At 37.5% G+C, this 72,089-nt stretch overlaps 2 protein-coding genes and 1 long non-coding RNA gene across 8 annotated transcripts in view; all 3 read left to right on the plus strand.

Annotated features, from left to right (window-relative positions):
• The window catches only part of crtc2 (CREB regulated transcription coactivator 2), a 12,294-nt gene extending 3,329 nt beyond the window's left edge, over positions 1-8,965 (plus strand). For 3 of the 6 annotated variants that reach the window (XM_081375910.1, XM_081375911.1, XM_081375913.1), the window contains 9 exons: positions 122-222; positions 1,073-1,143; positions 2,372-2,415; positions 2,494-2,696; positions 2,797-3,248; positions 4,929-5,636; positions 5,712-5,768; positions 5,889-6,033; positions 7,216-8,965. In XM_081375910.1, the coding sequence (XP_081232036.1) occupies positions 122-222; positions 1,073-1,143; positions 2,372-2,415; positions 2,494-2,696; positions 2,797-3,248; positions 4,929-5,636; positions 5,712-5,768; positions 5,889-6,033; positions 7,216-7,319 (1,885 nt within the window). In that variant the 3' untranslated portion in view covers positions 7,320-8,965. Of the gene's footprint in view, positions 1-121; positions 223-1,072; positions 1,144-2,371; positions 2,416-2,493; positions 2,697-2,796; positions 3,249-4,928; positions 5,637-5,711; positions 5,769-5,870; positions 6,034-7,215 lie in introns of all 6 variants that reach the window. The other 3 variants (XM_081375908.1, XM_081375909.1, XM_081375912.1) reach the window with 1 other exon arrangement.
• A 3,189-nt stretch (positions 8,966-12,154) lies between these two features.
• Positions 12,155-34,684, plus strand: LOC308697376 (immunoglobulin superfamily DCC subclass member 3; the record flags this gene model as incomplete). Its single annotated transcript, XM_081376555.1, has 14 exons — positions 12,155-12,200; positions 19,278-19,589; positions 20,859-21,003; positions 21,081-21,211; positions 21,422-21,559; positions 22,154-22,312; positions 29,173-29,338; positions 30,191-30,441; positions 30,703-30,867; positions 31,136-31,324; positions 32,368-32,484; positions 32,576-32,702; positions 33,477-33,612; positions 34,589-34,684. The coding sequence occupies 14 exons, from the start codon at positions 12,155-12,157 to the stop codon at positions 34,682-34,684; spliced, it is 2,178 nt and encodes a 725-aa protein (XP_081232681.1).
• A 19,667-nt stretch (positions 34,685-54,351) lies between these two features.
• LOC308697276 lies at positions 54,352-68,453 on the plus strand. Its single transcript, XR_014030925.1, has 4 exons — positions 54,352-54,459; positions 54,620-54,677; positions 55,895-56,206; positions 67,816-68,453. It is a non-coding gene; the product is annotated as an uncharacterized lncRNA (long non-coding RNA).
• Positions 68,454-72,089: the final 3,636 nt, after the last annotated feature.

The raw sequence follows: 72,089 nt of genomic DNA on the forward strand, positions 1-72,089 counted from the left end.
GCCCACTGAGCTCTCTAATTGAGGATGAACTTGCTTAACTCTGGAAGATTTAGAAAATGTTATTGACTCCCACATCACCCTGCTTACACCTATTACTCTCTAATCCTATTTATCCTCTCAGAACCAACTCTGACTCAGCCCTCCACACCAGTGTGCGAAACACCCAATTACATGGCCATCCCAAATCTGGCCAAACCCTGAACCCTCAAACCAGACACCATGGTGAGTTTAACAGTTGCTTTATCTTGTTAGATACACTACCCTTCCAGTTTTTGGGGTCTGTGAGTTTTTCTTTGTTTTTGTGAACACTTTAATTCAGCAAGGACACATTAAATTGATCAAAAGTGAGACAGGAATTAATTAAAATAGCAAACAATTAATTTAAAGGTGCATTGCACAAGTCTCTGAGTTTTTGCAGAACTATGCCCCCTCTGGCGGCAAGCGAAACTGCAACCAGAGGTGTGCACGCTCACGGACAAAAGTTTTCTTTTTTTTTTATCTTACGTGGAGTTTGCGTTGGTGTTTGAAATGAACTATAAGCAGGTCTCTTACAATCCATCTTCTACGGAGAATGCCGGCGAATACACAAACCTGCCAGGCATAGCTATGTGAGCATGCCGTGAACGCGCATGACGTCACGCTTAGACTAAAATTCCGGCCCGAATCCCTCTCAATTATTTTACTTTACAGGATTATAGAGACAATCGCAGTGATCAGAGAAGGGCTCATTCAGCCCATCAGGCAATTGTTTAAGCATGTATGGGTTAGAAAACGGGTATTTTTAACATGAAAAGTTGCTTAATGCACCTTTAAATTGTAATAATATTTCACAATATCATTGTTTTTACTGTTTTTTTTTTTTATCAAATCAATGTAGCCTTGTTGAGACTTTAAAAAAAACATTAAAAACGGTAGTGCAGGCTATCATGTAATGGGCTGTATAATCAGTCAGTAAACTTCACTTTAGGTAAGACTGTTGCAGATATTAACATAACATGAAAATATTATGTATATAATATAAGTATTTTGTCTTAAATTACTTGCTTATTTTGATTGAAACCTATTCTTCAAGGATTTGCGCATCCTGCACCACTAATTGAAGAAAATATTCAAGAGGAGACACAATCTCCCAAACTAAAGAAGGTATTTATACTGCCTCATTGGTAAATTGTTCTTAAAGTGCCCCTATTATGCTTTTTATGCGAATGTTACATTTCATGCTGTGTGTAATAAAGCTGTTTATGAATGTAAAAGGTTATAACAGGGTTCCCACGGGTCCTTGAAATCCTTGAAAGTTTGTGAATCTGGAAAAAAAGATTTCAAGGCCCTGGAAAGTTCTTGAAAATAAACACACATGCTTGAATTTATTTTGTGCAAGAACTTTTCTGGAAAAAATTCCACATTATTTGCTTCGGTCCGCTAATGTTTTATTTCGCCAACACTTTTTGGCCGATGCATACTAGCTTGCTTGATTATCGTTAGTTACGCGCATTTATGCGTTACGTTAAGTGTTTCCCGTGTGAGGTACGTTGCCATGACGTTCAAAACTGTGCAAAACTGTAACAACGTATCTTACAAGGTAACACAATGTAACCTTGCTCTCACTTGAAATGTGTCCCCACATTAAGTCCTTGAATTTGAGGGTATTGGACCTGGAAAGTCCTTGAAAAGTCCTTGAATTTGAAGTTAACTAAGGTGTGGGAACCCTGTTATAAAGATCAAAATGAAAAACTAAAGTTATTGTCCCCTTGAAGAAAGAATCGATTCTGAACTGCTGAAATGAGTCATCAGTAATTCCAGTCTCACTATTACATACCTACGTAACAATGTAACAAATTTGCATAATGCCAGCCTGTGGTCTTCATTGGCTGCCCGCGAACAACATCTACTTTGACCCTCAAACACTGTAGTTATTGCTGAGGCCTGGAAGAGCTTGGATCGTGTTGTCATTGTCAACATGTCGAGAAGACACTGTTCACTGTGCACATCACCAGCTCGAATTGATATCATAAAACTGATGCCATCGTTACTGTTCGTATCGCTGTGTATCAAGAACTGAGGAAGTCTCCAGAGCTGAAATTCAGATATGGTAATAGGCGTTTCGTTTCTGACACTCACTGTGAGCAGTGGACCAATCACAACAGACTGGGCCGTCTGACCAATCAGAGCAGAGTATGCAGGGGTTCAATGAGACTGAATCTTTGAACGAATCGTTTTCGGACTCTTTGAGAAATTAGTTGATGTGCAATGTTTTTTCCACAAGACCTCCACAACACAATCAGGAACCTCTAAAACAGCATAACAGGGGCGCTTTAAGCACTTTATTTGATAAACCAAATGCTCATTATCTCCATTGCATCTTCTTTTGTAGTTTCCCTCAATGTCTTCATCAGAATGTGAAATGCCTGTTATTCAGTAAGTTCCTTTCAGTCCTAGTAATTGAGCCATCCCAGTTTTTCTTCTATAAACAGTGTATGTTTGCTGTCTCTCCAGCAACTTCCCATTGCCTGATCAGCAGGTATCTTCCCTCCCTGTCCCATCGGCCCTCAGTACGTGTGGCTCTCTTCCAGACCTCTCCAGCCTGCACCTGCCTTCTCCTCTTCCTGCAGGCCAGGATTCTGAGCACCACAACGGTGCCGATCACCTGAACAACACCTCCATGCACCCTGGCATTATGGCTGACTTTAACTTGCCAGGTTTGCAGAGGGTTTTCACCTTATTTATGCCAAGGACCCCCATTATGATCATTTTTCAATGGAGAAACAACAAATAAATGACACAATTTTGTCTTTTCAGGTCTGTCCTCATCTCTTCAGGCATCTTTAAGTAACCCTTTGCTCCAGTCTTCACACAGCAATCCCAACATCCAGACCTGTCTCAGCAGCCACTCCCTACCCAGCTCCCTGAGCTCCGCTTCCTTGCGCCTGTCCCTTAGCAATTCTTCCCTGCATTCATCGCTCAGCAACCACTCCCTGCAGTCCTCCCTCAGCAGCTCTTCTCTGAGTAACCAGTCCATCCAGTCGTCTGCCAGCCGCTGCAGTCACAGCAGTGGAATTGGCGGCTCTCCCTCTTGCTCCTCTTCCTCTCTCTCTGGTTCTCCACGTGTAACTGGCCTCGCCCATGCCACCACATCACGGAAGAGAGCCCAGCTCAGCCCACTCATTGTGCCCAGTGGCGGAGAGTCCCGCTGGCAGCATCCAAAGCAGTTTTCACCCGCAGTGTCTCCAACCATGTCTTCTATATCACAGGCAAGATATGGAGATTATTGATAATCATACTTGCTCACAGACTGTCTGTGGGTCCTTAAACAGTTTTTTGTTTATTTAACACTTTATTTTACAGTGTCCTTGTTACATGTTATAATTATGCATTATTACATGCAATTATCCCTCAACCAAAACCTTATCCTACCCTAACCCTTTAGTAAGTACATGTAGTTAATTATTATTACTCAGTACTTAAATAGATAATTACATATGAATCTCAATATGAAATCCCAGGATGTCTTTGGAAAGAGTAGGGGCCAAATTTGCCCAGTGGCCTCTGTCCATCATGACCTCCTAATCATCCCCATATATACTGATTGGATTCATAACCCTGTCTCCTCTCCACCAATAAGCTGGTGTGTGATGGGCGTTCTGGTGCAATATGGCTGCCGTCGCATCATCCAGGTGGATGCTGCACATTGGTGGTGGTTGAGGAGATTCCCCCTTCTATGTAAAGCTCTTTGAGTGCAGAGAAAAGCGCTATATAAATGTAATGAATTACAATTACATTACATTATAAATACAGTGCTATGCATAAGTTTAGACACCCATGCTAAAGTTGACTAAAAAGAGGAATAAAAAATCATCTTTTGGAAATTGAACTTAATGCCTTAATTTAAAAAATGAGGAAAAATCCAACCTTTAAGGACACCAATTTTCTTTGTGAATGAATAATGTATCGTAAATAAATAAATGTTCTTCCTTAAAATACATGGTGCATAAGTCTGGACACCCCTATGTTAAATCCCCATAGAGGCAGGCAGATTTTTATTTCTAAAGGCCAGTTACTTCATGGATCCAGGATACTATGCATCCTGATAAAGTTCCCTTGGCCTTTGGAATTAAAATAGCCCCACATCATCACATAGCCTTCACCATACCTAGAGATTGGCATGGTTTTATTTCAGTTAGCCTAATAGCTAGTTTGATTTGCATTGAGAGATGATCTTATGGAAAGTACTCCATGCCAATCTCTAGGTGTGGTGAAGGCTATGTGATGATGTGGGGCTATTTTAATTCCAGAGGCCAAAGGAACTTTATCAGGATGCATAGTATCCTGGATCCATGAAGTAACTGGCCTTTAGAAATAAAAATCTGCCTGCCTCTATGGGGATTTAACATAGGGGTGTCCAAACTTATGCACCCTGTATTTTAAGGAAGAACATTTATTTATTTACGATACATTATTCATTCACAAAGAAAATTGGTGTCCTTAAAGGTTGGATTTTTCCTATTTTTTTAATTAAGGCATTAAGTTCAATTTCCAAAATATGATTTTTTATTCCTCTTTTTAGTCAACTTTAGCATGGGTGTCTAAACTTATGCATAGCACTGTATATTATACATATATGTATACATCATGGATTAGAAAAACTTGCTTTATTTTGATTAGGTACCTCATGGTGTTTTCATTTAGTTTGTTAAGAAGATATATATTTTTTTAATTGGCAATAAAAGGTCTTAAATTTAATACCATAAACATGCAGATATACTCTGGATCACCTAGAAGTTTCAGAACAAAGCAACTTGCATCTTCCTGTTCACAATTTCCTATTTTATTATTTATTATGTTCTAATTATTTATTTTATTATTTATTGTTTTATTTATAATAATATTCATATATTATTATTTATAATATTTAGTATGAATGTTTCTCACAGGGTGCTCCTCTTCTCAACCCCAACAAAGTTCAGAAGGAGACAAAGCCACCAGCATATCCCTGCAGTCAGCATCTCCGCTCCGCTCCTCCGCTGTCCCATCAGCCAATGCGGCAGTATTTCCAGCCAGAGGCGCAGGATCAGTCTATCCCAGAGATGGAGCAGTGGATTCAAAATGACCACCAGCCACAACATCAACAAACACACAATCAGACGCAACAACATCACACTCACAAGTCACACAGTCGGCACCTGCAGCATCACTCACAACTGCACGCTAAATATCAACAGCAGTTACAGTATCATTCCCAGACTCAACAACCACACGTATCGCAGCAAGCCATTTCCCAGCAGCAACAGCAACATCATCATCAGCTCTACACACAGTTCCAGCCTCATCAGATGTCTGGGGAGCAGTGGCATTTGCCTTGCCAACAGGGCCAATATCAAGGTCAACATCTACATCAATCCGCAACTTTCCCCTCTCCGGGTCAGGAGAAAAACTGGAATCATGTGACAGACACACATGACTTGCAGCACATGCAGGTCAAACGTAGACACTGTATGCAGATGCAGGACGAAGCAAAACCCCAGTCTAAAGTCGCTGTCCACGAGACTCAAGGAGAGGGACTGAAAATCACTCATAGTAAGGAAAGTGAAGTAGACGGAGCAAATCCAAGTTTGCAGGATAAAGGTTTTGAACTGAACAAGGTGAGCCCTGTTTGCATTAGAGAGTGTATGAACCAGACTTAATGAAGATGATGAAAAACACCTTTTTTGTTTCAGGAATCATACGTCGGCTTACATCTTACCCCTAGCCAAGCAAAGGCCCTTTCTCAGCAGGTACATTGCTTTTTTCATTAATCATCAGCTTGGATTGCACACGTTTACACTGTCTTGGCCATATGGTGTGTGGCTGAGCTGCATTTACCACTGATTTTGAAGATTTCTCTCCCCGCTCAGCTTGGAGCGCTTCAGAAGGATCCTCTAGGCGGCAGTAGAGGGTCAGATCTGAACTGTGAAGCTTCAGGAAGCAGTGAACAACCACAGCAGAACCAAAGCTACAGTGCTGGAGACACACAAAATATGTTCAACATCAACTTATCTGGTAAGATTAACATATGAGCTGCCAGTTTAATCCTGTAAAGCTTGGAATATGAAATCATAGTCCGAAAAATCAGAGTATTATATTTGATGCATATGTAGTATGATATAGGAGAATATGGAGCACAGACTGGAGGAGAAAAAAAGAGGCTCAAACTGAGAGAAAAAATGCATTGTGAAATATTATTACAAATTAAAATAACTGTTTTCTATCTGAATGTATTGTAAAATGTAATTTATTCCTGTGATCAAAGCTGAATTTTCAGCAAAATTACAGTAGTCAGTGTCACATGATCCTTCAGAAATCATTCTAATGTGCTGATTTCCTGCTTAAAAAACATTTTTATTATTACCATCACATTAATATTTTTGTGGAAATGTTGATGCTTTTTTCAGGATTTTTTGATGAATAGAAAGTTCAATGAACAGCAATTATTAAATGTGTTAAATAGAAATATTTTGTAACATTTATAAATGTCTTCACTGTCACTTTTGTGTATTAATTTCTCTCTCTTTTTTTATCTTGCCACAAATGGATTTGAATGGTATAATTGTTTCCACAAAAATATTAAGCAGCAACTGTTTTCAACATTGATAATAATAATAATCAGAGATGTTTCTTGAGCAGCAAATCAGCATATTAGAATGATTTCTTTGCATGATTTATCATGTGACACTGAAGACTGGAGTAATGATGCAGAAAATTCAGCTTTACCATCACAGGAATAAATGAAAATTTTAAATGTATTAAAATATTTCACAATATTACTGTTTTTACTGGATTTTTTTTGATGAAATAAATGCAGCCTTGGTGAGTTTTAAAAACTTCTTTCAAAAACATAAAAAAATTTAATGTTTCCAGACTTTTAACAGAAATTTCACAGCAAAGAGAGACGTGAATCTACTTGAAATGGGGTGTTTTTAGAATTATACTAAAATACCTATTACTTGCTTAAAAAGTATGAACTAGAAGTCAGACAACAGATTGTGTACACATTTTTCAGCAAAGTTTTGATCATGTTTTCAGCCAATTTTGATCATTTAGAGGATTTGTGAATGAAATATTAGTGATTTTGTTGTTGTTTTATAGACTACACTGTAGAGCAAATGTCTTGTCACGTTTCATTTTTAGATCCTCTTGTCATTCACTTATTTCTCTCACCAATGAATTCTCCACCTTTTTCAGACCCGTCATCCTGGCTGGACCAGGACATATCAGGGCTGCCGGACTCCATCCTGGAATTTGATCTAGAAACATTTGGCCTGGACAGTAACTTAGGTTGGCCATGAATGTGTCATAAAAGTGCACTAAAACATCCATATTGTGACACATTTTTTTGGACAAGTACCTTTTTTTAAAGGAATGTTTTTGCCAGTGAACTCGAAATATATAGTCCTTCGAGTCAAATAGAATGTAAACTATAAATTGGCTTAAAGGTCCTATAAAGGGAACAAACATGAAATTGATGTTTTAATAAATAGTTTTGCACACAAAGGTCTTAGATAGCAGGTCTATGTGCCTTAATATAAAGCTTTAGTTATATTTAACTATCAATAGAATTGAAATAGGTTGTTTATGTACAGATACATGTGGTGATGTCATGTATGAGTTGATTAAGACATGTACATTTTCACAAACTGCATAGAATTGCCCGTATAATCTGGAAATATAAGAACATATTTTTGGCTAGTTTAAGGCCAACTTCTTTAACTAACCATATTGTCATGATGGTTAAAATTAAGATAGTAAACATTTTTAAGCTTTTACTCTGTCTAACTCCGACTTGGCTTAAAGATTTGATCATATCCATTTGTTTTTTCATGTTATAGTCTTTATGTTGCAGTGTTTTCTCTGGGGGGGGGGGGGGGGTTGTGACTTTTTGTAATTGACTGTTGACGCCTGCCTTTGAATTTTCATATTATCATTTTGTTGCCGTTTTATCATTCACGATTATATTCATAATGCAGTTTTATTATATTTTCATATTGATTTTGCCTTATCACTCTCTGGTAGAGGTGATATTGTTATTTTACAGTATTTGTCTTCAATATGAAATCAAATTTATTGAGATTTTTCTCAGTATGCAAATGCCTTTTCATGACTTTCGTTTACATGACAACTAAAAACAGAAACATTTTTCCTTTGCATTTTTTGGAAAGTTTCATGCACAAACGGTCCCATTCGCACGAATCCGTAAAAACGACTAAAAAAAGCTGTATTATTTTGCCAGGCCAGTAGGTGGCGATGTTAATTTGTAGAGAAAAATTGACTGAACACGTAATATAAATAATAACCATTTTTACAAATTCGCGGCCAAATAAATGGCCAAAACGCATACAGATTTTTCTGTTTTTAGTTGAAAACTGTCATGTAAAACGGCCTCTTGATAACATAATTTGAACAGTAACACCATCTGTAAATTCCATAAAGTATTGCAATTAAAAAGTGGACTAATGCATCCAAGTGTACGCTTTCAAATATTGTTACTAGTAAGTGTGGGACTGATTTACCTCAGGTTCACCCTCACAGTGAAGTCAAACATGTCTTTGTGTATTAATATACAAATTGTACCTAATTAATACTTAGTAAAAATGTAATCATTTAGCAAATGATTAACCCCTGTATAAGTTGATAAGGTGATGGATCATCCACACCAACTCCAACTAAAGCCCAGTTTGTTTGTCCTTTTCTCTGGTAAACCATCACATGCGTAGATTTTCAGATCTAGTGCTTATTTTCCACAATTCAGTTTGTCATCACAATTTGTAAAGCTCATATTCATTTAAATGACAGCTTAAAGAATTGAACAGTGGACATGCAGGAAAAGAATTGCTCATTTGGGATGTGAATGAAATGCAGATTTTTCATATTTTGTAATTTTATTATAATCATTGTGTTTTTTCTAATCTATTATATAAATATTGTTAACTCACTGATTTGTGACCAGTGTTTTTGTTTTGTTTTATTATAGTTTTATTAATATTTTGAATTAATGTTAATGGTTAATTTTTGTTAATTTTTTATTCACTTGGTTATGTGGGGTTGTCATATTCTTATATATATATATATATATATATATATATATATATATATATATATATATATATATATATATATATATATATATATGAAGAGTTCAGATGCAAAAGCCTCTAAGTGCCATCTGAAACTTTCTTTTAGAATAATCTTTTTTATCAAGCTTGTATATTTAAGTTCAGTATTTACAATAAATGACAATTAATAGGTAATTTGCATTGCCATTTAAGTAAAATTACTGAACTTAAATATACAAGCTTGATAAAAATGATCATTCTAGAAAAAAATTCAGATGGCACTTCGAGGCTTTTGCATCTGAACTCTTTATATATAGCTATTTAGATTTGATTTATTTGTATTTCATGAATGATTTTTTTAGATTCAATGCCCTCCTCTTTTCCCCACCATTTAATCTCTCTACTTTTCCAGTAAAATGATTCTTTGGAAAAGTGTTCAGATGCACTTCTTGCAACAGCCGAAGAACTATCACCTGCTTTATCCTTCTCCTGCAGATTAAAGCTCCCTGTATCCCTTTCCCTCTCTTTTTTTAACACAGGTCTAAAGTTGCTCTGATATCCTTAATCGTGCAAATGAAGTTGAACCCAGAATGCACTGTTGACCAGTCTGTCAGATCCTGTATATGACTCGAGATTCCTCTCCTCTCTCCTTCTTTCTCCTTCCCTTGTGCATAATAGAGTTAACAGCATATAAAAGGCATGGAGAGAGCGGTGAATGAGTCCCTAAGTGTTAGGGTGGATTATCCCTGTGCCTGTATCCATGGTTTACTGGGCAGCCATAGAGCACCTAATGGGATAAGGGGAGAGCGGAACGGTAGGTGAGGCCTGTCTGACTCTCTCACCCTATCTCTTCCACTGGCCTGAGTGAGGACAGCCAATCCTTTAAAGAAAGATGGATATAACCAGATTCACAGAAACACCGCTGCTGCTCTTTTTCAGAATTCTTTTATTTATAGAGTGCTTTTATCCCTTCAATGTTGACCAGTAATGTTTCTAGAGTCCTTGGTTCAAGTGTCTTGAACATAATTAGATTACGTAATTAGATGTGCCGAGGGTGTTACATGCATACTCTGACACAAGACACTTTTTGCTATTCGTGATCACAGTCACATGTCGCACGGGTATATCTGTGGCAATAGCCAACAATACATTGTATGGGTCAAAATTATAAATTTTTCTATTATGCGAAAAATCATTAGGATATTAAGTAAAGATCATTTTCCATGAAGATATTTTGTGAATTTCCTACTGTAAATATATAAAACATTTTTTGTTGTGAGTGAATGCAGCACAGTCGCCAACTTTAAAGGTGATTTTCTCAATGTTTCGATTTTTTTGCACCCTCAGATTCCAGATTTACAAATAGTCGTATCTCGGCCAAATATTGTCCTATCCTAACCATACATCAATGGAAAGCTTATTTATTCTGCTTTCAGATGATGTATGAATCTCAATTTATAAAAATTGACCCATGTGACTGGTTTTGTGGTCCAGGGTCACATTTTTCTATGACATTATCACATCACTATATTTTATTTGTGAAAGAAACAATGTGCAGTATAGTCTGAGACCACAGGAAAGTCTGGAGTCTAATACAGACTTGGAAATAAACTGCGCATTTTAGAATAAAAAAACATCTAAAACAAAGAAAAGATACACTGAAAAATTAAAACTATCACTCAGCCTACTGATAATACTTTTTTGTAATGAAAATTATTGTATTAAAATGCAAAATTGGAGTAGTTGGTTCAGATTTTTGAATCCCACTCAATATTCAGTGAATTAAGAAAAGGTGAATTGTTAAATTTACAGCACGACCTCATTCTTGTAACATTGTTAAAGAGCTCTAAATTATTTTAATGGGCTCTTTCATATGCATAATACAGATATACTACTGATTTCCATTTTAGTGAATTATTTCATTGTCTTCACATGAAAACAGAGTTTGTTATGTGACTGAATAGTGTGCTTTCAGCGTGTGTCGTATAATTGGTGTTTCTCACATGCACTGCCTATACTTTCTATCAATTAGTAGCCTATAATGAGAGCGGATGGACCCCTGGGTAGGCAACTCACTTTACTTAGCATGCAGATCTATTAATTTACTGATTCATATGCTAATCACTGCTAATTGAATCAGTGTGTTGGGTGTTTTCCTGGGTTTAATGATTTCTTTGGATCTGACCGCACAGGGTGAGAATGGTTTATTCAAATAGTAAGGCTAAAAATGCAATGAGGATAACAAAATAAGGAGGTTAGTTCACACTGCTACATAAAACACTGTCAAGTTTCTGCAATTCTGTTGAATACTGTGAAATGGTTTTAATTGGTTACCTAAATAAATAATATTAGTACTTTATATAAAGTAGCCTAGGCTCTATTATAATATTTTAATAATGAATAATAGGCCTATTCATAGATAGATAGATAGATAGATAGATAGATAGATAGATAGATAGATAGATAGATAGATAGATAGATAGATAGATAGATAGATAGATAGATAGATAGATAGATAGATAGATAGATAGATAGATAGATAGATAGATAGATAGATAGATAGATAGATAGATAGATAGATAGATGCAACTGTGATCATTATGAGTAAAAGTTATGTTTTTTGTGTTTTTTTTGCAGATAAATCAGTCATAACGCACTTCTCCAAGACAGCAGCTAGTTTAGTGATTGGCTCATCACAGAGCCACCTGTCACTGCCGGCGAGCGCGCGCGTGTCATCGTCCGTGTAGTGACCGTGCGCGTGTCAGAAGCTTCAACAATCTCATGAATATTAATGAATGAGCTCGCGCTCACCGCTGAGCTGAAGCTGCTCGCGGGATATTCTCTCAGTGGCCGTGGACGTGACCGGCAGCGCCCAGCTGGAGCGCCCTTAATGTGTGACAAAGTAACGATGATGTTATGCTAGGTTGACTCCGTTTAGGATTTTTATTCGAATACAAAGACATTTAGCACATTTTTTTTTTCTTGTTCACTTTTGAAACTCTTTTTAACCCCAAAGAAGTCGCCTACCTGTTTCCATTATTTTTTAAAAGGATTTAACGTTACACAGGAAAATGAAGCCACGGATTTTACTGACCATCCTGACGTTTGTTGGTTCTTGTGAGTATAAACTTGTTTATTTTTCACATTGTAAAGATATGGTAGCCTATGCTTTTTAGTCATTTTGTTTAGTATTCACCTATTTGTGTGCACTTTGCTTTCCATGTGGTTTCTTAAAAAATAAATAAAATAAAAATCTTAGAAGCATACTTTGACCAGAAAGATTTAAAGATCATATTGTGAGTTCTGTATCAAAAGAATAGGCTAACTTGTTTTTCTGACGAGACTACGACTAGCCTACAAACTGCAAACTGTCTGATTTCTCTTATTTGGATATGTCATCAGTAGTCCGTTCAATTAATAAATTATGAAGCTAATTCAAATATTACATTATTAATATTTTATTTGCTTTGTTTTGCCTTTAGCTACATTAAACACTCTGGTTGTAGAGTTTCGTTATCCTATGCAGGACAAGCTATTGGTGCACAAAGCATCTTTTAAAAGTTCATAAAAGTAATTCAGCTGTTACTATCCTCCTTCGTCCAGCTCTATGCTGTTTTCTTTGTTAAATTAGTATTCATAGTGTGTTTCTCAGCTATTAGGGAACATATGAACCTTTTAAATTTCAGTGCATTTGAACATAGTAAAATTGTAATTTTGATGAATATAATTATATAGAAGCTTAGTATTTAGTTTAATGTGTTTAACGCCATATACACTAAACATCAGAAGCCAATAGTTTGTATTTTATGACCAGTCTCTGTAACAAAAGTTTAATTGCTGGTTAAATTCAAACCCATAAAATAGAAATGACAAGTCAAATGGATGGTGACAAAGATTTTGCTATAATGTTAAAAAACCTTTTTCATATAGCCTTGAAGGAATTTGAAAAAGAAAAGTAGATTTTTTTTTAATCACAATGCAAAAAGGTTAATTTGTATGATCTGATTATCTTATTAATTTATTCTTTAAGTGAATCTTTCTTAAGTTAAGAAAAAAATATATAGGCCTAGATATATATAATACATATAAAAATATAGGGTAGAGCAATCATATAAATCCTGCATCAAACGTTTTTTCTTCTCAAATATTCAGGCTTTTATAAGAAACAAACATCTGTTCAGCTTGAATATTAATATAGAGACTAAATGACTTGGCTTAGGATCAGAACAGTTTATTTTCAAACCAGATGTTATTGCCATGAGGTTAGATCATGTGCGTTCTTTAGAATAAATCTCCTGTGGAATAATAAATAAACATAGTCGGAAAGTTGAACAGAAGGAGATTGGGAGTCTCATGGAGGAGGGTGGGGGGAGAAACAGATGACCTTACAGACAGAGGAGCTGCGGTGACCTTGGGTCGTATTAACCTTTGGGGTCCCTCTCCTGGACAGCGGAGCGGTCCAAAGCGAGTGGAGCGAAGGAGACAAAAGTGGCCACCTCTCCCCACCCCCTTTGACCCCAACACCCTGATCTCCATAACACTGCTCCAGCCTTATGGGAAGCAGCGATACATTTAAAATCGCCTTAAAGCTGTTGGAGGTGTATGTGTGTGCATCCCTGAATAATCCTGCCACAGACTCCTCATCTTCCTAGACAACATAGGATATAGCTAATTCTGACAAGACACCCATCCAGCTAATCCACACACAGGGCACAGACTGCAGTGGGTGGCCGATGGCTCTATCACTGCTAAAGCAAATCATGGTCTGGACCTGATCTTCACAAAGTTTCTCCTACCAAACAGGAGTTTTAAATACATACACAAAATAACTTCAATCTCCAGTGGATCACCACAGAAGATGTGAGTGATCATGTGCACTTGTTACCTTCAGGTTACAACCACTTCAGTGTGCACATTCATTGCTCTAATTGAAGCAATATCCACTTTCCTCATGGTAATGAAGCTGCCGTAATAACCTGTAATACAAAGTGCTGGCTAATTGGACACAAAATTAGGCCTTTAAACTAGTTTCGATGGTTCAGTTAAAGAAAATCATCAGGGTTCAACAAGCCAAAGAGGAACTAACAGTGCATTGCATTAAAACTCACATGTTAAAGCAAAGGGACATTTTAACCCTTGGTTGCTCCATTAAAAAGATTGGCTTAATGGAAGCCCTGGACCCCCTTCTGGTCCTTATCCCAATAATTAAAGACCTGAGGCCATGGTGATGGGGTGTCCTCCCCCTGCAATTGGAGCGTATTGCTTATTGATTTTACCCAAAGGTTTCATGTATGAGAAAGACTTTTTCATAAAAGCTGTTGACCTACAGACACGATCTAATTAATAGAAAGACATATTTGTGCCATTATATGTATGAAAAATAGCATCTTCAGATACTTGTAGAGAGAAAAGTGGAGCACAAAAAAGCTAATTGGTTAATAAGGAGGGTGGAGTTCAGCTTCAGGGGATTGTTTCCTCTTAAGTGGAAATGTAAGTGTGTTTGCATGACTTTGAACTTGGCATATGCCACCTAATGGCAATCAGTGTTTAAACAAAAGACAACTTTGTCTCAAATGACCAACACAAAGGAGTGTTTGTGCAGACAGCTTGTGGCTGTTGTAGTCGGGAAGAATTTAACTCCTATTATGGAGTCAAAAGAAGCCCACCGGAGCAGCGTGATCCCCCCTCTCCACCCAGCTCCTTTACAATTCCTCCCCCGAGTTATTCAGCCATTGTTTACGTTAGATCTCCTGCTGCTGCCATGGATATAATGGGAGAAAAAGAGAGCGAGAAGAATTTGTGAATGTTCATATGCATTAAGAATTTCTTTCAAAGGCATATATCACTTTTTCAAAGTGGCAGGCCAGTTTTAGTAATGCTAAAATCTTCTCTGGACAAAGCAGAGACTCCGCTATAGAAATGATAATGAGCATTAAAATATTAGAATATTAGAGTCTTGTAGCTTTCAGTTCTAAACTATTTTCTTCCCTCAAATCTTTTTTTTCTCCTCAGATTAGCTATAAAACAGACCTGTGCAGATTTATATATATGTCATCTACCATTCAAAAGTTTGTTCATTAAGACTAAAAAAAAAAAAAAAAAACTGAATTGCATTAAATTGATCAAAAATAAAGACATTTGCAATGTTACAAAAAAGTTTTGCTTCAAATAAATGAATGTCCTATTAATCATAAAATTGTGGGGGGGGGGGAAGTACCACAATATTACTGTATTTTTCATCAAGTAAATGCAGCCCTAGTTTTAATACAGGACATTTTCATTCATACACACTATTATATTATATTATATTATATTATATTATATTATATTATATTATATTATATTATATTATATTATATTATATTATATTATATTATATTATATTATATTATATTATATTATATTATATTATATTATATTTAGGGCTGTGAAACGATTAATCGTGATTAATCACTTCCAAAATAAGCGTTTGTGTTTACATAATATATGTGTGTGCACTGTGTATAATTATTTTGTATATATATAAATACACACACATGCATGTCATATATTTAAGAAAGCTTTGCATGTATATACTGTATATGTATTTATATAATTTGTCATGTATATAAATATAAATATTTAATATAAAAAAATCTTAAATATATACTTGCATGTGTGTGTTTATATACAAAAAATACACAGTACACACACATATTATGTAAACACACACTCTTATTTTAGATGTGATTAATCGCGATTAATCGTTTGACAGCCCTAATTATATTATATTATATTATATTATATTATATTATATTATATTATATTATATTATATTATATTATATTATATTATATTATATTATATTATATTATATTATATTATATTATATGCATAGTAAGGTAAAGTTATGGTGAGAGTGTTACAGATCTTTGCCCTTCAGAGACTCTGATTAGAAACGAAGGACATTAGAATAATGTCTGGCCTCCAACAATAGTTTGTGAAGTTCAGGTCCAACCTTAGTCTGGGGACAATGGCCCGAATTGGGGGCTGGGACTGTGTGTGTGACTGGACACAGGCTGTGTGCCTTAGGCCCCGCGTTGTTCATCCACCCTTCACCAACTCTCTCATGACCCTTTAGGGACCGAGGTCACAGCTCAAGGGGTGGGGATGGGTGGGGGTCTCCTGCTGCTCAGCTCATCATCTACAATCCCCCCAAAACCCCATTTCTATCCACCTCTCATCTGAATTATCTGAATTATCCCCAGACTTGAGCTCTTAATCACACTTCTATCCGGGTCTCATGCATGTTGTAGAGGGCTATAAGACTTAATAATCTACATATGCACCATCTTCACCATTGTGGAGATCTTAGAATAGTGTGGTGTAATGACAAACTTCTCTAATGAAAAGATGGTGGGCATAAACATAAAACCTCTTTCTTACAAAAATGGTATATTAATGGTTTATTGTTCTCTAAGATGGTTATTGTTTAAGATCAAGTCCATTTATATCCCTGCTATCTCATTTCCTTTTTTCAATTGGATGTATCAAGCAAAAAATATTTTGTACACCAGTACCTTTATTGCTTTGGCCGGTGTGTTATACTCTATATCTCTGAATCCAGCTTGTGTGACATAACCCCCCTTTCCCCTGGGACCTCTGAATTTCATTAACACTTCGGGTGCAGTAAGCCAGGGAAGGGTCAGATGTAAGCTAGCCCTCATAAAACTGAAAAAGGAAGAGACAGTCTCGTCCCATCCACATCTGCTCTGTGTGTGAGTTAACTGGGAGCAAAAGGAGCATCCCAGATATTCCCTTCAGTGGAAGACTAGTTTATAGCTCTATATATTTATGGACTCCATTATTGATATTATCCAAGGTATGACTCCAAGAGACGCTTGAGCTTATATGGTCATGTTGTCATTGTTAATGTCACATTTTGCAGCAGTGGTTTTCTAAAGTAAACACTCTTATAGTTCTGGACCAAACTGATAATATACTAAAAAAAATATATAAAACCTAACTCTAAAATTAGTCAATTTTAAAAGCTAAAAGTGAATTTAGTCACCGCAGCATTATAGTGTACATTATGAAAACAATATTTGCCAAAGATAAATTTCACAGTGTTATTACTTTGTTAGTGTTTTTAAAGATTTATTAAGTACGCATTAGGTGATGGTAAAGGTAATCTAAAAGTTTTAATTAAATATCCAATATTGGCACACCAATATCTATATATGACATGTAACATATTTTACATCCCTATAAGCATAGCACATTTTTTCACAGCTCTAAATGACATACATAAATCTAAATATGTCAAATAATAAGCAGCTAGATGCACTTAAAAGGGATAGTTCACCCAAAAATGAAAATTATGTCATTATTTGTTATATTCCGATTTCCAAACCTGTGTGACTTTATTTATTCTGCACACACATATTTTAAGGAACAGTTTTTGCCCATACAATGAAAGCCAATGGGGTCCAAAGACTTCAATATATATATATTATTATTGGCTGATCTATCCCTATAACTAAGACTCTTAGTCTCTTTTGACATTCATGGTATGGCTGTCATGATCAAGTGCAGGTGGCGTTCGAGGAACCCAGTGGTCAGAAATTTGTATATTTTAGTGCATATTGAATGGGGGGGGGGTAGGTTATAATATCCACCTAACAGATGCTGAAGGAAGGTACTTCACATCTCATCTAATGCAAGTTCAAGAGCAGACTTGTGCTGTTTAACATAACAGATGCTGGAGACACCGGCCATCTCCAGAGGTCACTTTAAAGGTTGCTTTAGGTCTGGAGTTCTCCATATAAAAAGCACAGAGGATGTGTGGAATGGCCATGTAGCGAGTTGACAATGAGAGAGGACTGGGGTGAGCCAGTGGCATGGGAAAGTCACCCTGGAATCAGACTGAATGGAAAATGTGACCGCTGGGGGGTTTGGGATGGTGGGGGTTTGTATAAGTGGGGGGCAGATGGTCCAGACTGAGAGAGGTGCAGAAGGCTCCTGGTGGTTACCGAGAGTTGTTTTTTTGGGTGTCGTCACAGGCCTATTGTCATCAGGGTGGGTTTATTCAAAAGAGATTCCTCTAACTTGACCCCATAACTCACCCTAATTCTCCATCCCTTCTACTCTGGCTTTGTCGCAGCTCTCTATGCTTCACTGGCTACATTGCGTTTGTCTCTATTGTGATGACCAGGTTTGGTTTGATGATACTGAGTAAATAGGCAGATATGCTTAGATGGTGAAGCTCACACTGACGTCAGTCCTGAGGCACAAATGCAGTTTTTTGGGGATTTCAGAGCTTTCACTTTCAAGGCATTTTTCCTTTTAGTTTGAGTCTTGAAGTGACAAAGAACACAGACAATATGCAACAAACACGCATATCATAAACTCATAGCTAAAAATGATGCTAACTTTAATGTCTATAGAAGTCAAGTCACATTTATTTCTATTGTGCTTTATGCAATAAATATTGTTTCAAAAGCAGCTTCACAGTAATAAACAAGAAACCAACAGTAATGTTGCAGATGTACAAATATGAATACAATTTAAGCTCCAAAGCAGCTCTAAAAAACAATAGTGCCATTATTCAGTTGTGTTGATTATCAATAAGTTATGACAACATAATCATCAAAATAAGTTAAACAAGCAATTTCCAACTTTTTTATGTTATACAAGATTCAACTATTTTTTTTAAGTCAGTTTAATGTAATTTAACTTGAAATGACTTAAACATCCAAGTTAATTGAACTTAAAAATTGAAGGCAGCAACTTTTTTTTACAGTGTACATTTATTTCAATAACAGTGTGAATGTTGCAATGTTCATTAGTTATGAAGCAAACTCAGTTCATCTACAGAAGGTAATAGTGTCAATATTCAGCACAGATCAGTTCAGTTCATGTTGCAGATTTCATCAATTATGAAACGATTCAACTATAAAGCAGCTTTACAGAAGACAATGTCATTATCCAGCTCAGTTTAGATCTTATTCATTAGTGTCAGTGCAGTCAAATTGATAATATTAATGAATATTACGTGCCTTTTAAACCTGTCACCATTCTTATATATCATTGTTTAATTCACATAACTATCATTATAATCTAATTTCTCAGCATTTATTTTACATGCAATCTTTACCTTTTAGGGTTTGTTTCAGTTGTGTTCTGACCCATCTTCTATCCCTCTCTCACTTTCAGGTTTGTGTGATGGATCTGAGCTGGCTTTCCTTACGCAGCCCAGTGACGTGATCGCGGTGCGGGACAGGCCGTTGATGCTGGACTGCAGGGTGGAAGGCGAGGGTCCCATCACGGTGACGTGGCATAAGAACGGAGCGCCGCTGCTTCCGGGAGCAGGCAGCCGGGCGAAGATCCTATCCAACGGCACGCTCCTGATCCGCAGCTTCCAGAAGAGACGGGATGGAGATACGACCGATGCTGGAGAGTATTACTGCGCGGCACAGAACCACTACGGCATGCTGGTCAGCCGCAAGGCCCGTGTGCAGCTCGCATGTGAGTGACTGAGGCTAGCTAGTGAAATAATTGACTATGATATGAAATCGTATGCTTTGCCTATACTTTTAATTGTTTATGTGAGAAATATAGTGACATAGGGGCAGCACCAATGTCCACTTACTCCTTATCTCTGCTTTTACTCGATCCATTCCCATTTTCCTCTGGCTCTCCCTTTGGTCCTATAAAAGCAGTAGGGTGGGTGATAATCCTGTAGAATTATAGTTGTCACTACATGCTTCCCCAGAAGGTACGACGTTACCATGGCAATGAACTCTCATTGGGAGGCCCTTCTTCTAACACCCCTACCTATTGATTATATGAATGACCAGGCTATTTAGACCACAATGCTCTTGGCCCCTCATCCTATCCCCAATGAAAATCAACATTTTAGATGCCAATATCAAGTTATCATGGTAACTTCACATATGTGAAAGTAAGAATAATTTTCTACAGTATGTGTACTTGCAATGTGCTTACAGTGTACTTACCAAGAAAGTACTGAGTAATATACATGGTCACTACATGGGTTAAGATTAGGTTTAAGGGTAGGTTCTGGACTAGTACCTAGTTATTACCAAGTTATTGTAATTACTACAATACGTATATAGTATGTACATGCAAAACGGGACTCTAAATTAAAATGCTACCAGAATAATTGTTATAGCACAAAATAATCTTTTAATAAATAAATTTGTTTATCTTGTTTTGTTTTTAGGAAATATCTAGGAAATATCTAGAAAATAATCAAATGTTATATACAAATATCTTCAAAACAGGATACATTTACTTGACACGCAAAATCATGAAGAGAATATACCCTGAAACCTCACAGTTTTGTCACATTTATGCTTAATATTTAATACAATAATGTGAATATAAGATTATTTATATTTATGATTAAATGTATATTTCTGTAAATATTTTTAAGGAAGTCTCTATTTGATCAAAAATACAGAAATAACAAATATTGTACATTTTTATTTTATCTTACTGTATTTAAAAAATGTAATTTATTCTTGTGATGCAAAGCTGAATTTTAGCATTATTACTTCTCTTCAGTGTCACACGATCCTTCAGAAATCATTCTAATATGCTGATTTGCTGCTCAAGAAACATTTCTGATTATTATTATCAATGTTATATAAGTTGTGCTGCTTAATATTTTTGTGTAAATTGTGATATCTCACTCAACTGATGGTAATTATTATTTATATTTATTATATGGATTATTATTACCAATCTCACTCAGTTCTCTTCGTCCCACAGCTCTCCCTAAATTCCATACTCACCCAGAGTCCATGTCAGTAGATGAGGGAGGTGTTGCACGTTTCCAGTGTCAGGTCAATGGCGTTCCTGAGGCCAACATCACTTGGGAGAAGGACCGTGTTGTGCTTGGAACCTCTGATGACAGGTAACATGGTCCCAGCAAACAGTCTTTCTTTATTTTGTTCCTCACAATTGCTCATTCGTGTTACTCTTTCTCCACAGGTACACACTTCTCCCAATGGGTATTCTGCAGATTACAGGAGTTAAGAAATCAGACGCTGGCGTCTACCGCTGTGTCGCCACCAATATGGCCAACACCCGCTACAGCCACGAAGCCTATCTGAACGTAACCGGTCAGTAGTCAACCTTGATCTGACATTAGATTGCATGTACATAACCTTAACCTTAAACTCTGTTCATCCAGTAAATAAGGCCTAAATTATGTTTGTATTGAACATGTGGTTTGATATAGGGCATAACCAGAACATTGATTACCTCGAATGTCATGATGTCAAATGTCATCCTAATATTATCATCTCTTTATTTGTTCTTCTACGCTATAGGAGGTGTCCCTCGCACCTATAAGGAGCCGTTCATCCTGTCCGGCCCACAGAACCTCACCATTACCGTCCATCAGACCGCCATCCTGGAGTGTATCGCCACCGGAAACCCTCGCCCAATTGTGTCTTGGAGTAGACTTGGTAGGAATCCTCATACTTGAACTGTCCAAGGATAACTGGGTGTGTTCACACTTGGCAGGTTTGGTTCGATTAAAACGAACCTTGGTGCGATTGCTCTGTTAGTGCGGTTCGTTTGAATAAGTGTGAACGCTGTCATCCAGACCCTGGTGACACCAAACAAGCGGACTGAGACCCCTGAAAAGGTGGGTCTCTGTCCTCTTCCAGGTGCGTTTCGACTGAAATAAGAACGCAACACGAACCAAAGACATGTAAATAAACCAGGACAAGATGTGACCCTAAAAAGGACAGAATGCTCAAGAATACCTGGTTCTTCTCGCTACAGTCCCGATGCTGTCCATTACAGTTCAGTTCATTTAGTCCAGCACAGCATTGTTTTGGATGTTCAATAAGTTGCATCACAAAATATACGGTTTCATTTTGTAGATTTAGACAATGTGAACGATAAGTGAACCAGGGCTAAATGTATCTTTTTCTGTTTTGGTCCAGACCAAAAGAACCAAGAGAAGCGAACTACAAGTGTGAACACACCCTTAGTTGTTCTCTATTCCTGTTCTCCTCGTAATTAATTTCCTTCTCATGATCCATTTCCATCAGATGGCCGATCGATCGGAGTGGAGGGCATACAGGTGCTGGGCACGGGGAACCTGATGATCTCAGACGTCTCCCTTCAGCACTCTGGAGTCTATGTGTGTGCTGCCAACCGGCCCGGCACCAGGATGAGGCGTACCGCTCTGGGCAGGCTGGTCGTGCAAGGTAACCTTACTGGATTTCTAATAGAAATCCAAAGATATTATTTTGTGACAAATATTACTCATCTTCCACTCAGGCTTAAAATCCTTTTTATTATTTCTCTTCATTTTGGCATTTTTATGTCAGATTAAAGATCATTTACAGTGCCTACTGTTCAAAAGTTTAGGGTTGGTAAAAATGTTTATTCTGCTAACTATAAGTAACCCTGAAACTACATGTCAATTAACTCTCAGTAGAGTATTAGTAGACTGTTAGGTTAGGGTTTGGGTTAGTAGAATAAGTTGACATGTAGTTACAAAGTTTCTTCTAGTGAGTAGAATGTCTTTTGAGGAGCATCAAAATAAAAAATTAGCAGATAAGCAGACAGTCTACTTATACTCTAATGACTGCTAGTTGACATGTAGTTGCATTAACTTATAGTTGGTAGAATGTTTAAAGTGGACCATGAAAAAAAAGTATTACCTTACAATTTAAAACAACTGTTTTCTATTTTAATATATTTTAATATGTAATTTATTCACGCGATTACAAAGTTGTCAGTGTCACATGATCCTTCAGAAATCATTCTAATATGCTGATTTGGTGAAACAATTCTTATTATTATCAATGTTGAAAATAGTTGTGCTGCTTCATATTAATGTGGAAATTACAATAACAGGGTTGATTTGAAATCTTGTGTAACATTATAGATGTCTATACTGTCACATTTGATCAATTTAATGCGTCCTTGATAACAATTTATTTAAAAAAAAATTTTGAACGGTGTTGTATTAAATCTCAGAAGTATATGTTTAAGCTTCAGTATTTCATAAATGGTCCAAACTCATAAGGGAAGTAATAGCTGACCCCACACCGCTTAATCCTGATTTGTTGTGACACAAGTTCACAAAGCACCACTATTACAGTCATTTTATTGTCATGCACACTTCACTGAGCACAACATAGCAAGCATGTGATCTTTTGTGTGTGTATACTGAAAGTATGAAGTGTTTGTTGAGTGCTATGATGACCAGGCGTCAAGCAGAATTGGTTTTGAACATGACCCCTGTAAGCTGACTGGTCAGCACAGCAGGAGAAGCCAATATTCAGGCCCTCCCTTCTCTCTGCCCTTTTTGTTATGTTTTCTCACTCACTCTGTACTGGGTCTGATGGTGTGGGACTCTGACTACCATTATGGTAATTACGTTCCTGCTGGTGCTGTCCAGCTGGGCTTGAGAGGAATAGCTTGTGTAATGAAGTCAGCTGTTAGGAGATATCCCCTCTTCAGCACCCCAATGACAAAGCTCATCCATCACCCTGCTACTGTCCGTACATTCAACCTGATCATATATCCCTGAGGTATATATATGCTCCTCTTATTGGCTATCTTCAAAGTAGCTGCACACTGGGGCTCTTTAGGATTAAACAACATGAGAACAAATGGGTAAATCATCCATGAGAGTGTCAAGTACAAAAGTCATATTTAATACCACACAGTCAGTAGCTGTGAAGATCTATGCTCTATGTCTTTTAACATCTTAGATGGCCAGGAGACAGAAAAACATAATCAAAGCACTGAATATCTGCGCTTGAGATAATGTAGATTATCCTCTTGTACTCTTGTTCATTTGTTAAATTGTTGTTGGAATTGCACCCAGGTGTGCTTTCTCGATCCGTGACCCAAATGTCCAGCTTAAGCCTGATCAATCAATATTCACCCCTATCAGTCTTTTACAACAGAATTGGCAGTGAAGCCATTTGGGGGAGGTAATGTTGAATGTATTGATTCATTTATTGATCCACTTTTTGTGTAAGATGGCAACAAAGAGATTAGGTTAGGTTATTTTCGGCAAAATGGAAACCAAAATCCTTCCCAACACACCCTGAGAAAAGCCTCGTGAAGTAAGTCAGATCAGTGATGCAAATTGAAATGTAGAGTAACGAGAAAGAGAAATGAAATTCAATGCCAAGGAATTGCTCAAAAATGCTTTATTAACAACAAGGTTCAATTTGTTCAACCATCAATAAGGTTCAATTTGTTACCATTAACACAACTGACAATGAACAACAACTTGTAAAATGTGTTAACACTGTTAATTATTTAGTTCATGTATTATGAATTCATATTTTAACTTGATGAACAAGTATAGAAATTCAGTAGAAGAAGCAGGATATTTTAGTCCTGTAGTGTGAACACATTTAATAACTTCTGTCCGTCTCTCTGCCTGTCACAAAGGTAAAATCAGCACATCCTAGTCAAGTTCAGGCCTATTGATGAAAGGTTGTTGTCCTCCAGACTCTCAGCTCATTGTGGAAGTGAGGTCTGCACTTTCACACACCCTTGAAGGTTGAAACAGATGCTGAGCCAGGATGTGGACAATAGAGAACAAAAGGGTAGAAAGACAGGCAAAGAGCAGTTTTCCTAGTGTGTGTGTGTGTTGGGAGGGGTGAGGTATCCCCTCTCACCTCTGGCCTCTCATTTCTCACCTTTGACATTGGCCTAGGAAGCTGTTAGTGGAGAGCCAGCGGAGGGGGCGGAGTCTCCTCTGACAGACAGGTGATGAAGCAGTGAGGGCGGGGCAAGCAGAATGGATGGTCCTCAAATGAGGACGGACGATGGTCCTTCTTGACCCTCCCCCACTGTTTCCATAGCATTACGAGGGCAGTTGTTCTCTTCCCAGCTGGTGGTCAGGCAGCGGGTGACGAAGTTCACGACAGCATCGAGGGAACCCCTTCCATTGTCTTCACCCTGGGTTATTTTTAATATGACAAAATGAAAGGGTGTTGACTGGTTCAGCTGAAGTGTTTTATAAGTTATTATACACATCATAACAAGTGCAAAAATAGCCATTGAACATGGAGCTGGTCATTACATCGTGGCTTGAAATCCAGTGATTGCTCTCAAGAATTAGTTCATTTTGTTATGTGTATGAAAGTAGTACACATCAAGAGGCAGCCATGTTTTTCAACAATATTAATTGATTGCATAAGTCACACAACAGAATGAAATGAATGAGGAGGAATAGCCACCTGATCAGATTCAAGGTCAGGATCTGAGAACCTGCTGAAAGAACAACTGATCAATACATGAGATGGATTGGACACTGATGCTGTCAGTTGGGCCTGGTTGTAAAGACGCAGCTGGTTAGTTGTTAGAGGGAAAGACAGACCCCGAAAGCTGATGCTGCTATTTAATTGTACTCTGATTGCTTCCTCTTTACTGGCAAGGGAAATTGCACGTCATCAAATTATAAATCCATCTGAATCAGGCACATATCGACATGTGCATGTGTTTTATGTGTGCGTGAGCTCGATAGCTGACTTTTATTGTTCGTTTACATGTAATTAAGGAGTTTGATACTAATTCGTCTTTTTAAGATGCCATATAAATGCTTTAGCCTGACGGAAATGATTCCTTATACACGTGTTATAATGTGAAAACCTTTTGCTAAAAGAATAAGTTTCACAGCTAAACATGTTTATAATATCATGGTGCAAAGTAGCTTTGATTTCCCACCATTTTTGGAAATCAGGGCTAATAATAAGTCTCAACTGCTCAAGGTGTAATTATACACTACCAGTCAAAAGTTTGGAGTCACTTTTTACATAAAAAAATCTTTGCGAAAGAAGTCTCTTATGCTTATCAAGGCTGCATGATAAGAAATGCAGTAAAAGCAGTAATATTGCGTAATATTATTACAATTTAAAATAACAGTTTTCTGGATAAAATAATATTTCTTATTATTATGAAAAAAAGCTTAGTATTTTTGTGGAAACTGTGATACGCTGCAATTCAAAAGTTTAGGGTAAGTTCGATTTAAAAATAAAATACTTTTATTCAGCAAGGATGCATTAAATTGATCAAAAGTATCACGGTTTCCACAAAAATATCAAGCATCAAAAACTGTTTTCAACATTGATAATAATAAGAACTGTTCTTAATACTTGCGCACCATTAATTGATAATAATTGAGCAGCAAATCATCATATTAGAATGATTTCTGAAGGATCATGTGACACTGAAGACTGGAGAAATTATGCTGAAAATTCAGCTTTGCATCACAGGAATAAATCACATTTTAAAATAGAAAAAAGTTATTTTTTAAATTGTAATGTAATCATCTTTATTCCAAAATGTTGTCCAGTTGTGTATATGAGCCGGACAGATGCAGGACGTATCGGATCCCTCTCAGGGCCTTTATTTAGTCCGTCCTCAGTTTAAAACATTTCTATTCAAGGATGTCTATTCATCAGCAGTCCTACTCAGGTTCAAGTGTGAAGTGCTTCTTGGGAGAGAGGAGAACCACAATGACGTGGCTGATGAATGACACCCCCTCCTCACGCACACACACACACACACACACCGCTGTTCATTCAGATTGTGTCTGGAGGTCTGAAGTGACCTCTGTCCTATTGTGCCCTGCTATAGTTTCATTAAACACACCCCTCCAGCCCCTCCCACCGCTCACTCTGACCCTAATGTCTAAGCAGAACCAATGAAGTGTTTTTAAAGGCTGCATTTTTCATTTCAGGCCTACGAGGACCCATATGAGGATTTTTATGTTTTTATAGTGGTGCTTGATGTCTTGTTATGGTATTCTAACATCATTTTTTTGCATTTTTTGTACCTGTTTAAATATATATATATTTATTTATTTATCATTATTAGTATTTAGTAGTTTTTTTTTCATTTGATGTTTAAATGATAGTATATATTTATATATACTTAAATATATATTTAAAAATATTTATAATATATATATATATATATACAAACTATAAATATTTTTTTTAAATAAATAAAACATTTTTTTATAAAAAAATATATATATATTTATTTATTTATATAAATATATATGTTTTATTTATTTTTATTTATGTATTAATATTTAAACAAATATTTAGTTTGTATATATATATATATACTATAAATATTTTTAAATATATATTTAAGTATATATAAATATATACTATCATTTAAACATCAAATGAAAAAAAACTACTAAATACTAATAATGATAAATAAATCAATTAAATAATTAAATAAAAAGGAGGGAGATTTATATAAAAAAGTAATTCATCTAATGTGTAATTCTTTGTTTTATATTATATTCTTTTTTTTTTAGAGGTGCACATATCTTTTCAAAAGTATACTTTTGCTCTTGATTTATTTATCTTATCAGAGTTTAAGTGAACTTACTTTCCTTATCAATTGCTTCAGAAGTAGATTTTAAAAGAAATCTTTTCATTTTTAACTCCGTTTTCGATATTATTCAGGGGCACAATGATGAAAAACAACAATCAGCTGTGAAACCCAATTAAACATCTTCTGCACGGCTCATATTGATCTGCCAAATCTATATTTTTGTCCAACGGTTTTAAAAATGTTGACCTCTTTTGAAGGGGGAGCTTCGCTGTTTTAAAGATCGGTGCCTGATTAATAGCTCTCTATTGAAATAGGGTTCCCTTTGACCTATGACCCTCCACACCTCCACAGACCACTTCGGACCCTCTTCCCAGGGAGAAGGGGTTCGGTCTGGGGGTGTTTGGTTGTGGTGGGTGTCAGTAGATCAATGAGATGCATGGTCCTGGGGTCTGGAGAGCTCTACATATATGCATGGCCATTGTGCGGACACTGAAGAGGTGTCAAGCGGAACGATGAACCGCATCTGGAAGATAGAGAGCAGAAAAACTAGAGTTTAAGTTCAAGATCTGATTTTTGAATTGAGTGCATTTTATAAATATGAATGTCTTGATGTTAAACAAACGTATCATTTGAAATTAGCTTTGTCTCTGTATCATACTGAGTGTTCTGTGTAATATTTTCACATTCATAACTGAAATTAAATTTTTATTTTAGATCAAAACAGACGCATTTTAAAGCTATTCATATCATTGTCTAGGTTTTGATATAATTGCATTGTAAAACTTTACGATAAGGTTCATTTGTTAACATTAGTTAATTGTATTCATTAACATGAACTAAGAGTGAAAAATACTTTTACAGCATTTATTAATCTTAATGTTAATTTCAACATTTACTTGTATGTGTTAATTTTATTTAATGGATCTGAATAATGAACTAACAATGAACAGTTTTATTTGTATTAACTACATTATCAATGATTAATAAATACTCAATTATAATATGTTTATAATAATGATAATACTTTAGTGCATTAATGCATTCACTAAAGTTAACTAATGGGCCTTATTGGAAAGTGTTACTAATTACATTATTAAATAAATAAATGTTGTTGTATTGAGATACATTTACTATTATAGTTTTAATTTTTATATTTAAATTTTTGTTTAAGTTTTAGCAGTTTTGTTGTGTTTTTGGAATGTTTATTAGATTTCTTTTTTAAAAATGTTTATATAGTTTTCAGTCATTTTTATTTCAGTTTAGTTTTAGTTATTTTAGTACATCAAGTTAGACTACTGTAAGTGCAAATGAGAAATGTTTTCTTGGCAGCTAGCGGACATAAAATAAGTTTAAGTTTTTTTATATTTTTATTTCAGTTTTATTTCAAGTTATGACTTCAGTTTTATTGGTAACACTTTACAATAAGTTATCATTTGTTAACATTAGTTAATGTATTAACTAACAAGAACTAACCATGAGCAATACATTAGTTATTGTGTTTGTTAACCTTTGTTAACGTTAGTTCATTGTTTGTTCATGTTACAGTGCATTTACTAATATTAACAAATTTGATTTTAATAACGTATTAGTAAATGTTGAAATTAACAAAGATTAATAAATGCTGTAGAAGTGCAGATCATTATTAGTTTATGTTAACTAATGAAACCTTATTGTAAGCTGTCACTGTTTTAGCTCTATATTAACTTTAATAGTAACCCTGTTCCCTGTATTTCCGCAGCTCCTCCAGAGTTCCTGCAGTGGCCGCAGTCTGTGTCCAAGACAGCAGGGGGCAGTGCAGTGTTCACTTGTGTGGCTCAGGGTGTTCCTGAACCTCATATCATCTGGCTGAAGAACGGAAAGATACTCACGCCTGGTGACAATGTCAAACTCACCAACAATAACAGGTACACACAGTTCGCAGACTCACAAATGGCAACAAGAATACACAACATAACTGCTGAAATAAAACTTTCAGAAATACACATGCCTATACTATAAACACACAAATTACACACACAAAAAAACGTTTTTTATTTTTATTTTTTATGTTTAGGTGCCTGTTTAGGTTTTAGCATTTTATTTATTTATTGTTGTTTTCGTTTTTCTTATTTTATTTTCTCTTTAACTGTTTTCTAGTTTTTTAGTAAGACAATATAAAAACAATATTTTAGCTGCTTTATGGACCCTTTTCACAGACTGCGATGACTCGTTTCCTAATCAACATTGCAAATCGAGTAAATATTTCTAGTATTTTTATGTTTAAAATATGTAATGCACATTTACAATGCAATATTTTGCGTTATATTACTTTGGCATTAAATGACTGCTGCGATGGTGTTTCTAATACAAACGGCAAATATGACATCTTTCTCTCTTCTGACCAACGTAATAAATCTCTCGATATTTTTTCCCTCTTTTGAAAAAGTCTTGTTTTTTTATTTTTTTACTTTTGCTATTGGAGCAAATGGGAATACGAAAAGTATATTTGCAGTCATCTCCCATTCACTGCTATAGAAGTTTACCGAACCATGACGACTTCAACGTCAGAGAACCCCAGAAATATAAAAAGGGTCCATTTACCTTTGAAAAATCTGGTGTCATTACCAACTTCTGACCACTAGATGTCAGTGTTCACCTGTTTTATATTCTCTCATCCAAATTGTAACGTGCAAAATCTGTAACTGTTAACAAGGTCACAACATCTTACATTAACCTCACAGTGTAGATTTTTGTAAAATTATTTTGAATGTTTTTAGCACCCTGGCCGTGACTCGCATCACATCAGAGGATGAGGCCATATACCAGTGCATCGCTGAGAACTCTGCCGGCACTAACCAGGCCAGCGCTCGTCTGGCTGTTTCCCTGGCCAAAGAGCTGCCCGATTCCCCTCAGGACCTGAAAGCCACGGCTCTGTCTAAAACCACCCTGCAGCTCTCCTGGACACAGCCGCCGGCTGAAATCACAGACGGGATCATCGGATACGTGCTGCACATCCGCAAGTATGGCGGTAAGTGCCTCTGGAGTCTGGGCTGTGTTTAACTCCACTTCAGACATACATCCGCAAACTTCCCTAGGCACGTCCCCCGGCGCTCATTTTGAAGTGCATTCAACTTCATCAAGTTGGCGAAGGAAGTTTAAATGGACAGACCCTCGACCCCTCGATTCCATAAACCACAATGCAACACGATTGTGACGTCACAGCAGATCGAGCTTAATTTACCCCCACTCCTTACAACCAATGGCTAATGCACGACACTTTTGTTTTCAGAGCCTGAGAGTAAAGAACTACAGGAGGCAGTGAGTAAGACAACATTTCAGCATGACCTCACAAACCTTGAACCTGCGACCACCTACTCCATCTACCTGAAGGCCTACTCTCCTCTGGGTGCCAGTGAACGCTCCAGTGCTGTCGTGTCCACAACACTAGGGGGCGGTATGTAGCTGCACACTGTCCGCTGTTTGGTTCATGTTTTGCTTAGGTCACTACAATTTCAAACTCTTCCTCCATCTCCCCTGCTGTCTCTTCTCTGAGCCACGTCAGCTGTCCACACATATGTCCTTCCCTGTTTGGTCACAGATGTTCGAGCATGGCCTCCTTTTGGCCCACTCGCCTTATGTTTTTTTGCTTCAACAGAATTAACTTTGACAGTGTTCCCTCTCAGGTGATTATAATGGTTTTTCTTTCTCTGTCTCCCATCTAGTGCCCAGTCCACCTACATTTTTCACCAAAGCAATAAACACCACAGCAGTGCAGGTGCTATGGGAGCTGCCCAGTAAGCCCGGGAAAACGGAGGGTTTCCGCCTGTCATACCGCAGGGTTCCTCATGGAGAGATCCTGGGGCCGATCCAGTTGCAATACCATGTTAACGCTCACATCTTCTCTCATCTCGGTGAGGGAAACTATACTCATTTTTGTTTGTGTAAACTATACTGATGCAACAATAGATGCAATATATATTGGCAGACGCCATATTGCTGTTTTCTTATCAAATGCAATTAAATTCATGAATTTTAAATATATATATTAAGTCAGAGGTTTTCAAAAACTTGAGAATTTTTTTATTACAAAGCGTGTTTTAAGGCTTTCAAAGTAAACCTTAAAACTGTTTTGCAATTAACAACAAAAATCTGACAGTGAAAAAATACAATTTTATTATAAATAAAATAGTTTATTTTACATTATTACTGTTTTGATAATAACTGTAAAAATTTGTACAACTAAAAACAAAAACATAAGCCAATTATTTAATTTAACACACAAAAAAACGTATCTTTATAATACACTTTGTGTAATTTTTTTAATAACTGAAAATGTTTATATATACCTTTATATTTTTTGGAATGTGGATCGCCACTTTTTTTGGTTGTTTGGCATCAAAAAGTAAAATAATAATACAAAAAAACCCTGTTTTAAGTGTATAAATAGGACTACCTTTCAAGTCAAGAGCTTTATTGTCACCTGTACTTTTATACAATGCGATTCTTATTTTGTTACACCTTCCTGTAGAATTTTCCCACATAATCAGCACAAAAAAGCCATCAGAATCCATCCACCCCTGCTTTTTTTTTACGTTTTATACTGAAAACTCTCTCGCTCCACTATTCAGTATAAATGACCTGTTTCAGCACCTCTGAAGAAGCCATTATGTTTGTACAGTGAAAGTTGAAATGTTCTTAAGTATATAGTGCTAGATAACAAACACTCCTCTAAGAATATATCCTAGTACTATTACGTGAAAAAGTGTGAGTTTCAGGAAAATTGAGATGATGAAGGCAACAGTACAAAGGTTTTTTTTGCACCAGACCTCAATCCCCATCGATAGCTCTACGGTGACTGCAAAGTCAACAAAACCAGCTCAATGTTTATGCGTTAGACCTAGTTAAAATTTATTTGCAGCGTGTGCGATACTGACCGATTTCATTTTCCCCATAGACCCCGGCGCTGTGTATGAAGTCAAACTGGTGGCCTACAATGGCAATGGAGAGAGTGACTGTTCGAAGAAGCTGGTGTCACTGGCTGAGGACGGAACTAGTGCTAAAACCAGAGCCGGTAAAGCAGCATTTGCTTTGGCACATCTCAGTATGTTCATTATTTTTAAGTGCACTGTATAATGATCATGTTCTGTGGTTCTGTGGTTCAGGAGAGGAAACTCACTGTAACTGCAGGGGTGTGGAGAGCTCGGTCAGCAGTATTGTGATTGGCATACACATTGGCATGGCCTGCATCATTTTCTGCGTGCTCTTCCTCATGTTCGGATATCGGCGCAGGTAATGGAGCTTTTGGTTAGATGATGTCATGAAACTACATGCACAAATTTTACAAATATTTTCTTATTAATTCACTCCACAAATGTAAAATATAATAATATTAAAATAAGCATAATAAATACATACCACTGTAATGCTAATATTAATTATATCTATCTATCTATAAATATATGTATAAAGAGAGAGAGAGAGAAAGAGTGTGTGTGTGTGTGTGTGTGTGTGTGTGTGTGTGTGTGTGTGTGTGTGTGTGTGTGTGTGTGTGTGTGTGCGCGCGTGTTTTAATGACTACAATTTCCATTCAAAATAAAAGAAAAATATTTTCTATCTTTAACTATTTTAAATATGAGGGAAGAACAAAACTCTAAACTTGGTTAAGGTATTTATCTGACAAAATTATTTGGCAAACTAAACCGACAGGTTTTATTTCACAATGCAAAAAAGCATCGAAAAACAAAAAGCTCACGGGAAAAGGCATGCATTGACTACATCATAATCAGTTATTAAAATTACATTGGTTCTCTCTTGTTTTTGCATGTGTTCATAATTTAATGTCGCACAATTTGGTATGTTTCATTGTGTCATCACAAATAAAACTATTGACTCCAAGCACAAATAGCAATATGCTTACAAAATCTTTAAAAAAAATAATAATAATATTTGAATAAAGGATGAAGATAATTTTATTCTTGGCCGGACATCACTTTTGGCCACTACTGTAGTTTAATAAATACATGATATAAATACATGAATAAATGCATTTAAATTTTGTCTCAGTTTCCTCTGTAGGAAAGGCACTCAGGACAGCTGGTCTGTGCCACAGGGCGAAGATGGAGGACACCATCCTCAAAGCAATGGCATCCCAAAAGAGGGAGTAACACTGCCTGCTCAAGGCATTGAATTAGTTCCTCCGGTAAGACTGTCATCTGTGGTCTAGCTTCTCACGGCATTATAACTGAGAATAAGCTGCCTTTAGCAGATTGTCTATTTTTGCAGATTGTCTATTTTTACAGCATGTGGCTCACCAGTTTCATCAGCAGGAAGGTTGTTTTACTGCCAAAACACTTTTACACCTTTTCTTGTCTGTTAACAGAGTTTATATCATCAGTAGAAATACTTAGCTTTAGCATCTCCTTGTTTTGGTATTAAGATGCGTTTTGATCGATTGGATCACAAGTGGACGACGCTAAATACAGGTGTAAACGGGTCTAAAACATTTTGAGCTTGTCCACTTTCGACCACTTCCAGATGTAGTTGAAAACTTATTCAACTGGATTGCTTTCATAGTGTAAACGCTCATGCAGTTGAATGTGACAGACACAAACGACCACCTACTCTCCGCCTACTGACCTAATAACATTAGCTAAAGGCTAAAGCCAGACGGGATTTAAACATTTTTGACTGAAGACCCAAGTTTGGTTTGAAGATGAAAAACGCACCAAGCACATTGTTCTCACCATTCCTGATTTCTAACACACACTCACAGTGTTCTTGCGGCTGTCAGAGCAGAAACGAAAGCTGATGCTCTCTGTTTGTTTATCCGTCGTCTCTGGGTGCGTTTATATGTAAATTGCGTGAGCTTATTTTATCCATTAGATCAAAAGATCTGAAAAAACTCGCCCGCCCATATTCCCTCCCCTCGAAGAAATCAGGACAGAAGTGTTTGAAAGTGGGCATAAGAGACGGATTAAAACACCAGCTGTAAACGGGAATGTGTCTCCCTCGTCTACTTGTGATCCGATCGACCAAATCGCATCTTAATTGCAAGTGTAAACAGGGTCTCAGTGAGTGCACTGCAATGGAAATCTCCCATTGAAACTTGTGCTCGGATTGTCAGGGTTTCGTAAAAAGGTAGCATATCATACTAAAAGCTGTTTTCTCTTTTTCAGGTTCCTAATATAGATCGCCAGACCCAATGCCAGGTTCTTATCGAGCAGCACTCGTCCAGTCTGCCAGGCACAGGCACAGGCACAGGCACAGGCTAGCACTGCCTCCGTGATCTCGCTCTTTGTGGTTCCTCTGCCTAGCCTGCCCACCAAAGTCCCCTTTAATCCATATTTATCATGCCCTGGCCGTCACCTAAACTGCTGCTACTGTTGAAGGGTGTAAAGTATCTAGAAAAATGCATATAGAGTTTTGCTACTGTAATTAAGTTTAAGTTAGCCTGTCTTAACAGGCTAACTTAAACTTCTGTTTATTTTCTTCCTCCCTAAAGAACCAAAGCTTCACTGCTTTAAGATCTGTGTCCGCACAAGAACACCAAATAATAGCCTTAGGAGATACTGCACACTGTTTTTAAGTTGCAAATAGTTTTACGGCACTCTTTCTGAGCATAAATACACAATGGAAGCAAAACAAAACAAACAATGATACCAAAACCACTTTGTATTTATTACCAAAGGACTTTCTGCTAAAACCAAAACTTCCCTTTGCAATGCGTCCTGTGGTAATAAAATAAAGATAAACATAAGATTTAACGAACTACATGATTTACAAAACAAGCTATATTCTCAGTTCCATTTGTTAGCCTTAGCTCGGATATATACCAAGATTAATAACGTGGCCTTGCTTTTGCCTTCGCTTGTGGTTGTGTGAGTTCAAATAAATTGATTGTTATATGTTTCACCGTACATGCCTCGAGGCAGGCTACCCCAGAGGAACCATAAAGGTGATGGATTCCTATTCCTATCCTTTGTTATACCCACCAAAAGCTGTATACCTCCAAAGATAGCTACCTCAGAATGTTATTTTGGGCTAACTTTAGTCCCTGCTGATAAAGCATGCCTACCTCAGCCAAAAAATGTCCAGATACCCGCTACTCTTCCCACTGCCAGTGCCTGTGCCATCTGCCTCCAGAACCTGCATTCAGGTGCCCATCTGGTCGACTGCCATGGAGAGTGTGACCTTAGCCGCTCCAAATATTGCCTTAGCAGACAAAAGCTGTCTGGGAACCCCTCCCCACCTCATCATCGTCCAGAGACGTGTACACAACCATTGCTTCAAAAACACCTTTGATACGAATCTTTCCACGTCCATCCATCGTACGCTTTGGATATGATGATTTGCCATTCCGAAGGATTCCTCTCTGATGCTGCTAAACTCCAAAGAAAATGATGAAAGAGCAGGAAGAGAGGGGGATTCGTTTTGTTTTTGCATGGAAAGTATGGACCCTTGGGATATTTTGGGGCCTTTCCATGTGGATACCCGTTAAAACCAAAAGCTTAGCTACTTTTGCTTTCCCCACCAAGGAATATGCGATGGCATCGAGAGGATGTTTATCCAAAGTGATTCTTTTCAGCCAAACCAACTGGTCTTTTCTCCAGATGCCAAATCGGTTGCCATGGGAGCTTGAAGGAGCTGCGAGATGATGGTTGATTTTGGGTTTACCGCCGCATTCTCTCTTCCCCAAACAAACAGGCATGGCAGCAGATTATCCAAAAATGTTTTTGATATGAAAACCAAGCTTTATGATATCCAAAGATGTACAATTTTTTTAGGGTTTTCATTTGTCTTTGTACCCATGTCCTACGCCATTGAGTTGACGTTTTTGCAGTTCATGTTAAAAGGGGAACTTGCAATAAAATTCACTTAGTTAATGATGAACCTATTCACAGAAATATCTGCAACAACACTCTTAAAAACAAAGCGATGCCATGGAAGAACCATTTTTGGTTCATCAAAGAACCTTTCAGAGCAGAGTTCCTAAAAGAACCATTATTTTCTTAGTATAATCTAGAGAACCTTTTCCTACAATAAAGAACCTTTAGTGGAATGGGAAAGTTCCATGGAATGTTAAGGTTCTCCACCGAGGCTAATAAAGAACCTTTATTTTTAAGAGTGAATAATAAGCTTTAATAGTCAAATTCCACACGTTCCCTCTTTTGACATTGAACTGTCAGATTTTAGTTTGAAAACCTTTTAACATTGAATTAATAACCAAATGAAAATGGGATATATTTTCAAGGAGATTTTATATGTTGATATAAGAAAAGGAACGTTTGTGTCCTCTTTATGATAATAGAGTTGAACTTGCCAAATAGTAGAATAATAATGCCAAATACCTCTTTCATATTTAACATTTGTAACCTTTATATTTTGTAACACTTCATTACCAAAGCACAGGAACACACACGTGTGTACGGTTTATGTATGTACAGTAAATGTGTGTTTTGTGATTGGCTAACAGTAGGTCAAACCTGGGGTCAGTAGAGGTCAAAGATGCCCTATCAAAAAGAGTCATGGGAACTATGTCTATACAGTAACATATGAATGGAACCAAAGAACTTGACTTTTTCACTGAAACGCATCAAGAAAGCAAATGATGGTCTAGCCAAGAGTATCATCCTTTAAAACTGCTTTCCTGAAGACGCTCTACTCTACCTCAGGTTGACCTTTTGAACACAATGAGTGTGAAACGTTTACCCACAATCACTGCAGTTCAAACAGCCCCTCCATAGACTAAAACTCCCATCCTTATGTTGAATTTGAAAGAACTGAAGTATTTGGAGAAAGAAAACTGGGAGAATTTTAGATTTGTAGCTGTGTAGCGTGATTCGGATAGTGGGAAACACAATATTTGGTTCTTTTTGTAGAACTTTTTTTCTTCTCTCTTTCACAAAGTTGTCATGGTACCTACCTTGGTTTGGAAAGATGTTCATTTTTGTAATGTTATTATTATTAATATTTTAATTATTGTTATTGCTTTTTGATAAACGCCTGTTTTCATTTTTCATTTCTCTGTAGCAGACGAAGGAGATTGTGAAAGTGTTTGTTAGGAAAAAACAGTGGGTCGAATGCAGCAGGTCGGCACAGATGTGATTTGGGATTCACAGTGTCTATTTGCCTTTATACTCGACACAATTTGTGCGAATCACCCTTATGTTAATGTGCAGATGCTAAGTGCACTTTTACAAAGGTTTCAAACCGCAAAATAGCACACATAGGCCTAAGTGAGTGAATCTGCCATCTGTTTGGATTATGACCCACTGGTTAGAAAAAAAAGAGAAAAAAATAGTACTAGAGTTTGAGGGCTAGAACCAACGAGGAAAAACAATGCTTTAACATGTATTTTCTTTTGAGTTATTTGAACCTGAAAACCCAAAAGCTTTAAACACTTTGAGTGTCTCCAACCAAAAAGATTAAAAACAGAGATTGGTGTCCAGAATGGACAATTACAGAGCCGCCATAAGCAGAGGGACCAAGTGATGAATGCACAATGTAAATGGACCATGGTTGTTGAAACTTTTTTTTGTGTGTATGTTTGTTCTATTGCAGACTGTTAAAGGGATAGTTCACCAAAAAATGAAAATTCTGTCATTAATTACTCGCCCTCATGTCGGTCCACACCTGTAAGACTTTCGTTCATCAACGAAATTAAGATTTTTGATAAAATCTGAGAACTTTCTGTCCCTCCATTGACAGCAACGCAACTACCACTGTGATGCTTCAAAAAGAAACTAAACACATCATAAAAGTAATCCACGTGACCAGTGGTTTAACCGAGTGCGATGCGAGTGCTTTGTGTATGCAAAAAAATATGATTTACCACTTTATTTACAAAATATTAATCTCCATCACGTGTTCACGTAACAACGTCCGCTCTCGTGTCAACATAACATGCATGAGTCGTGGTGCTTTTGTGGACAATAAAGTGTAAATAAAGTGGTAACTTCGTAGTTTCATAACACTGAGGTTAAACCACTTGGGTCACGTGGATTACTTTTATGATGTGTTTAGTTTACTATCTTTTTGAAGCATCACAGTGGTAGTTGCGTTGCTGTCAATGGAAGGAATTCATCAAAAAGATCTTAATTTGTGTTCCGAAGTCTTACGGTTAGGAAAGACATGAGGGTGAGTAATTAATGACATAAGTTTAAATTTTGGGTGAACTATCCCTTTAATTGCTTTATATACAGAGCACATCCTCTGAATTGATCTGTCTGTAGAATGAAATTACTATGCCAGAGACGAGTTCATAAATTCATATTGATCATGTTGCAATTCAGATTTTACAGCATTTCTTAAATTGGCATGTGGGTTTTTACTAGTTCACAAAACAAAAATGTCAAGATCCTTCCAAGTATTGCATTATTATAGTGACTGAATACTCAAGAATGGGCTTTGATGATTTCCTTTCCTGTTTGGAGAGATAATGTTGTCTGGCATTTCCTAGCATCCGATGGGAATGTCTTTAAAATGCTCCAAGATTCCATTGCTGAACTCTCTCCTGATTAAGGTGACTATAGTAATAGCACAGTCTCTGATCTCTGCTTTTCCTAATTTGTTCAAATTCCAGGGCGCCTGAAACCAAATAAAAACAAAGAACAAGAACACGTTTGTGTGATTACTTCTCAACTAGACGTAGTGACATATAGCCCAGAGTTGACTGTAAAACATTGCTTCAATTGATCTATGACACAATAGCCATCAGACTGAGAGACATTCAGTGTTTCTGTTATCATGTTATACTGCCCTGGCAGTGGAATCGAAACTCATCTATGGTTAATTAGCATGAATCAATGACAACTGTCATTTACCATCACCTCCACTTTAATCCGGACAAGACTGACCTCCTCTTCCTCGCTGCCAAGACCTTCCTCACAAAATCCCTCTTTATCTCAGTTTAGGTCACAGAGTCATTGCTTAATGGCTGCTATCATTCAGATGTGTGGAAATGCTGGCTGCCATTCTAAATCGAGTCACATTAGGAAAACTGCCCGATTCATTGCGTAATGTTCATGATTAAAAGGAAATGTGACCCTTGAGTTACTCTACTCGTCTTCTTAGACAGGCCCTATTCTACTTCAGCAGTAACAGCCTGCATTTATAGTTTTAGTGTACAAGCAATGTAAGCCATGTAAGTTTTGGTGGGGTTTAAATTAGTTCCTGAGACAGCTATAAATAAAAAAATATTCAATTAAGCAATATTTGTGTTTGTTTGGCAGTTAAAAATATATCATTGTTAAAACTAGATACATTTACTTGAGAAGCAAAATATAGGAAATTCGTTCTCGTTTTTAGTTAAATCGTGGCCATGTTGTAGCTACTATTTCGTTCCCCTTGTTTTATTTGTTGGCTTCGGTTTAACTAAGAGCACGTTTACACGACAACGATGTACTAAAAACAGAAAAGTTTTTCCTTTTCCCTGTGGGTTTGGTCTTCTAAATGCGAATTTTGTCTTTGTTTTGGAGCACATTGGCTTATAGATAACAGTAAGGCTAAAAGCCAAAAAACTTTAAATAGGGCACTATTTGAGGGAACAGCCATTTGGGTGTCCGATACCATTATGGATGTTATTGAGTGCACTTATTCAATCTCATATTCACTCCCACTACTGGAACTGTGTTCTAGAAATAAATGTGATATTGATATGAGGGTATGCAGGCATAGATTCAGAGGCATAAGGGACTGTAAGTATTACACAACAATGCAACTATAATAAAACAATGCATTGACATTTACTTTTGATACTTAAGTACTTTTAAAAACAAGTACTTTTGTACTTTTACTTAAGTAAAAATAGGTCTTTACAACTGACCGTAATATAGCTCACAGAAAATCGCCATTTAACAATCATGTGCCACTGTCTGGGAGCTATAAATGAATTTAGAGTTGCTTAATAAAACTATCATAGGAATGTCTTTATTCAGTGAAGATTATAATGGTGAAAGTGGTTCAAAATGTCAAACCTCACAGAAAAATCATTTTTATCCAGATCCCAGGGCGATAAACATTGCACATTGCTGAAGGACATGCCAGATCTTTAGGGCTGATAAATTGTACAAATCAATTGCTTGGGAATAAATGGAGTCTTAAGCCAAGCTTAAGGAACAGCTAAAGTGATGATCCTCCATTCTTTCAGTGCATCTTTAATTAAGTAAGTTGGCACAGAAGAGTCACATTTTTAAAACTATTTTTTTTTATACTAATTTCCATATTTCTTTTGCTTGCTCTTACATGAGTCTTTCAGTCACTTCTTTTAATGACTGACTGACTGGGCGATATAATGTCACATGCTTTTAAACCTGCTCATACATACCCATACACACGTACAAAAGCTGTCGACCTTTTTGCTGTTGCCATGGAAACCTCACCCTGCAAACCATTGCCGTCTCCACCCTAGAGATGTGTCTTGATGTGACACACCACATGCTTTAGCCCTGCCAAAAGATGTATTAGGGGTAGATTTAACTCCCATATAGATTTTATTCTTACCTATTATAAAAGGCAGAGGCTCATAATTTCCAAGGTCTTGAATTGAAACAACAAATCATCATTTTGCTCTGTGACTCATGCATTAAAAGCACATTTGTCTGCCATTATTTTGTTGTGCTTTAAAATTGCTTACAGTATTTGCGGAAATCAGTGTGTCTGTGTGTGTGTGTCTTCTCCTGTCTGCCAGGTCAACACTGTGTGTGATTGGTGTGTTGTTCAAGCCTGTTCAGCCACAATGCTTTTGTTGAATGACGCACAAGTTGTTCCTGCAGCTGTGAGGTCTTTGTGAGATTAAGATGCAACATCAAGCCAATATAATGTGTCATAAATAAGGTGAATATAATGGGTACTTTTCCATGCCTCTGATTAAACATGTAAAGGGATGTTTTAGGGCTCACTTTGATTGACTGTGAGATGGAAATTCAACCTTGAACCATTCAGAGGCTTCTGATGTTCACAGTGAGTCTGATTCAAGGCAACAGCGCATATAGAGACACACACACACGCACACACATATATACTGAACAAAATTATAAACGCAACACTTTTGTTTTTGCCTCCATTTTTCATGAACTTTCAAGTATCAGTATCCGGTGTGACCACCATTTGCCTCACGCAGTGCAACACATCTCCTTCGCATAGAGTTGATCAGGTTGTTGATTGTGGCCTGTTGAATATTGGTCCACTCCTCTTCAATGGCTGTGCGAAGTTGCTGGATATTGGCAGGACCTGGAATCCGCTGTCGAATAGACTGATCCAGAGCATCCCAAACATGCTCAATGGCTGACATGTCTGGTAAGTATGCTGGCCATGCAAGAACTGAGATGTTTTCAGCTTCCAGGAATTGTGTACAGATCCTTGCAACATGGGGCCGTGCATTATCATCCTGCAACATGAGGTGATGGTCGTGGATGAATGGCACAACAATGGGCCTCAGGATCTCGTCACGGTATCTCTGTGCATTCAAAATGCCATCAATAAAATGCGCCTGTGTTCGTTGTCCATAACATACTTGTCGTAGATTTTTCCCTAAACCTAACTAGGTCCTATCTCATCTGACCTAAGTCTACCGGGGACGTCTCCAATCGACGCTCTCCCTGGGCCATCTCCAATCGACAATCCCTAACGTCTCAAATCGACGCTTAATAAAAACCTGGGCCATCTTCAATCGACGATCCCCCTGGGCCATCTCCAATCGACGATCCCTAACTAGCTTTCTTCCTGCGCAGGAATTATTGACAAACAGACCTTAGCAAATGTCCTTTAAATGCTCTAATTACGGCCGGAGGATCTCCCAAGCAGTTCTCAGAGAATCTCCCCCAAGAAGCAGCAAGGCCGGAGGATCTCAGACAAATTTCATTGAGAATCCCACCAGCTAACACGAATACAACAGTTTTTATAGAATAAGGAGGTATGGCAAAAATGTCATACTGCATGACATAATTTCCCCACAATTTGAATGGTTTTCATAGACAAACCCTTCTGTTACCAGGTAAAGCAAACTTTGTTTTAATGATTACTTCATTGTTAATCACAAGGAACAAATTTAGTCATCTGTCTAGTTTCAATTCCCATATTTGTTATTTTTACACTCACACAACCAAAGTCAAAGGGGTATGGCAAAAATACAATACGGTTGGATGTACTGCCAAATTCTCTGAAACGCCTTGGAGACAAATTCTTGGAGACGGTGTATGGTAGAGAAATGAACATTTAATTCACAGGCAACAGCTCTGGTGGACATTCCTGCAGTCCGTATGCCAAATGTACGCTGCCTCAAAACTTGCAACATCTGTGACATTGTGCTATGTGAGTATTTGAACACCCTGCTATTTTGCAAGTTCTCCCACTTGGAAATCATGGAGGGGTCTGAAATTGTCATCGTAGGTGCATGTCCACTGTGAGAGACATAATCTAAAAAAAAAAATCCAGAAATCACAATATATGATTTTTTAACTATTTATTTGTATGATACAGCTGCAAATAAGTATTTGAACACCTGTCTATCAGCTAGAATTCTGACCCTCAAAGACCTGTTAGTCTGCCTTTAAAATGTCCACCTCCACTCCATTTATTATCCTAAATTAGATGCACCTGTTTGAGGTCGTTAGTTGCATAAAGACACCTGTCCACCCCATACAATCAGTAAGAATACAACTACTAACATGGCCAAGACCAAAGAGCTGTCCAAAGACACTAGAGACAAAATTGTACACCTCCACAAGGCTGGAAAGGGCTACGGGGAAATTGACAAGCAGCTTGGTGAAAAAAGGTCCACTGTTGGAGCAATCATTAGAAAATGGAAGAAGCTAAACATGACTGTCAATCTCCCTCGGACTGTGGCTCCATGCAAGATCTCACCTCGTGGGGTCTCAATGATCCTAAGAAAGGTGAGAAATCAGCCCAGAACTACACGGGAGGAGCTGGTCAATGACCTGAAAAGAGCTGGGACCACCGTTCCAAGGTTACTGTTGGTAATACACTAAGACGTCATGGTTTGAAATCATGCATGGCACGGAAGGTTCCCCTGCTTAAACCAGCACATGTCAAGGCCCGTCTTAAGTTTGCCAATGACCATTTGGATGTTCCAGAGGAGTCATGGGAGAAAGTCATGTGGTCAGATGAGACCAAAATAGAACTTTTTGGTCATAATTCCACTAAACGTGTTTGGAGGAAGAAGAATGATGAGTACCATCCCAAGAACACCATCCCTACTGTGAAGCATGGGGGTGGTAGCATTATGCTTTGGGGGTGTTTTTCTGCACATGGGACAGGGCGACTGCACTGTATTAAGGAGAGGATGACCGGGGCCATGTATTGCGAGATTTTGGGGAACAACCTCCTTCCCTCAGTTAGAGCATTGAAGATGGGTCCACACAGCCAGCATAACCAAGGAGTGGCTCTGTAAGAAGCATATAAAGGTTCTGGCGTGGCATAGCCAGTCTCCAGACCTAAACCCAATAGAGAATCTTTGGAGGGAGCTCAAACTCTGTGTTTCTCAGCGACAGCCCAGAACCCTGACTGATCTAGAGAAGATCTGTGTGGAGGAGTGGGCCAAAATCCCTTCTGCAGTGTGTGCAAACCTGCTGAAAAACTACAGGAAACGTTTGACCTCTGTAATTGCAAACAAAGGCTACTGTACCAAATATTAACATTGATTTTCTCAGGTGTTCAAATACTTATTTGCAGCTGTATCACACAAATAAATAGTTAAAAAATCATACATTGTGATTTCTGGATTTTTTTTTTTAGATTATGTCTCTCACAGTGGACATGCACCTACGATGACAATTTCAGACCCCTCCATGATTTCTAAGTGGGAGAACTTGCAAAATAGCAGGGTGTTCAAATACTTATTTTCCTCACTGTATACACACACACATATCGATTTGACAGCACAAATAAATATATATATACTTACACACATGCACACTATACCGTTCAAAAGGTTGGGGCTAGAAATATATATATATATATATATATATATATATATATATATATATATATATATACAATATGTTCCTGATGGTTTCATACTTGACAGAAACATGAATTGAAAGTTCAACACATGCAAGTATACTATAGTGCCCTGCTATTGCTTTTTTACAGTCATTGAGATATTGAGGAAGAGTGAAGGAATAGCTTCCTTTGGAAATCAAGTAGCTTTTTAAAAGAGAGAGAGAGAGAGAGAGAGAGAGAGAGAGAGAGAGAGAGAGAGAGAGAGAGAGAGAGAGAGAGAGAGATTGTTTAAAATTTTATAAGAGTGCAATTGTATTTATCAAGATCAAACTTATATCAAACCATGACAGTGTCACAGTGTGCTATTTTCTGCAGTATTCTGACTGTTGACTAGAAAGCCCTCTGAACTGTGACTGTTGTATTGCAGTGAACACATGAGCGCACCTGCATTGCAGATGTCACTGTCTTTCTGGAGCTCTGTTTCAAATTGCCTACGGCTGCTTATAAGACAGCGATCAGGGAACGCCTTACTGTACGTCACTGATATGGAAAGATCAGTTCTGGCCCACAAAAATAGCATTTCACATGGGAGACTCAATTCACATTTGATTCTATAGAATTAATATTAATTGTATTCATTTATAAATCGTAATTACATATTAATTATTAATTAATTCAATATAATTATTAATTAATTCAATATAATTATTAATTAATTCAATATTTATTGTTATTATTATTATTAATCAACTATTATATTTCAGAGAGCTCATCGTAGTGCATTACAGTATGTGTTTCCCTTCACCACAAATTATACAAACTGCAAGGTACATAGCTATGTTCTTGTATTTAATCTGTCTGGTGTTGAGCTGATGAATGGATCTGCTGTTCTTCGGCTCCTGAGATATTGCTGACTTTACAGTTACACTGCCCCAATCAATAACAACACCTTTCTTCTGTTTCACCTTCTCTTTCGCTAAATTCACTCTGCTTATGAACAGGATCAAGCGGTGACATTTGTCCAGTTAAATTTGCAATTAAATACTGCTTGCATTCTATATTGTAAATACATTCTGTTATGATTGTCAATAGCATTTCGAAACAAACCTGACTTTGTTAAGCATCTTCCACATTTTGTTTTCCATTTGCCAAAATTGTAACACTTTACAATAATGTCTCATTTGTTAAAATTCTGTATTAACTGAAATAAACTAACAGTGAGAAATTATTAAGTTTTGTTAATGTTAGTTAATAAAAATAGTTCATGTTAGTTCACAGTGTATTAACTACTACTAACAAATGCAACTTTTGATTTTAAAATGTATTAATAAATGTTGAAATTAACATTAAGAATGAACAATACTTCTAAACCATTTATTAGTCTTAGTTAATGTTAAAAGGATAGTTGACACAAATGAAGATCTTCATGATGAAATCTGAGAGCTTTCTGTCCCTCCATCGACAGCTTCACAACTACCACAGAAGCTTCAAAAAGTTCATAAAGAGATCGTAAAAATAATCCATATTAATTGAGCATTTAGTCAAAATTTTCTGAAGAGACTCGATCGCTTTATATGATGAATAGATTGAATTTAGGCTTTTATTCACATTTAAATGCTGATCAGTGAATATAAACAGAAGCTCAACCGAACTAGCTTGACACGTGAGAACAAACCTCATTGGTTCTTGCGGAAGCTCAAACGTGATGCGTAACAGGAGAATGAACCTCATTGGTTCTCACACGTCAAGTGAACATGCTTGAGCTTCTGTTTACCACAACTGATGAGTGCGTTGATGAATGTTTATGTGAATAAAAGCCTAAATTCAATCGTTCATCATATAAAGCGATCGTGTCTCTTCAGAACATTTGAACTAAACGCTCAGTTCATATGGATTAGTTTTACGATCTCTTTATGAACTTTTTGAAGCTTCAGTGGTAGTTGCGTAGCTGTCAGTCGAGGGATAGAAAGCTCTCAGATTTCATCAAAAAGATCTTCATTTGTGTTCTAAAGATGAACAAAAGTTTTACTGGTTTGGAGCGACATGAGGGTGAGTAATTAATGACAGAATTTTAAACTACAGAACTAATGTAGTTAAGGACTAAAACCTTATTGTGACGTGTTACCAAAAAAAATGGTAGGGTACAAAACAATTTCATCCCACTGGAGATGTCTTTGTCACAGTGTCTGGTTGTGTTTCCCCGGGTATCCACTAGATGTCCTCCTTTTCCCCACGGTGTCATTCACAGGAACTACATGTCCCACTATCCCTGTCTGCGTGATTACACCCAGGTGTTGGTATTTTTAATCACCCAGCTGTCTCTCGTTGTTCCCTCGTTGTTCTTGTATTTAATGCCCTGTTTGTCTCATGTTCTGTGTGGATCGTTGTTTTATGTCACCTCGCTTGTGTTCCCGTGTTTCTTGCCTGTAGCCTGTTTATTGTTTTGTATTGCCTGTCTGGACTTTGAACCCTGCCTGTTTTGACTATGATTTTGGATTGCCCTATATAATAAACTCGTCACTGCACTTTGGATCCGCTTTGCCCTCTTCCTTGTGCGATCCGTGACAGAACGATCCACCACCACTAGGATCCAAGCAGGATGAGTGGCCGCCGCAATTTCCCCGCTGCCAGAGGAGAGGAGAGGAGATGGCCAGCACCATCAGACAGTAAGCCAGAGCCCAGAATGAACATTTTTGACTGCTTTGCGCTGTGGGCTCGGAGGACGGACGAAAGATTTTTCATCAAAACCCCTGATTCCCAGCCCACAGCAAGCCTCGGGTCGGACCACGCCTCCCGCCATGACAAGTCCTTCGAGGGGACCAAACTGGCTAAATTCCGCGGGACTCGTGGAGGTCGCAGAGGAGGCGGAGGGGGTCGGGAGGAAGTTCAGTCCCATCACCTGCTCTGGCCGCCCGTTGATCCAGAGGTCCCTCCGCCGTGGGCTCCACCCAGTCCAGAGCCGTCCACTCGCCATCAGAGACGGCGGAGGAGGAGGAAACCTCTCGGCCTTGACCACGGGTCCAAGACCGTGCCCATACAGCCTGCTGTCACCCCGGAGCCAGTGTCTGTTCCTGAGCCGGAGCCAGTGTCTGTTCCTGAGCCGGAGCCAGTGTCTGTTCCTGAGCCGGAGCCAGTGTCTGTTCCTGAGCCGGAGCCAGTGTCTGTTCCTGAGCCGGAGCCAGTGTCTGTTCCTGAGCCGGAGCCAGTGTCTGTTCCTGAGCCGGAGCCAGTGTCTGTTCCTGAGCCGGAGCCAGTGTCTGTTCCTGAGCCGGAGCCAGTGTCTGTTCCTGAGCCGGAGCCAGTGTCTGTTCCTGAGCCGGAGCCAATCTCTGTTCCTGAGCAGGAGCCAGTCTCTGTTCCTGAGCCGGAGCCGAGCCAGTCTCTGTTCCTGAGCCGGAGCCAGTCTCTGTTCCTGAGCCGGAGCCAGTGTCTGTTCCTGAGCCGGAGCCAGTGTCTGTGTCTGTTCCAGTTCCTGAGCCGGAGCCGTCTGTTCCTGAGCCCTCAGTGACCGCGACACTGGCCATTATGGCCACAGCCATGTGGTGTGTGTGGGCTACGCACACACTTGGACCGGTGGTGTCTGTTCCTGGGCCGGTGGTGTCTGTTCCCGAACCGGTGGTGCCAGTTCCCGAGCCGGTGGTGCCAGTTACAGTGCCCGAGCCGGTGGTGCCAGGTCCAGTGCCCGAGCCGGTGGTGCCAGTGCCATTGCCCGAGCCGGTGGTGCCAGTGCCATTGCCCGAGCCGGTGGTGCCAGTTCCAGTGCCCGAGCCGGTGGTGCCAGTTCCAGTGCCCGAGCCGGTGGTGCCAGTTCCAGTGCCCGAGCCGGTGGTGCCAGTTCCAGTGCCCGAGCCGGTGGTGCCAGTTCCAGTGCCCGAGCCGGTGGTGCCAGTTCCAGTGCCCGAGCCGGTGGTGCCAGTTCCAGTGCCCGAGTCGGTGGTGCCAGTTCCAGAGCCGGAGCCGTTGGTGTCAGTTACACCGCCCGAGGGGTCGTCTCCGCCCTGGCCGCCCGAGGGGTCGTCTCTGCCCTGGCCGCCCGAGGGGTCGTCTCTGCCCTGGCCGCCCGAGGGGTCGTCTCCGCCCTGGCCGCCCGAGGGGTCGTCTCCGCCCTGGCCGCCCGAGGGGTCGTCTCCGCCCTGGCCGCCCGAGGGGTCGTCTCCGCCCTGGCCGCCCGAGGGGTCGTCTCCGCCCTGGCCGCCCGAGGGGTCGTCTCCGCCCTGGCCGCCCGAGGGGTCGTCTCCGCCCTGGCCGCCCGAGGGGTCGTCTCCGTCCTGGCCGCCCGAGGGGTCGTCTCCGCCCTGGCCGCCCGAGGGGTCGTCTCCGCCCTGGCCGCCCGAGGGGTCGTCTCCTCTGTCCAGGCCCCTCGATGAACTATCGTCTCCGCCCTGGTCGGCCGTTGGACTGTCTGTGTCACCCTGGCCCCCTTTGAGTCTGTTACCCCCTGTTTCTGTTTCCCTTCATGGACCTGGCCCCCCGTCCCTCCCCCTGATCCTCCACCGTGCCACCTCCCTCCTGAACTCTTGTTTTGTTCCGTGTCCTGTCTTGGAGTGTCTGGGAGCCACTCCGTAGAGGGGGGGTTATGTCACAGTGTCTGGTTGTGTTTCCCCGGGTATCCACTAGATGTCCTCCTTTTCCCCACGGTGTCATTCACAGGAACTACATGTCCCACTATCCCTGTCTGCGTGATTACACCCAGGTGTTGGTATTTTTAATCACCCAGCTGTCTCTCGTTGTTCCCTCGTTGTTCTTGTATTTAATGCCCTGTTTGTCTCATGTTCTGTGTGGATCGTTGTTTTATGTCACCTCGCTTGTGTTCCCGTGTTTCTTGCCTGTAGCCTGTTTATTGTTTTGTATTGCCTGTCTGGACTTTGAACCCTGCCTGTTTTGACTATGATTTTGGATTGCCCTATATAATAAACTCGTCACTGCACTTTGGATCCGCTTTGCCCTCTTCCTTGTGCGATCCGTGACAGTCTTTGATTTCTTTGGCAGTATTGCTAGAATGGAAACCTCAGGTCAGGTAATAACACCCTGAGCCTATGATCCACCCTGACCTTCTTCAGCTGTCGGAATAAAAGCGAAATCAAGGTCATCTCGGAAGAATAAATCAATGATGCTTCTCTAAACCTCCGTTTGAAGACCTCACGAGAAATAACAAAAACTACAGAGACCTGGAGATGATGAAGTGTGTTGTGTTTGAAGAGGATATGCTACCCTCCACCATCTGTTTTTTTTTTTATCCCTCCATCAGTGCATTTACACTCTCCCATTTAATTCTCTTCATGCTATTTCCAGCAGCATTTGGCTGTTATGTGACTGTATGTGCACTATGAATCCTCCCTGCCTTTGTATCCTTTGCCCTTTCTCATCGTCTGCTGTCTGTTCTGTCCTGCAGTTTTCCTCATCCTCTGTCTTCCCGAGACTCTCCTTTCTTCTTCATAATGAGCCTGTGCTGTAATAACACTCATGTTTATCCAAAGATCAAGCCGACCGAGGCGAGCTGCTCCGGTAAGCTGTCTTAAGTGCCATGTGGCTCTCTGTTGTGGTTGTCTTTCCTTTTTATTATTTACAAAGCTGCTGAATTTATTATTTTTGCATCCTATCAGCTCTCCTTCTCCACTCGCTCACTGTTTACGCTCATGTTGTTTATCACAACCTTATGGAAGCTTGTTTCCGCCACAAAGTCAAAAAAATAAAAGATAATTGCGACTTTTTATCTCACAATTGCGAGTTTACATCTCGCAATTCTGACTTTATTTCTCAGAATTGCGAGATATAAAGTCAGAATTGCGTGAAATAAAGTCAGAATTCTGAGATATAAAGTCAGAATTGCGTGATATAAAGTCAGAATTCTGAGATATAAAGTCAGAATTGCGAGATATAAAGTCGCAATTGCGTCTTATAAAGTCAGAATTCTGACTTTTTTTCTCGCAATTGCGACTTTATATCATGCAATTCTGACTTTATATCTCAGAATTCTGACTTTATATCACGCAATTCTGACTTTATATCTCAGAATTCTGACTTTAAATCACGCAATTCTGACTTTATAACACATAATTGCGAGTTTATATCTCGCAATTCTGACATCTTTTCTCAGAATTGTGAGATATAAAGTCCAATTCTAAGGGGGGAAAAAAGACAGACTTTTTTTTTTTTTTACCTCAGAATAGTTTATATCTCACAATTCTGACTTTATAACACGCAATTGCGACTTTATATCATGCAATTCTGACTTTATATCTCCCAATTACGTGATATAAAGTCAGAATTCTGAGATATAAAGTCAGAGTTCTGAGATATAAAGTCAGAATTCTGAGATATAAAGTCAGAATTGTGTGATATAAAGTCAGAATTCTGAGATATAAAGTCAGAATTGTGTGATATAAAGTCGCAATTGCGAGAAAATAAGTCAGAATTCTGACTTTATAACACGCAATTGTGACTTTATTTCACGCAATTCTGACTTTATAACACATAATTGCGAGTTTATATCTCAGAATTCTGACTTTATAACACGCAATTGTGACTTTATTTCACGCAATTCTGACTTTATAACACATAATTGCGAGTTTATATCTCAGAATTCTGACTTTATAACACGCAATTGTGACTTTAAAACACGCAATTCTGACTTTATATCTCGCAATTCTGAGAAATAAAGTCAGAATTGCGAGATGTAAACTCGCAATTGTGAGATAAAAAGTCGCAATTATCTTCTTTTTTTTTTTTTTGTGGCGGAAACAAGCTTCCATACAACCTTCTTTCCCCTCCCGTCAGATTAAGCTTCACCATCTACTTCCATTGCAATATGTTGTTTTTAACCTCCCATAGCACCCTTCACTTTCACCCTGCCTCTCATTACTTGCGTAATACTACAGTTCACCTAAAGATTTACACTTCTGTTATTGTTTGCTCGTCCTCATGTCATTCCAAACCTGTATTACAGATACATAAAGCATTAAATCAGTTGATGCTTAGCAGTAAAATCGCCTCTAATTAAAAATTAAAACCAAAAGGCAAGAGACTGAGCTAATATCAGTAAATTAATGAGCATTAAATTATAGATTATTACTGTCATTGTCATCTGGAAACATAATGTGTGATTTCTGCTAGTCTCTGGATGATGATTTGATGGATATTCTGTATATAAGGGCCAAAAATTGCTGTGATTTGCATTCGTTTGCCAGCATGTTTGTGTGGATTTGCACATCAGTCGACGTGCAACATCATTCACATCAGCAAAGCCAGCTCTAATGCACAAACAAGCCCGTATCTCAGTACAGTGTGTTCCTTTCAGGGATTCACACAGCTCTGAGTTTGTGTGGCTTCATGTTTTCCTCTAAAAGTGGCTTTGTCCTTGAGTAGATTGAACTGTGGTTATTTACCTCAGGAATACAGATCTCACGTCATAAAGCTGTTCTCCTAATGAGAACATCCTCTGCTTTAAACAGCATTGCAGGGTAATATAATCTTTGAGGTGAAACTGAAGTACACTGACCACTAAAGATACTCCCACATGCAGTGAATTGTGGTTACGGAGTTCCCTTGAGTCTTCTTTAGTTTCTTAAATACACGAGCCGATACTTAAGGCTCTCCATGGGCTCAGATTAATGCAGCAGACCTGCGTTACACATGATTATGCAGTTTTATTTTTCATGGTCAAATGAAATAACGTTCAAATACATACGGATACAGATGTAGTTAGGCTATACAATGTAAAATGTGAGGTGATAGCTATAAATTGAACATTAAGCTATAACTGTTAGTTCTGGTCCTGTAATTTGATTGGCTGAGCTGCTTTCACTGTTTACCAATCCGCTTATCTGTGTTTGTGCGACTCTTTCTGTGGGATACATGCATGCACACTGTAAAAAATTTGGAGTAAGATTTACTTGAAAAAAGCTTGCTAATTTTTTTCACTCAGAAAATGCTAGTAAATTTACAAAGTTTGCCAAGTAAAAACCTAAACATATTCATCAGTAGCTTTAATTAGAAATCTTTAAGTTAAATTTACTTGAAATATGGAATTAAGTAAACTTTACTTAACCTAGTTAAGTGAAAGTAACAAAGATAATAAGTCATTTTAACTTGGCTAGTAAATGGTTGATTAATATTGATTTAGTTGAAATTTCCTTTGCATTACATTTCACTCAAACAATAATATTGAATTATGCCAATCATTTATAGTATGTGCTTTACTTAGATTATCTAAGTAATTTATACTACATCATGTCAGATGTTAAGTCTCATGTGAATGCAAATACAGTACCTCAATACTTCGTAGACAATACACAATGACGGTAACATTTGATGGATAATTTTTGTGTTTGAATGTGTCATTTTGAGCAGAAAATTTACTCGAAATGTCACAAAATGGCAAGTTACTAATCCTGACAACAAAAGCAATGATAAAACAGTGTAAATACAGCTGGAAAACAGTGAAAAATGAACCTCATTAATAGGTCCAGTGCATGATGGGAACCCCAGTATCAGAAAAGTTGAGTAATTTTTACTTAATTTTATTGAGTTAATATTTAAGTTTCCATTTCTACTCGCTTGAATTAAGTACTGATATGGAATTTACTTCGTTTTTTTAATTCTTGCCTGGACTAACTTTTTCATGTAAATTACATTGTTTTTTTTCAGTAGTATTTACTTCACCAAAAAATCTTTTTTTACAGTGCATGCATGATTTAGACCAGTTCAGCGTAAACTTCACCCCGCAGCAGATTCTAGAAGATTTCATTGCTCATATCAAACACAGTGCAGATTGCCTACACACAATGCTAAAAAATAAAAAAAAAACTGGTTTGTGGAAAAAAAATCATGATAGTTACATCGATATGCCAGTAGGTGGCGACAAGTGGCTGTCTTTATGAGTTGTTGACTCTTTCATTCAGTCGTTTTGTTTGAACACACTGACTAATTCAGTAACAAAACCAATCTTTATGAGTGAGCAATTGAATCGTTTACGCACTTATTTATTTAGGAACGAAACGCTACTAGTGACTTTTACTGAACGGCTGAATCACACTCTGCTCATATTCGTAACAAAAACACTGTCTTGTTTATGTGATATTGCTTAACATTCATCACAAAGCTGCATGTTTTTCTCAGCTGCAGGTTATCAGGGCACTGTTGCCCAGGGGCTTGTCTTCATATATAAAAAATAATCAGTGCTTTGATCCATTGGCGTTAATTTCAACCGTCACCTAGCCTGTATTAGGGGCTATTTATGGATCCAATTATTTGTAGATGTGTTTAGTGGCCTTTCACAGGCGCATGGGAAAAATATGCATCTTCTGACAGTGTAGGCACTGCAGGCTGATTCATTTTCTGGCTGGCATTTCTCTCAAACCTTGTGCTCAGCAGAAATGGCAGGTGATATTTCTCTTCAGCTCATTAATAAATGAAATCTGTTGTGTCATCAGTGCTGGTGACCCATTGCTGCACTGTAACATGAGACTGTCAAAATATCTAATAATTAATTTTCTTCAAACGCCAGGGTTTCTACTTTTACAGGAAATGTCTCTGGAAATGTATTTTGTGTTAAATCATATGGGTGAGTAAATCTCTTAAGAAGTTATGTCTTCTCTTAAAACCCTGAGGAATGCAACATTGAATCTTGGTGTTATTATTTTATTGTAAAAAAAAAAGAAAAAAAAAAAGGTTATGTTATAAGCTAACCTACAAATATGCTTTATGTGGTGATAACATCTAAGTATGGTTTTTATAGTCTAATTATTTTGAATATGACTAAATCACCCTGACTGCCATAAACCTTTCAGCACATTTTTAAGGATCAGTATAAATAGCTCATGAGGTAACGACTGTCACGTTTCTGGACTTCTCCTCCTTCATTAGTTTATTTGGTTCAGCTGTATCTTGTTAGTTACTATGGTTACTGTCATTGAGTTCATTTGCCCCAGCTGTGTCTCATTTCCCTGTCTTGCCTTATATATTGTTATCAGTGATTTGTGGTTGTTTGTTTTCTGGTCTTAGTTTGGCATTAAAGGTATAGCAGAGGATTTTTTACTTCCGTGTGGATCACCGATACTATTGGTCCTCCTAATTGTCAATCATTCTGGTGAATCAATCAAACTTTTCAAAAAGTGGAGAGGGCGGGTCTTACCTAAAATTCAGAAAGATCCTCCACTATACCTTTAAAGTATCCTATTGTATCTCCTTTGTCGTGCGCTTGATCTTAACCACCTCACCCTGTTTTCACTTTCTTTTCTTTTTTACAGTGTATTCTCATGAAAATTAATCTTATGCTCTGGCTCTGGACATCAACAAGCATCACATGTGAGTTGAAACGCTCATTTATCTTTCTCATAGAGTTGTTTGTGAGGTGATATTCATGTGTGGGACTTTATTTAGCCATGTTTGCATTAAAAGTTCTTGCCTGACTCTTAACGTTCACTTAAGAGTTCACTCAGTTTGAACTTATTGCTTTTAGTTTTTACCTTGAGACTTATATTCAAAAGTTTGGGGTCGGTATGGTTTTTGAAAGCTGACTTTTATGCTCAAGGCTGCATTTATTTGATCAAAAATACCATAAAAACATAGTTAAATATTATTACATGTTGAAATAATGGTTTTCTATTTTAATATGTTTTAAAATGTAATTTATTCTTGTGATACAAAGCTGAAATTTTTGCATCCAGTCTTCAGTGTCACATGATCCTTCAGAAATCATTCTAATATGCTGATTTGCTGCTCAAGAAATGTTTCTAAATATTATCAATGTTGAAAACAGCTGTTCTGCAGTGGTTGTATTTGCTGTAACTGTTTACCTGGCCCCCAATGGAGAAAATGACCTGACTAGCGTCCCCCAAGTAGTTTGTGTTTGAGACCCTGCTGAGTGAACAGAGCTGTTAAATCAATTGCCAAACGCTGCCTAATGTCCCATGCCTCCATGTTTCATTAAATCGTTCCTTAAAATCCTGGGAGAACAGAATTACATCGTCACACAATCAACTTTAGGACAGTGTATCTATCAATCATATGCATGTAAACAAATTTGTGAGATACATTGCACAATTTATTTAATGTAATGACCAGCGTTAAGTGATTTGTGCAGCTTCAACATATTTAGCTTGAGAATATTTAAATTTGTCATTCAGTATGTTATGCATTGACATTAGAATCTGCTTTAAAACAAGGCTATAATCATTAGCCATAATCATACTTTCCCTATACAATAGCACAATATGCATTCTATTACATTTTTTTATCATTTAAAATACTATTTATTATTCAAATTTGTTATTCAAATTTTCTTTTTTTTAATATTTAAATATATTCATTTTATTTATATACTAACATGTATTATATACATACTGTATGACACATTGCTTGGAATTCTGCCTTTTATACGTGTCACTGGAGCATTTTATAGGGAAATATTGATGCCTAAGAGCTTATAAGTAAGAGGAAAACTGAATAAATAGAGAATAAAATGAGAAAAAGATGGCGTGCGTTGTTTGCATTTGCACCAACCTCATTTTTTTTTTTATAAGGTAGGAGCAAACAAATGGTGGGAATTAATGACATGCAGAATCAATGGAGATGATCAGATCTGAAGAAAAATTGAAGTGGAAAAACCTCTAGATCGGATGCTGCCGCCTGAACGCGTTCTGAGCCCAATCGCTTCTCATATAGTTTGGTTTCTATCAATCAGGTGTGTGTTTGCAGTCCATTCAGTGTGTGTAAATAATCTGTCAGTCTCGTCTGAATGTGCAGCAAGAGTGGCGGTGCATTCATTCACTCATCAATCATGGAGCTCCTCTCAGCCTGTAACGAGCGTTTACCATGTGGCGAATCTCTCAAATGTAAGTATGCAAGACTTTAAATCTTTGTGGTTTTTTTTCTGATTGTTTCACTAACACTCTACAGTACGGTAAACATGTTCACTAATATTAGAATATCCAATGCATTCATATTAATCTTGGTTAATATTCATTTATGAATTATAAATGTATAATGTATAAATATATGAATGTTAATATATACATTTCTTTACAAAATTTCTATACCATTTTTTTATTATTTATAAATATAAAATATTTATGGAAATTGTCCACTGTTCATGTTGGTTCATAATGCAACTTATAGTAATGTATATTTATATCAATACATGTGTAGAAATTGATAAATACATTATGGTTATGGCTGTAACTGGCCATAATTATTTGTTAGGTCATGTTTTGTTTACTAATATACAATCTTATTTTAAATGGGACTGATTATGCTTCCAAAAAAAAAAAAAACTCTACTAGAATAGGTTTTCATGCATTAATGTTCAAAAAAGAAAAAAAAAATTCCCATATTCTCCATTGTTGCAGCTCCTCTCTTCCCAGTCTGTCAGTAACACTCTGTTTAGTTCCTGTCTCTATGAAGCCCCTCCTTCTGAAAAGCACAATTAGTGGATTAGTGTGCTGTGATTGGTCAACCTCTTTGAGCTTTTTTGAGGAATATCCCGCCCCTTACCGTAACCACGAGTTCCTACACACTACTAACCAACTCAACCAGGCCCCGCCCCTTTATTCTGCATATGCCTTGGACGGAAATTATTTAAATGAGAAATATTGTGACGTGTTTGTTCCTGGAAGAAAACTCAAGACTACAATGGAGGCGTTTCGGGGAGTTCAGAAACACTGACACTGATATAGATAATAAACTTTGGGGACTTTGCTTTGTACCTTGTCCCTTTTTATGAGTTGTCTACATTGTGATTAAATTGTCTAAATTGTGTTTCCCATAAATACAACTAAATATAGTGCTCAATGCAATAGCATCTTGTTTTTTTTTTGTTATTTTGAGCCACAGGATCCACAACAAAATTCCAATAAAATCACAATATGTGGGTTCTCATTCCCGCATTGAGTAATTTCTCTCTCCTAATGTTATAGTTGAGCTCATTTAAGTCATTTGTGCTTGTGTTTGTTCTTAATTTCATATAATCACACTTGCCTGATTGTCAGACTAGCAGGCGGCTGATTGAGATCACAAATCATGGAGGCCTCCCTAACATGCCTACAAGGTGACATTCGTAGTAATTGTCGTCCCACTTATCAGTGTAGGTGTGAGAGATTTCCTAAAAGGGAACTGAATGGCACCTTTCAAAGAATAGCCTTAAGGGTATTTTATTCTGCCTGACTTGTCATATTGATCATCAATTATTTAAAAAAAATTTTTTTTTCTTATTCCTATATCTGTAAATTTAAAAATAAACTTAAATTAAATTAAAGCAACTCTCTTGTAGGGAAATGTCACTCCTTTAACTCTGCACCATCAAAACATCATTCTTGTTGTGTTTTAAATGTCAGTCTGTTGGCGTATTCATTTTGGAGGACTCCATTAGGTCTTCAAATAAGATGATTAGCAAATGTAATTTACTCTTTCTTTTGTCATTATGATTTTATTTTCTGTGGTACACAAAAGGAGGTTTTCATTGTTCCGAACTTGAGTTGTGGCTTCAAAAATGACAAAAGCACCATAAAAGTATCATAAATGTAGTCAATCTTGGTTTGTAGGGGATTGGTTTCTTTCTTTCTTCGGTTATTATTTTTGGTCAAGTTTTCAGTTTGCGTTTATGTTCAGTCAGTATCCCGCTGGGTTATGAAAGGACATTCCTTCCTAAAGCATCTTTGTGCACTTGACCTCTATCAGACTTTCCTCTTACTCTTGTGTATATGGTTACATTTCTCCTGAGAAGAACATGTTTTTCTGCTTCATTCACTGCCGGTCTGGAAATCTTTAGTGTTCAAAGTTGCTTGCTTATATTGCTTCTTGCTTGTTGCAAATGAAAGCTTTCTTCAGAAGGAGCAATTGAAGCATGTCTGTTTTCAGACCCTATAGAAATGAGTGATGGTTTTATTTTTTTTCTCAGGACATGAGCTCTGTTTGTTCAAAGATTACATGTATTCGCGGTCATGTCTCTGCAAACAGGGACTGGTGAACATGGTCTGCTCATGTTGAAAGCCTATAGTGTTGTAGTGAGTGCAAATGACTCGCTCAGTTGTCATGTTTCCTGGTTAAACAGTAAAAACTGCAGTCATCTGGTTTACCAGAGTAGATATTCCTCACAGATCTTAAATCTCCCAGGTGTCCGGATCTCTGCAGAGTTGCTGTCATAGTTTTAATGATATATTTCATGACAATAGCTTTTTTTCTTTTCCTGTTTCTGTTCTATAAATATTCTAAAACTCATGATTAGGTAAATCAATCATAAAAGGTTTGACCTAATTTGTTAAATGCCCTTTAGTTGCTTTTTAGCATTGTAGTAAAAAGTACTCTCCCGTCTCACAGGAAATAAGAGCCACGCTTTTCTCTTGCTTTGTGTCGCATCAAATTAGACTGGTGAAACCAGACATAGTCAAGCACAACAACACTCAGAACCTCCTTGACACTTCATTTCAAAACATACTCGTTCATTCAGTCCCATGTAAAGCATGCTGGGAACTTAAAATGCCAGACTCTGTTAATGCCTGTGGAAATGATTCATGCAGTCCCAACACAAAAGGATAAAGAACTTCTATTTAGCTAATTTTAAGTGAACTGCACACAGTGAAATAAAGCCAAACATTTTTTGATTGAATAAATCAGTCAATGCGCTAATGAACCTTTCTTTTTTTTTTTTTTTTTTTTTTATACAACTTTTTCTCCTTTTTGGGGTGAAACACAAACAGTTATTACTTGACTATTTTTAGTGAATATATTAGGTCGTCAGCTCAAACCAGTCTGGCCATTCTCCTCTGACCTCATGGCATCAATAAGGCATTTTTGCCCGCAGAACTGCCACTCGCTGCATATTTTCTCTTATTTGGACCATTCTCCGTAAACCATCGAGACGGTTGTGTGTGCAAATCCCAGTGGATCAGCAGTTTCTCAGAGCAGCCTGTCTGGCACAAACAGCCATGCCACGTTCAAAGTCACTTAAATCACCTTTCTTCCCCATTCGATGCTCAGTTTGAACTTCAGCAGATCGTCTTGACCGCGGATTAATCTGAAATCTTATAAAAGCTGCATTCAGAGGATGCATTAAGGCATCAAGGAATGTCTGAATCCAGTGTTCGCTTCACTTCCTCATTTAGATCATTAGACTGTTACACTGCCTCAGAAGTCTGTCCCAAATCAGTTTCGTGAGGTGCCTTCTCACGCAAAGGCTGCCTTCAAAGTCATTGCCTGAAAGTTTTCAGATGCAACCCATGTGTACATGCCTAAATGCATTGAGTTGCTGCCGTGTGATTGGCTGATTAGATGCAGTAACGAGCAGTTGAACAGGTGTATCTATATGGCCAGCGAGAGTGTGGGTCCCACTTTATTTTAAGTGGCGTTAAGTACTATGTACTTACATCAAAAAATAAGTACAATGTACTTATTGTGTTCATGTTGTATTGTAAAACACTTTTGCTGTTATTGAGGTGTGATACGGGTAAGGTTAGGGACAGGTGTGGGGGATTGGGTAGGTTTAAGGTGTAAGGGAAGGGTCAACTGTGTAATTAGAAATGTAATTACATAAATTAATTACAGCTGTAATTACATGCATGAATTTTTAAAATGTAGGTACAATGTAAAAACATGTAGTTACACAATAAGTACATTGTATCAAATTATTAATTTCAATGTAAGTACATAGTACTTAAAGCCACTTAATATAAAGTGGGACCATATATATATATATATGCACGCATAAATACACACATAATGTGTGTGTGTGCACACTTAGGGCACGTTTACATGACAACGATTTACTAAAAACAGAAAAGTTTTTCCTTTGCGCTTATTACGTAGCCTACAATGTCAAAACGATCCCTGTTCACACGACTCCATGAGAAACGGCTTAAATCGCTGTATTCTGCTGCCAGGCCAGTAGTTGGCGATGTCACTTTGTAAAGAAACACAACGCGCCGATAGACTGAACACGTAATACGCCCCCATAGACTTCAACGGAGAAAAGTGAAGTCAATTAGAAGCACTCACTTCCTGATGGTCGAGCATACTGCGCAGACTCACACTGAGCTTGACGACGTAGATGTGACGTGAGCAACCCGTCTGTCTTCTAGTAGCTGTGCCGAGAGAAATCTGAGTCATTCCCTTCCGAAACTTGCAGAGACGGAGAGTGTGAGTAGGAGCTGTCCATGAGCTAGGAGCAGAAGAAACTTTTGCTAAGTATTCTGATTGCCTCCACGTCCCCCCGATTGCCTGCGAGCTTCTCCTCCTTTATATATGGTAATTTCTAGAGAGTCGCGTGGTTATGACGCAATCGTTAGCCTATTTTTACAAAAACTGCTTCTACGGGGCAATAACGTAAGATACAAGGTAATGGATCCTTTTATACATTTTCGTGTTTCGTTAGAAATGAATAAGGGACAAAAGAAGTCTTTAAACGCCTCAGATGTAAAGTTATTCGCTGTCAAAGTGACGCCAAAATGAATGGGAGTCAATGGAATGCTAACAGCAGGTGATGGTCTGCTAATCAATGGCGGCGCCGGGGAAGCTTCAGTTTTTTATGAAACATTGGCCCCCTGATTTTTCTGAAAGTCTATAATGCTCACTAGGGCTGAATTTATATGTTCAAAAATACAGTAAAAAATAGTGATACTGTGAAATTATAATTACAATGTAAAACTTTATTTTTATTGTATTTTAAACTGTAATTTATTTCTTGTGATGTCATTACTCCAGTCTTCAGTGTCTCATGATCCTTCAGAAATCATTCTAATATGCTGATTTGCTGCTCGAGAAACACTTCTTATTATCAATGTTGAAAATGATTTTGCTGCTTAATATTTTTTGGAAACCATGATACATTAAGTATTCTTTGAATAGAAAGTTTAAAAACTTGCATGTTAATCATTTGAAGCATTAGATATCTTTGCTGTCGCTTTTGATCAATTTAATGAATTATTACTGAATAAAAGACAGTGTTCATTTTTTTTTTCAAATATTGTGTATGGTTTTACACTCTGAATTGAAATTTTAGGCACATACCTCTTTCTCTCTCTTGAGAGCTGAAACTTTAGTTCTTCGGCTGTTTCACCTCACTGCCAAAACCTGCCCACTCACTGCACAAAAACAAGTTATGGCTATAAAAAGAAGTGTGCTGAAGTTTATTTTGAACAAATAGAGTTTTACTGTGCAAGTCAAAGCATTGTTCTTTGAGGCATTGCAGCTTGTGTTAGAGCTGTAATCGTGAACGGTGTGTTCACTGGAGACAGATTTACAGTAGAGGGGGCGATGAATGATGCATCACAGAGAAGTGAAGGGCAGATGCCGTTGGGAAAGACATCTCGTCATAAACATGTGCGCACTTCGGGCCATTCAGCCATCTTTCGTAGAATGCATGATTGGATGATCTTCTTCACACACTTATGATGCACACGTCAGCATCCCTGTAAGCAGTGTATTTATACTGTCAGTGAAACCCGGTTGTGGGGTTTGCGAGTGAGCAAGTTTGACTTTTTCCTCATTATTTTTTCACACCTTGAAATGTATCTCACAGTGTTAAAACAGTTGTTCAGCACACATGTGTAACGCACAGAACCACAGGCTGCATGTCAAAGGGTTTGCTTATAGATTCGACAGCACTAGATCTGATAATATGGCACTAAACTGATGTTTTTGAGTGAATCTCCTTGTGAAACCTGTCGATAAAAGTCACACCAAAACCAAATAAAGATCTTTTTTTTGGTTTTTTTTTGCATTGTCATTGCATGTCCCAAAGTGATATTTGTTTAAATGACCCTACAAGTTCAATTAAACCATCAAAATATGAGGAAATTTTTTCTTGTATTTTTAAAATATTTTAAATATGAAAGAACAAAACACTAAACTTGGTTACGGTTATTATCTGACAAAAAAAATTGGCAAAAAAACTGTAATGCAACTTCACCGCTTTAGGTTGATCCTTCATTTGTACAGGTCAGGTACCGAACAATTCCTGGGTAAAAGTTGAATTCCAAAGCATCTTGTACCCAGTTTACAGGGACGGTCCTCTGGGGCTTTAATGCCCCGCTCAGAAGCACAATGGTAATAAAGCAGCTTTGTGATTGAGTGTCCTCACTGGGACTGAACCTGCAACTATTCTATTAGTAGCCCAGAGCTTTAACACTTACCTGCATCCCAACATGCTTGAATTAATATGCATGAAGATCAATTCAAAGGTAAAGATTGATTTTACTCAATCGATTAATCGATTTTAATCAGGTCTCTAATTTTAAGAGACCTGCAGTCATCAGATTCACAGGGATTTTTAGAGACTTCAATGAATTATTAATAGCGAGTCGCGACTGCATGGGTTTCCTCAAGCAAACTAAATTTAGCACATATCTTGAGGGTAGGCTACTTATTTTGAGATGTGCTAATGTGAAGATTCTACAGCTCTCTGAATGCAAATAATGTCTTAGTCAGGCCTTTCAATGGTTTATTGCCTTGATTATCGGAAATCTTTAGGAACAGGAATCAGAATTTTGAGTATTCTGTTTATCGGCGCTGGTTTATGTTTCTGCAAGTGGGTGCACTCTGTTCTCTGTTCCTCAGATTCATAAAACATTAGTCTTTTTCTGTATGAGAAAAGCCTTGTTCTCCATGTGATGGTGCGCTTGATGAATTCATTAGCCTAATCAAAGGTTAAGTGTCTTGTGAAGAAACACATGGACTGCAAATACATTACCAACCAAACAAAAACACATCTCCATTCTCATTGCCTATTTTTTTCCACGATTGCTGTCGCTAGTCGCTCTTTCGCTGATATTGATCTTATGTGCCAGAGAAGCAAGAGTGCAGCCATCTTTTTGTGTTTGAACTTCCTTTTTTTGCAGTAGCTCTGTATATTTCTATGGCATTGCTGTCGAAGAGTATTTAGCTGGTGAAGTGGATACTTACTGTAGAGTTAACGAAAGTTATTATGAGGATTGTAATGTCTGAAGCGGATGTCATAACAAATGTAAGTAGACTGGGAAGATTTTAAAAGGAGTTCATTTATAAATCCATAAGATCTTACCTTCATGCTGTGGAAATATAAACCAAGAAACCGCGAGCACAGTGCTGAAAAGAGGCAGGGCTACATAAGGACTATACCTGATGATTTAGTTGTTAATGTTTAAAATGCAATTTATCATTGTGCAAAAAACACACACAAAAAAAACACAGCACAAGCTGAAACTTTGTCATTATGAGTCAGGTTGTTATGATGTAACGCTAAATAGCCTATAATGGTAGAATTGTGTGTATTATATTGATTATAATCCGCCAGGACCCGATGTGAGATCCAGCAATCAGAGAGGTTCCCGAATCTCAATGGATTTTTTATTTATTTATTTATTTAATTGATTAAAATGAATGGAGAAGAGACTATCTCCACCATGGGTGCTCGGGACAGGCAGATATGGTTGTGTTGAAGGCTGTTTTATTGATCTTTACACCAGATACAGATGTAACTAAAAACACAAGGTGCCAGGAGCTCGTCCATTTTTTTAAATAGCTAAACTCGTTTAGTTTAATCACATATTCGGCAAAGCCTTAAAAACGGATCTATGCTATTCAGTGCCGGCTCCAGGATTTTTTTCTTGGGGCTGCTAAGAATAAACTATCCCTAATGAAAAAAAGTATACTTTATTGTATTTGAAATATATTCCCTTTTTCAATAGTATATAGCAAATATACTAACATTTTTTTGTGTATTAAAGGTATATTAGGTATATATTATTTTCACAATACAACTTTTAACACACTTTAAAATAATTGTATTAGTATATCCTCTAAAAAATATATTTTAGAAAAATATATTTGAAGAGAAAAATCTGTTTATTTTTTAAAAGTGTATTTATTTGCACTTTACTTAAATATATTTTAGGTATATTTTTTAACTGTGTTAAAATATTTAACTGTGTTGGGAAATGAACATTGTAATAATGCATTGAAGTATACTTTCAAAATACATTATAGTATACAAAAGTATATTGTACAAGGTATAGCTAAGTAATATTTGTTCATTAATGTGCATTTGTTATTGAAGACAGTGTGCAATTTGTAGCATTTGGAATAAGCCAAAGGTATTACTGAGCATATGCTTTTTACTCAAATATAATACACTTATTGTACATTGCTTGCATGTTTCGAAGACACTGATAATGAATTGGTAATGTACTTGGAACACAAATAAAGTACACTTTAATCACTAATCAAGCATATAATTAGTCCCTACACAGGCATATACTTAATGCATACTAAGTATAGCCTACTGAAGTTGTTTTGCCTACTGAAATTTAGAACACAAAAGTACACTAAATACATTTAAAGTTATGCTTTACTACAATTTAATTACAACTAAAATATACTTAGTACAAAATTAGTTGGTCCAAAATAGCACACTTCAAGTTAACTAATCATAAACACACTTGAAGTACTGAATAAGTCTGGTTGCATAGGCTACTTGGCATATATTTTATTTTCACAAGGGATTAACTGCATCAATGAATTCAATATCCTGCATTTATTGCATTTTATTTATTTAATTTTCCATTTTTCTTAAGGTCACATTGAAAAGTGTACACAGAACTAAGCACAGAATCAATTTTGCTTAACACCTTTATAAATTACCTTATTGGCTCTTTGAATCAATAACGGTTTATTGAAACTTGACTTGCAGTCCCATAGCCTATAGGCTTAGCTACGTATTATGCCCATGTGAGGGCTTTAAAACGGCAGTAAGCTAAATTAAGCACTTGTGCTTTTGATACATAAACAATATGGAAAAGAGCGCGGGCGTCGAGACGTCTTTTCAAAAGTTTAACTTTTCAACTTAATTTGACAAGGCGTTTTAAAACATGGCGCGAGAAACTGAAAAAGCAGAAGAGATTCAATAACGGTTAATACGCTTTGTTTAACGCATTAATCCATGTTTAGATCTAAAACAACATTTTCTCTTTATTATTTTTTTCATCACCAGGCTCGCTAAGGCGAACAAAGAGCAAGAATTTATATTAAAATCTATAGGCCTATTATTTGACGTTTATAATGTGAGTGAATCTTCAAAAAGGTCAGGGTAGCTACTCACCAATAGCAGATTACAGGACGATATGTCTGTTATCTTCTGAACTATTCTGAGATGTGTAAAAAGTCTGCAGTCTTTTTCTTCTTATGTAATATAGCTCTCCAATATGACCGTTGTTGATGAGGAACTTAAACGTACAGTATGGCATTTTTCGCCACTAGGGGTCGCTAACCTATTTACAATAACAAAGGCGTAGATTGATGACGCAACATTTGCTAAGAATTATGGATCTTGTCGTCAACGTCAAGCCAACCTATCTAATAATGTTTATGGATGAGTGAATACATCGATGTTTTTATCATGACTGTGATATAAAGCAGTTCGGGATTGCTAAGAGACAGCTATCAGCTCCACACGCGACGTGAGTCCCGCGGATATAAAAGGAATATGGACATTTCATTCTACCGAACTACACGCAAGTGCAGAATTACAACTCACAGGTCAGTTTATTAGACAGATTAAACTTGTGAGGTAACGCAGCGCTGTTTCACTTGGTCTAACATCATTTGAGTGTGTTGAAATGTATGTGTTAGTTTGTCTGTATGAGACTAGCAGTAAGCTAGATCAACATTAGAATAACATACAGATCATATTCTAACATTTCATCATTGTTGAACTATATAACATTGATTAGTTTTATGTAAATGTGCTCACCTGTTTAATAAAGTACATGTAGGAGCGGTCGAAATCTCGGACGTGGAGCTCTCGTATAGGCTACTGTCCATTGGCATCTCGAAAACTCCGCGCTGATATTGATTCTCGTTTTAATTCTCCTTTTTTTATCCTAAGACTGCTTGCATGGTCCATAATGTTTGAACGAAACAACAACAGCGTGCAAATAGACATTGCGAACTACAAAGTTGTCCACGTCGGACGCTTTGGTTACTATCAGACGGCTCTGGTTCATAGCTCTGGTTGCCATGGCAGCACGAGCGGAAACCAGGGAGAACGCGGATATGACGCCATTGACGGTGACAAAACGGAAATAAAGAAACGGGACGTTTCTCGAATTAAATTACAAATTTCTCCTGGTTTGAAAGATGTTGGAAACAGTCGGGATAATGTAAGTACACAACTAAAAAAAATATATAACATAGTGATTTTTGCTATTTTTAAAGCAAAAAAGTTACATATTGTGCGTTTAATATGATGATCAATATGAGCCGATACTACCCGTGTGCAATTGACTCCTCCATTAAAACTTTTGTAGGCACATTTACAACATTTATTACCCCCCTTTATTAAGTTTTTAATGACTTCTTTTTTAATGAAAGTGACAGTAAAAAACAGGAAAATCATTAGGAAATCCATGGGGGGCTGAGCCGGTGCTAAGCAAATTTTTGGTGGGGCTGCAGCCCCAGCAAGTCCCAGTCTAGCGCAACACTGAATTGCTATTAGTTCTTTTGATTTAACAGGAATGAGAAGAGCATTCTTTAACACCAGAGTGATTAAAAATAAAGCTATACCAAGCACCCATGAGAGCTCTTTACGGTTAAATTAGTTTTCTTAGGTAAAGCTTTAAGGATTAAGGAAGCAGAGATCTCAAGAGCTTTTAAATGCTCTTTCTGTTATTTGTTTGTTTTAATTATTTATTTTATTGGTTACAATTATAAGGTCTCATTTTTTAACATTACTTGAACTAACAATAAGCAATACATTTGTTAAAGTATTTATTCATCTTTGTTAATGTTAACCAATAAAAATACATTGTTCATTGTTTGTTCATGTTAGTTCACCGTGCATTAACTAATGTTAACAAATACAACTTTTGATTTTAATAATGTATTAGTAAATGCCAGAATTAACATGAACAAAGATTAATAAATGCTGTAAAAGTGTTTTTCATTCGTAGTTCATGTTAACTAAAGTAGTTAACTAACCTTATTGTAATACCATTTTATTATACTCTAATAGGTATAGAATATGTTTTATAAATAACTGTAAAAATATTGACTCTTGACAGGTTTTCAGCTTTAAATAAAATATAATTTTTAAGTATATATACACACACACACACACACACACACACAGTTTATAGGCAATACATAAATATGTGTACATATTAATTTAGTAAGCAAATAAAAAAAAATGTGTCAGTTGCTGGAAGCTAGATTGCATATATTTAGCGTATGCTTTATGCATCCACGATAATTAGCTAACGCTCTATTACCATATAGCTCATAAAGTCTTCATAACATCACAATGTAATGATTTTTTATTAGTGGATGAGGCTGTTCTGTTTCAAGTGTCCTGTTCTGTTTTCATTAAGTTCAATTAAGACACAACATGTGTTGGCAGGGCTGGTTTCATTTAGCTCATTAAAGTTAATTAAATACTGTCTAATCATTCAGAGAATCACGTGCACCTGTTTTTGTCTAACAGGGAGTCACAGCAGAAGAGAAAGCCAAGACGTGTGAACGCTTTCATTCTCACAGCAACACGGGTGTGAAAGAGACTCAGCAGAGATGATGTGATGACTGTAGTGGTGCGTTTACTGCAGAGAGACCTGTCAACATCTCACACACTGCAACACGGCCATCACACTGAGTGATTTATGTGCAGACAGCACCATTTGTGTTAAATAATGTTCATCTCCACTAGCAGTCACTTCTCAGTGTCAAAATTCTAAAACTGCCTAAAAATAGGAGACCTGTTATTTTATCCTGTCACTGAATACATTTTCTCACACCTTCCACTGAAAACAATGAAACCAAAATGCACTCTCTCCATGTTAATTGCTTTTCTGTGTTGATGGCAGATTTATTTAGATATTAGATGCTTAGCCAAATATTGATTTATAAAGTGACACCACATGCAGAAATAGACCTAACTGGAGACGACAATTTGTTCTACATTGAGTACATTTTAAAGCTGTAAAATCAATGAAATATACCTTATAAATTGAGTAAATCTGAATGAACTACATTTTGTACATGACCAATAAAATGTTTATTATATTACTTATGTGCAAAAACGCACAAAATAACACTATATAGGCTACAGTCCGTATAAAAGCATGCTGGGAACATTTTCCCATCCTTTTTGTGCGATTGTTAATAGTGACCAACTTCTTAAGTTGTTGTTAAAGATGAAGAATATTAATATGAAGTTAGTAATAATTGTAGGCTTAAATTGTGAAAGAAGCATTTCCACACGAGTTCAGACATTAAATGTTGTGATGTTATTTCCGAGGTGCATACATTTTTGGTCAAGATCTTATTGTCAAACTTTCAATGAATTTAAGTGGCTAATTCACTAAGGCGGGTTTAAGTTAAATGCATCTAAAGTACTTTATGGTGGAATTATACTGTGCCCTACAAATGTTAGAAAATGGTCTTGGCAAAGTGGGTTTTTAGATAATATAATAAATCCTTATCTGTTTTTTTTAGATTACTTCGCATCAATATGAGACAATGCAATCTATAAAAACATATACATAAGCTATATATAACCCACATTTTAATAGTGTTCTAAATGGCCTGTTGTGCACTAACCTTAACTGGCAATCAGTGACTTAAGCTGTTAATGTGTGCTGACCTAATAATCTTCAAATTTAACCCATGAAATAAGGATTTATGCTGATTTTGTCCAAAACCCTACTGTGAAACCTTTTAAGGAAGCCTACTTTTTAATTAAAAAATCAACCCCAATGGACTAGCAATCAGTTCAAACTACAACCTTATAGTACTTTCTTTTTTTTTTTTACTTTTGTTAAAGGTGCTGTATGTAACTTTTTTTATAAAATGAATCCTTTTTTTATTGCCCGTCTGTGAAGGGGTTGTAATCACACATTACATTGATCCACTTTTCGTGTTTTGCTATTACCTCTGAAGGCCAGTATTCCTATTTTTATGTGAAGTCTCCGGGTCGGATTTTCTGCGAAATCCACCGGATGTGACGTGCATGCGCGCTCCCGAGCCTACAGTCTATTGCAACTGCACTGCAGCTAACGACATGGAGTCTGATAACACCAAAAAACGACCTGCCTCCAGCACAACACAGACTCCAACACAAACGCCAAAAAAAAAAAAAAAATATATATATATATATATATATATATATATATATATATATATATATATATATATATATATATATATATCTGCTGAAGCTCGTCAGGCCAAACGTCAATCGGATCGACTCAGGACGAAAACACGGATCAACATCGGCAGAGCGTTTGAATTGTGGAGAGACCTCCGTTTTGAAATAGCAAGGTAAAATATAACATACATAAGACATGAAATGAATACAAAAGACTGTTCCATGATAACAAAAAGCAGGTGCTTTAGGATGTAACTTTTATTTTATGTTCTAGATCTACTGTCTAACGTCACTCATCCCACTACTATCATATTGTTTATAATACACATTTCCAGACATGTTCAGTACAGTAATATTACTTACTGTCTTATTGTTACACTGAAATTGTCCAGTCTAGTTGACTAACCGTTTTCGTTTTCATTCATTGACCTTATATTGACATTGCTGATTGTGAAAGATACACAAATAGTTAGTAAAATAATGCTAGATAACACCACATGTCGGCAAAATACAGTCAATGTAACGTTATCATGGTACGAGCATGGAGCATTAGTTCTACGTCAAGCTGATAAAAGTAGCCTATTGTGGTAATGTTGCAGTGGGAGTTTACATGAGTTTCCAGCATGTTGTGTGATGCTTTCTCCGTTGTGTTGAAAAGTGTGGCCGCCGGTAGTGAGTTCGCGCTCTTGAGTTTGAGCACGCGCACGAGCACTGTTGTTGCAATCTGAAACATCACCGCTAGAGGCCGCTGGATCCTACATACAGCACCTTTAATTGGACTAAATAGGGAAGAAAATGCAGTCAATAAGCCCAGCATACATCATTTCGGTTTAAAAAGCAACCCAGGTGAAATCAATGCCCAGAGTGGGCAGAGCTGTAATCTAGACAGGCTGGCAACTTTAAAGAAGCTATATAATTTAGGGAATGTAATATTGTGATGTTTACAAATCCATTAAATTGTTTTTTAGAGTGAAGTAACCGCAAAAACTGGCAAAAAGCCGTAGAACGTCCACTCCGCTGAGCTGTAATCTAGACAGGGTGGCAAATTTAAACAAGCTAATATATAAGATAATTTAGGTTCCACATATATTTCCATTTGTGTTATTTCATAATATTTATTTAGTTTGATGACTTGATGAATTACGAGAAAAATAAATTGAGTAAAATCATCCCCACAACATCTGATGGCTGAGCCCTTGAAAGCATCACTGTTTTTTAACAAGAATCCCCATGATTATCCTTCAAAACACAAAGGACACACAACCTAATTTTCCCATAAATAGTCTAGACACAATCCAGTTCCTCAGAGACCCCTGCTTGATGAATCCATCTCTTCAAGCACCTCTAAACGGCCATTGATGACTTGTTTCATTTTCCCTTCCTTCAGTTTTTTTTTATTTATTTTTTTATGCCTTTACGATTTTCTGTCAATTTAAAAAAAAAAAGACACACAAGGAGCTTTTGTTTTTCTTTATATATACACTATATACATTGTTGACCATCTTTGAAGCACGTTGTAACAGCAATCACTTTCATTCAGATCCTGAATTGTTCACCCAAAAAAGATTCTCTCATTATTTCCCTATTCATGTCATGCTATTTCTGGAACACAAAATCAGAATTTTGATTCTTTACGCAGCTGTTTTACATATACACTTCATAGTGACCATAGACTGCCAAGCTTCAACCAAAATTTAAAGGGATAGTTCACCCAAAAATGAAAATGCTGTCCTCATTTACTCACCCTCATGTTGTTCCAAACCTGTATGACTTTCTTTCTTCTGCTGAACACAAAAGAAGAACTTTTGAAGAAAGTCGGTAACCAAACGACTGATGGACCCCATTGACTTCCATAGTAGGGAAAAAAAATACTATGGAAGTCAATGGGGACCAGCAACTGTTTAATTACCAACCTTCTTTAAAATACCTTCTTTTGTGTTCAGCAGAATAAAGGAAATCATACAGGTTTGGAACAACATGAGGGGGAGTAAATGATCACAGAATTTTTATTTTTGGGTGAACTATCCCTTTAAGCCATTATACAATTTTAAAGGGGCCGACACCCATTATGCTTTTGTACATTTTCACTTTTCTTTAGTGTGTAATGTTGCTGTTTGAACATGTAAAATGTCTGCAAAGCTACAAAGCACAAAGTCACTCAAAGTGATTTATTCTCTATCAGTGTCACTGTTTCTGAACTCCCTGAAACGCCTCCATTGTAGTTTTGAGTTTTCTTCCAGGAACGAACACCACAATATTCCTCATTTAAATAATTCCAGCCCAAGGCATACTTGAAATGTTGAAACTCACGGTTAAGGTAAGGAGTGGGACATTTCTCGAACACACTCGAAGCGGCTGACCAATCACAACACACTGGTCCGGCCGACCAATCAGAGCACATTGTGCTTTTCAGAAGGAGGGGCTTCATAGAGACAGGAACTAAACAGAGCGTTACTGACAGACTGGGAAGAGAGGAGCTGCAACAATGTCAAATCTGAAAAATAATGTGTTTTTTGAACATTCAAGCAATCATCTTGCCCTTTTACGAAAATCAGGACTTTGTAAAAGGGCATAACAGGTCCTTTTTAAATCAAAACTTTTATGCAATCCTGCTC

Source organism: Scardinius erythrophthalmus (assembly GCF_964197995.2).
Source record: "Scardinius erythrophthalmus genome assembly, chromosome: 10".
NCBI classification, from domain to species: Eukaryota; Metazoa; Chordata; class Actinopteri; order Cypriniformes; family Leuciscidae; genus Scardinius; species Scardinius erythrophthalmus.